Source organism: Mytilus galloprovincialis, chromosome 12 (genome assembly GCF_965363235.1).
Source record: "Mytilus galloprovincialis chromosome 12, xbMytGall1.hap1.1, whole genome shotgun sequence".
NCBI lineage: Eukaryota > Metazoa > Mollusca > Bivalvia > Mytilida > Mytilidae > Mytilus > Mytilus galloprovincialis.
The window spans coordinates 53,076,347-53,144,296 of record NC_134849.1 but is presented as its reverse complement, the minus strand read 5'-3'; the positions used below and the strand labels follow the sequence as shown (position 1 = coordinate 53,144,296).

Below are 67,950 nucleotides of genomic sequence, written 5' to 3'. Positions count from 1 at the left end.
CCAATAACCTATGACTTATGATACTTTTGCTGAAATTCTCCAGTCATTAAATATTTTACAAAATTCTTCCAACAACACTTTACATACTTTAAACTACGCTTTGAATGCCCGCGATTTCGCGGGTGTGTTCTAGTATTTTTTTATAAGAACACACAACCTTCCTATGTGTTTTCTTACAATAGCTACTGATTGTAAAGTGTTTTTTTTTAATTCAAAGGACAAAATTTACTATCAAACTATTCTTTATACTTACTTCTTTGCTGTTGATGATATAACCACATCATACTTAATGGTCTTGCATTCCGGAGGACATGCACATATTGATGACGGATTCTTTTTTGATACTGTAAAGTAAGCGTTATATTGTTGAATAAATGTAAAATAAAAAGATCAAGATTCTTCTATCCATTAATTATATTACCAAATTGAACATGAAATATAACAGCCCTTAATATTACATGGCCATTTTAATATGATATCCTCATTACGCTTTGTTAAAAAAGCCATGTTCTAATGAGCACAAAATATGTTTGAAACATGCGCACACATTTACTGTTTATATTCTCGTTATTTTCATTGTTTATCTGATAAAGTAAATACCTTTTTGCAGCTAAGATAAACTTTAATTCTATATCGTTTACCAAATAACACATATTTACTCTCCATTTAATTTTTAAACTTATATGATATATATGAAAATGTAATGTAAAGACTCCACGTGTAGGAAACCAAAATAGCCAATCACATTTAAAGGTTTTTTGGACGCTTCAAACTTTAAAAACACTGTTTTTGTCCTATTAGAATCGAAGTTATTACTTCATGTCACGCGCTCTGCTCATTTTAACATGGGTAGGCATTATATTTGACCATATTTTAAACCTCGCTAACGCTCACTGTAAAATATTGACTAATATAATGCCTATCCATGTTAAAATGAGCATAGAGAATGACACGAAGGAATTATAACTTTAATTATAACATAACGATCCATTACGTTGATCTGTAAGTAGATTTTCAGTTTTTTTTTTCTTTAGTGGTATTAAAAAATGCCTCGGAGTGTGAATACGTCTATAAGATATTCACTCTCTGTGGCATTTTAAAATACCACTGATGAATGCACTGTGCTCTTTCTGTAAAACACAAAAAAAAAAGATTATTATGATAAAGCTTTGGTTGTGATGTTCCATTTCTATCTTTAAAAAAATCCCGTTACCAAGTGGACAAGTAAAAAATACGGGACTACCTCTACCTACTTAAATTCAAATACTTGTTAATACTATTTACAGAGTTATCTTTTTATGCTTACCTGGTTATAATGATATGTAGAGTTATTGTTTATACTTTTTCAAGTTAAAAGAGGATGTCAGAATTTATTCAATATCAAGCAAAAACGATTTCGTTATGCAGTTGACAAAATATAAAGGACACTACACAAAATTGATATAAATAAAATATCATAGCAAGGTTCTATTTCAAGCCTTATAATATCATTCTTCAGTGTATTTTCTTTAAATAGATATTGTAAGATTTGTGTAATTATAAAGATGTCTATTTTGATACGATATTTCGTGTTAACTTTAACAGGAACCTTCAAACATGACAATTTGGTGATAACAATTATCAAATATTCTAAATGGACTCTTTGGAAAATAAAGAGTTCTATAAAAGTGCTGTAAAACATCGTCATTGTGTGATTGTACTATGGTTAATTTGTGTATGCTTGGCTTTAATTTGTGCGAACGTGATTAATGATTAACGAGAAGTGAAAATACATTTTGTTAACGTCAAGCCGAATTGTGTTTTTATCGCCGCCATCTTGTTTACTTTAATTACGAAAAGAAGTTCGGTTAACGTCATCTATCGAAAAATGATGAACATCAAGAACAACCACAGGAAGTCCTCTCGACCAATCATATCAAAGTATTTTCTTATATGTAAATCATATAAAAATGATTGGTATTCATCAACATTTGTTTTTATTGACCCTTGGTATTTTCATTTGAATTACTTTTCTCAGTTGTTATATTATATTCATTCCCCACAGTTGTTTAAAATACTTGCGATTTGTTTTTACGATTTACTTACAATCATTCCGTAGCATATACGCACAGGATTCGCCGAGTTCTTTATCATAGCAAGATGTTTCGTGCCCTAATAAGAAATGTAAGTTAAAATCAACAAGAAACTTAAAGGTATAGTACGAAAAAAGGTTAAGAAGCACAATGTAGGCCGAATTAAAGAAATAAAATGCTTTATATAAATGATGATGATACATTATTTTTAATACAGGATTTTTTTTCAATTATAAAACCAAAACAATCGTTTTCCTGACAATCTTGCATGGAAGAAATTGATTACACTTAAATTGTTAACTTGTATCAAATTTCTTTTAAGTAAAGAAAATCAAGGGTCTGGTCTATTTGATCGCTATATATTGAATAGTATTTGTACGATACTATAAAATTATATTTCCATATGTACCTGTCTTTACTGATCATTATTCGTATATAATAAATAATGTGTTATATCCGAAGAACGAAGACTCATATTCATCTGCCGGATATTGATGAACTTTCAATGGACGTTATCTAATTTAAAACTAAGTTAATTCATGATGTCTGCTGTTAACACGTCGTATGTATTCGTAATTGATTTTTCGTTTTGTAGTTTTATTGTGCATTTATGATATGTTATCGTAGAATTTCTTGAATAAATTACAATTGTTCCTAATTTTTTTTTTTGTCCTCTGTGTAATTAGGTTTATCTTACCTTCTATACATTTCCAGGAATATGATTGGTTAAAAGCGTCCGCGTGCAAACCGTGTATATTTGATATTAGGTTAGTAGGGAGGCGGGGCTTATCTCATACACGGTTAGTAGTGGAGTTACGTCCCTTTCTATACCTTATTAGGTAAGAAGGGGGCGGAGCTTATTTTATACACGGTTAGTAATGGTGTTATGTCCCTTTATAAAAAACAAAACGGTACTGAGAAAAAATCTTAAAAGATCCAACAGACGAAGAAATTGATGATTAAGATTGAAACAAATTCATAAAACACATTTAAACCTTACAAGTCGTTATTGTTGGCATTTGTTTTTGTAGGATCAATGGAAGTATTTTCTTAGTGCTAACAGTATTGAAGACTTGCTCATTTTGAGAATCACTAGTCTTAATTTCACACGTTAAGATAGTCGGTAAGATAAATTCGTTACATAGTGTGCTAGTGACGTAATACGTTATATATGGGGTCAGTAAATTCCATATGGGGATTCGAGCTTCGCTCTCACCCCATATGGAATTTACTGACCCCATATATACCGTATTAGGTCACTAGCACACTATGTAACTAATAGAATTACTCTTGATCTTTAATATTTAAAACTTTCGAATTCAATTTATGCCTTTTTTAAAGTACTTACGAAAACAAAATTCAAAATGTAGCAATAGCTCGTCAATCTATTTTACAAATATTTTAAGATATTTAGGATATTTTTCTATCAGTGTTTTCGGATTATCACTTTTAAAATGTCAATTTTATCTTTAGGTTTTTTTTAACCTATCAAGTCTGTTTGTGTTATTCACACATCGATGCTAATATAATAGAACTTGATGCGACTGTCTTACACGTGAGAGGTTAAGCTACCTATAAATAAAAATAGGTTCAATCCACAAATTTCTACATAAGAAAATGCCTGTAACAAGTAAGGAATATGGCAGTTGTAATCCATTCGTATAGTGTGTTTAATAATGTGACCGTGACGTCATCAACGTTTTTTCATGGTTAATTAGTTATCAAAGGTACCAGGATTATAATTTAGTACGACAGGCGCGCGATTCGTCTACATAGGACTCATCAGTGACGCTCAGATCAAAATTGTTATAAAGCCAAACCAGTACAAAGTTGAAGAGCATAGAGGACCCAAAATTCCAAAAAGTTGTGCCAAATACGGCTAAGGTAATCTATTCCCTGGATAAGAAAATCCTTAGTTTTTCAAAAAATTCAAAGTTTTGTAATAGGAAATTTTGAAACAAATGACCATATAATTGATATTCATGTCAACACCGAAGTGTTGACAACTGGGATGGTGATACACTCGGGAAGGAAACGTCCACCAGCAGTGGCATCGACCCAGTGGTGTAAATAGTTATCAAAGGTATTAGGATTATAATTTAGTACGCCAGTCGCGCGTTTCGTCTACATAAGACTCATCAGTGACGCTGAGATCAAAATAGATATAAAGCCAAACAAGTACAAAGTTGAAGAGCATAGAGGACCCAAAATCCCAAAAGGTTGTGCCAAATTCGGCTAAGGTTATCTATTCCTGGGATAAGAAAATCCTTAGTTTTTCAAAAAAATCAAAGTTTTTGTAACAGGATATTTTTTAACAAATGACCATATAATTGATATCCATGTCAACACCGAAGTGTTGACTACTGGTCTTTTGGTTTTATTATTTGATTAGAGCCTTTCCGTACGGAATATTCCTCGGAATTTGTGACATAACTTTTTACAACGAATTATTCTTAAACGGAAAAAATACCTGAACGGTTCATAGTGCAACCACACTGCTTCATTAATAATTCATTCCAACATTTACGTTTACAATGAAGAAGGCTGTAATCCGAGTTTTCTGTACACTTCTGATTACCGTACGATGTAAATGGACTTGGTAAACCTATAAACTATAAAAAGAAACCTAACCTGATTAAATGGACTTGGTAAACCTATAAACTATAAAAAGAAACCCCACCCGATTCGAATTTAATATCATTTGCAATACACAACACAACATCAGTAAACATAGTTTGACATCGATTATATTTTAACGGTATACAGATGATAGCTATAGATTGAATAGTCGCATCTTAAGGTGGCTCGGGACAATAGACCACTTTCGAGTTCATCCGTCACCGGAAAAAACTTGTCAATTATACGCGCCTTTATGACGTCATTTACCAGATAGAGGGGGTCGCCTGTATCCCTGCACTATTTACGTTCATCAAGCGTCTTAGTGATCGTCATTGTGCAAGATTAACTAGAAATAATGGTTGTTCTGTAGGTACTTAATGACAATTTCCTACTGACAGTAATGCTGATTTGTCAATTTTGAGAATTCAATTTGCCGAATAATTCGTACAATATAGAATTATAGTTTATCAACCACTCGCTCAACATTGGAATGGAAGTGACGACGCCCCTAAACACACAAATGACGTTCACTAAAACCAGAGTTTTTGACGGAAATGCATCGAACTCGAAAGTTGTCTATTCGACTGCGCATAATTTCGCGCATGAGTTACAAAAGTATTTGTCGTTAATTCGATATAATTTTTTTTAAATATTTTGATTGATTAGAAATGTTAAATCATTGTAGTTATGTGTCTAATAGAATATTTTCGTTATTATCCGTATTTGTTAAAGGGTCAAAATGACATTTCACCCATTTTCACCATTTTCCCGCCAATCTTTGGGGTTAAGGCAAAATATTTATTTTTCCTTATAGGTGACCTATGTTTTTTATTTGCTCATTCTTTGAAGCTATATTTCAGCTTTTTATATTGTAGTTTTGGAACATGTGTCATACAACGTTTTTTTGATATTCCGATGAAAATATGTCAACACCTCTAATTTCCCTATCATTTCATTGAAAAATGGTCCCTTTTACATATCTGTTTAAAAGTATAATTTTGAGCTTAAATGGTCCGTGACCCCCTATTTTTTTCAACCAATTTGATTCTCTTTCTGTAAAGAATAAAATAACAAAATATACGGCACTTCTGATAGATACTTCGAATAGGCCCGATTTGCGACGGTACCAACCGTAGTACGAACTGGGAGCCGTCATTGAAGTTTTGAAATTAATTCATATATGTGCTTTATGTCGATGTATGTTTCATGAATCATTATTAAACGTATTTACTAGATGATTTTTAGCTACATCTTGGTGTAACATTCATATAGATATGTTACCTATTCGCATCAAACAATATTGCGTGTACTCGGTTATGTTTTCAACAAACCGTTGTAAGTAACCGTTGCAACGAACGGTTGTTAATTTAGATTTATTTCCCCTGAAATTGCATCAACAAAGAGAAGCTAAACAAAATGTACATTCATACTTTATCTTATGTTTGCCTGTTAGACTGATATGATAGTTTAAAATATAAAAGTTAGCATTGTTCGGGGGTAGGCTTGAAAAAATAATAAAAAGGGCTATTTTGAAATACAAAATTGACCTTATTAATATATAATGTTAACGGTAATTTAAAAAAAAACTCCTTTTAGTTACTTTTGACGCTCACTAATTACATGGCGTTTTCAAATCTTTCAGTATAATATATAAACAAAAACACGACGTAGGAAGTCTGTAGCAAGATGTAAAGATGAGATACGAATCAAATCTACAACCTACGAAGGGCATCATTCCACATCAATATACACAATATCATTGAAAAAATAAAAACAAGAACTTAAAATATTCCTATCAAGTTATGGACAGGATCAGAGCCTAACACATCATGTGTCTTATATAACCATTACAACAAATCTCATAATAATCAAATATCATTTATATATTTTGTTTTCACCTGGATCTCATATTTAAATACGGAATGATATCATTTCCTAGGCACATACAATTTAGTAAATGCTCATTTGTGAACAACCAGACATATGTTTTATCATTGGGTAATTCTTTAAAATTTTTACAAACACTGTTTATTATATCCAGTAATGATTTTCTCTGTTTGCTATATAAAGGACAACTTACTGTAAAATAGATTTTAATCTATGTGATAAGCATGATAGCATATAAAATCGTAGATCAACTTACTTGTTTGTAATAAATGATCAGAAGGACTTGTTTGCATTCTATGATAGAATTTAGTATTGTAGGATTATTTTAGTTTTTCGAATTCATTATCTATAATCCAATTCTTATATTTTTCTGAAATTCGTCAAAAATCGTCATTCACACGTATGAGAAATTTTACTAACGTTAAAGGTACGAATAAGGGATAGTATAATCATATGAAAATTATTCTAGTCAATTACATTCATTGACTAAAGAAATGAATCTTTTTTCATTGCATGGCAACCGAATAGTGAATTCTGATTACTAGTAATATTTTTTTTTTTCAATTTAACTTTCTAGAATGCATGTCTAGAAAAAAAAATATATGACGGAAAATTCCAATTTTACACTCAATATGAAATCTCAGATCCCTTATTCTATAAAAAAAAAAAACTTCTGCTGCAATGATCGAAATAGATTAATTGAATAATTAAACTAATTTCAAAATCATGCAAGAAATAATTATGATATGAATACTACGCAAATTTTACACGTTAACAAATATAACCAACACCAGTATCATGTGTTTTAGAAAGTAGTCTATAGAAATTATGTTAATTATTCCAAAGTATCAATCTGTAAGAAAACAATCTTTAAGAGAAACGCAAATCTTTATTTAGAATATATAAGTCCGTGTTAACCCAGTTCGTTAAAAGGTCTGTTTGATTCATGCACTTGTGCATGACTAAGTCATCCCATAAATAATCATAAACAAAGAGTTCTTGAAACGTTGAAATCGTTATAAAAAAAATCGTTAAGCTAGTTTTTTGGTGAAACGCATTTCAATTCTTTTGATTTTATCATGATGAATAAAATAATTTCATGCTTAAAATGATACCTCAAAAACAGCACTAACGGTTGCTTTACGTACCAACGGTACCTGCTACGTAGCAAATCGGAAAACCTCTAATAGGAGACATTATTACGGGCATACGATACTATATTAATCACACGATTTTTCTGATTATTTTCAAATTGGCATTTAAGCCTAGTCAATTCAAACATGTCATGAAAAATATATATTCATATGCTATATTTCTAGATAAATCTGGTCAAAATATTAGACATAAACTCTAAAGCTCGGATTTTCCTAGACAATTTTATATTTTAGACAGACACACTGAACTTTAATGTTTGAAAAGATAAAAACGTGCGGAATTTTAAAAAATATTGTGAATATCTTCAAGGAAGATATTCACAAAGAGTTCATATTGGTGAAGTTGAAATCATCCCTTAGTACATTTTACAAACGCCATCACGAGTCAGAACTACCCTCCCGTTCGCTTTTCACGAATGTGACCTACCGATTCAGACTCATAAAAAAAAGATGTGGTATGATTCAAGATGTGGTATGATTCAAGATGTGGTATGATTGCCAATGAGATATATATCCACAAGACGCCAAACGACACAGAAATTATCAACTTTAGATCACAGTACGGCCTTCGACAATGAGAAAAGCCCATACCGCATAGTCAGCTATAAAAGGCCCCGAAATGACAATGTAAAACAATTCGAACGAGAAAACTAACGGCCTTATTTATGAATGAAAAACAAATATGTAACACATAAACAAACGACAACCACTGAATTATAGGCAACTGACTTGGAACAGGCACATACATACATAATATGCGGGTTTAAACATGTTAGCGGGATCCCAACCCAATCTAACCTGGAACAGTGGTATAACAGTACAACACAAGAACGAACTATAAAAACCAGTTGAAAAAGGCTTAACTCATCAGATGAACAAAAACACAAGTGGACGTGACCTGGTACTTGTACCTCCAAACAACAAAAAAACACTACTAGGTAGGTACATATATGAGAGAACTCACAGTTAACTTACAAGAAGTTTAAAGCCACTAACAACTAATAAAAAATCATTATAAAGACTAAATAATAATCATACCCAGTTTTATTATAAACATCAATAACACGACAGATGCCACATGCACAGCAGGATCTGCTTTTCCTTTCAGAGCACCTGAGTTCGTGTTGCTAAGTCGTTTTTTATATGTTTTGTGTACTATTGTTTGTCAGTTTGCCTTTTGTTTTTTGGCCTTGGCATTGTCAGTTCGATTCATGAGTTTTAATGTCCCTCTGATATATTTCGCACCTCTATGTCAAGTCAATGATTAAAATCAATCGAAAAGCATATTATCTCAATATTTCAATTTTCATTTTACGTTAGCAAGGTTATAACCTCTCTTGTAACTGTATGACCTTAAGCAAACTTGTAAATTTAGTCTTAGGTGGTTGACATGTTTTATTAGTTGTTGGCTGTAAGAAACTTCGAATACTCTCAGTTCTGTACTCAGTGTCGGTCTTTTTGTTAGTTGGGATGTGCAAATACCAGGCCACGTCCACTCTGTGTTTTTGTTAGATGTATTTCTATCCATCTGATGAGTTTAGCCTTTTTCAACTGATGTTTTACAGTTCGTTATTATGCTGTACTGTAACACCACTATCCAAGTTTAGGCGAGTATTGTGACCCCGTCATCCCCTGTATGTATGTGCCTGTCCAATGTCAGGATTGTGTAGTTCAATGGTTGTGGTTTATTGCTGTGTTACATATTTGTACATTAACTAGGACGATAGTTGTTTCGTTCAAGTTGTTTTACAATTGTGATTTTTGGGCCTTTTTAATCAAGCAATATATATTTTGCTCATTTTGAAGGTCACACGCTGACCTATAGCTGTTAATTTCAGTGCCATTTGGTATCTTTTTTTTTATCTTTTTTTTTAATTATTGGCAAGAATAAAATATCTTCTTTTGGTATATTGTATTTAAGACATTGATATATATTTCTATCATTCATTTATTTACCAAAAAAACAAGTGTCTTGAATCTGATGTCGAAACTTTTATCAGAGAGAAAAACAAATATACTACATGCAGTATGTGTTTATTTCTGAAAAGGAATAAAAGAAATAAACTACCGAAGTATGTTTTTTAGACTGGATTACTATCTATTTTCGGTATAACCCTTTCACTGATAAAATATATCGACTAAAATAACTGAATAAATAACATGAAATCATCATCATCATAACAGTTGGGTCCAAAGTTCGGATGTAATGTCAGTGTTAACGATATCGATAAGTATGATAAAGCAAATGAGACAACTGAAATTCCAAAAAAACTAAAAGATAAAATGAAAATTTGTCGAAAATATAGTAAGCCAATCTAATTTAGTAATGAGTTACCATATGCGCTTCCATGATAATATTTAAATTGCTAATTGATCAAAAGATATCAGGATGAAACCCTGTTTCCGTAACAAATATTGCTTCAACTTAAATTTAAACGAAAATAGGTTTACCTCCCTTTTGTGCACTTCTATAAATGTTTCAGTGTCTTCTCCAGCAGAGATACCGTCTAGTATATACATTTCTGGCTCCTCTTCAGGACTATGCACAGCAATCTAAAATATATTTTCAAAAAGATAGGAGAGGAACTCATGTAACCAGTGAAACAATGAACACGAATATAGTCTGTTATTCATCTAAATCAGTCGTGACAAAGATAGTATTAAACCTTCACTGCAAATATTACACGGGAATTATCAACTATTCGAACTATGACAAAAGTAAAGAAATGCACTCTTAACCCTTAAATGTTTCAATATTAAAAAAAAAAAAAAACCATTTAAAACATTTAAATTATCCATTTATTCATTTCTTCCATTGTTCCTTTTTGTTTGCTTGATCTGATTGGGATATTTATACTTGTCTAAAGCTACTCTACTTATAATGGCCTATTTTCAAGTAAGAAAATGAAGATGTTATAGACATAAGTAAATGAAATTATATAGAAATTTAGCGATGACCATTGTAGCTATTGTATTTCAACTGGAGAATATTTTCCAGATACATAACATCCAAGGCATGTCGCCTTTTGATGGGATTATATGAATACACCACTTACACTTCCTCTTGTTTTCAGGTCCGCAGATAATTTACTTTATGTAAACTCCTTATTTTTTAATACATAGAGGATACCGCTTAAGATATACAATAAGTATAATCAGAGAACGGTATTCTACAAACAGAGTGGAAATATTACTCTATGAACTTGATGTGTCGAAAGCAATCACGTATAATATAATATAAATAAGTTTGTCGACAGTTTTTGAGCATGTTATATTATTTAAACTATTCCCAGTTTATAAAAGAAGAAAAAAAGAGAAATATCCATATGTGTACTTGAGTTAACGTCCAAAACCTGAAAATACATCTCTCGATTGATAACGACACTGAACATTAAGACAGGAGATGAGGGTTTACACAATTCGCCTTATGAGACTTCCCTATCGTGACATAGGAGAAAGTTGTTATAATAGAATTTGATGCGACTGTCATACATGTGAGAGGTTTAGCGCTATAAAACCTGGTTCAATCCACCATTTTCTACCTTTGAAAATGCCTGTTCCAAGTCAGGAATATGACAGCTGTTGTCCATTCCTTTGATGTGTTTTATCATTTAATTTTGCCATTAGATTAGGGACTTTCCGTTTTGAATTTTCCTCGGAGTTCAGTATTTTTGTGATTTTACTTTTTACACAGATACATGTATGTTCCATGGTTTAACTAGTATATATTTGTTTAGGGGCCAGTTGAAGGACGCCTCCGGGTGCGGGAATTTCTCGCTACATTGAAGACCTGTTGGTGACCTTCTGCTGTTGGTTTTTTTTTCTATGGTCGGGTTGTTGTCTCTTTGGCACATTCCCCATTTCCATTCTCATTTTTATTTAATTTTTATAAATGAACACTAAATGTTATATGTTATTAATAATTGTCAACCCAGAGAATGAAATTTCAAGACTATTTAAAATATCGAACTGCAATAAATCTGTTGAGAAGCACAATCCGTAATTATTTAAAGTTTTTGTTTTTTTATAATAGTGAGAAAAAAAAGTATGATAAAACATACACTTGGAGTAAATTTTATCACCCATTACCTCAATTTTGTGGCATACTCTCATTAACTAGTACCTGTATTTCCTTGGCTCTCGTTTCAATTAGCAGACTAGTCCGTCTTCCATACCGAAGTGTTAACATCTTGCTATTTGCATTGAATCTCCGACTAGAACATTGACCCATATAAAACGTATCATAAGAGATGAAATCTGTATATTCAACAACTGGTACATCCGAAATATCAATCAAATCGTCGTCAAAAGTGATAGATGTCAAGGACAAATTGAATTCATTTCCATAACAAGCTGCCAATGTTACGACAGGAAATGGAGGGTTTTGATCCCACCGGGTATACGTGGACGAAATCCATGGGTAGCTGTAGTAGTTCAATAACTCAGCTGTAATAATATAGATGAGGACAGCAACACTTAATAACCATACTACTGCCCAACACACGCTGTAAAATGTGATTATGCAATTAAGAAAAGTAAGTGTAATCTATTGTGGATTCATTAATATTCGTTGGTTTCATGGGTGCAGGGAAACCACGAATATAAATATTCAACGAATTACAAATTTTCAAAAGGAAAGTATGCAGACTTTGTCAAAACCACGAAATAAAATATCAACGAATATGCAAGTTTTCCTGAAACTACGAAAATTGATACTCACGAAGGTATTATCTGATGTAGAAAATATTGGATTGAACCTAGTTTTATAGTTAGCTACACAGCCGTCACATTTTGTGGCGTTATTAAATTCTTGCAATGCACAGTTTAGAATTTGTTAATGATGTACTGGTGCAATCTCCGGCGCAGAGATCATAGCCGTTCCGTTCAATACTTTGTAACACTACGCTCAATATTAAGTGCAGTATGCGGAGCATGTATGTAACGTATATGAACTCTGCGCCGCAGATTGGTACTGGTGATCTTGCTTAAATTTATTGAGGTTATCCGTTATTTTTCTGTGGTTAAAATGTTATAATGTATCATTCTACTATTTATTTATGTATTTATCTGTCTTTGGTGTTCTTCAATTTATTTGTACTGTCTGCATGTCACATCACATTGTCATTTTATCGGTAACTTTAACATTGTCATATACGCGGGAGGTTTAGCTAGTCATCAAACCATGTTAAATTCACCATGTTATTCTTAAAATGTCCTGTACCAAGTGAGGAAATTAGCTGTTGTCATAAAAATGTTCATGTCTATGTATTATGGCTTCTGTAAAAGATTGTCGGGCTGAAATAACAAATTATGTTTTACTTATTATGTGATTAAATAGTTTACATCGTTTAGTAGTTTGCTAACTGGCGTATATCCCCACTTCCATTTTATACTTAAAAACATTGTCTAGTTCTTTGGTCCTGGTTGTAATGAGAGTGTTGAAGGACTTGTAATAATGCCGAAAATTTTCATCATTTACCAAACAAGAGTTGAAAAAGAAAACCTTTCATATTGATGTTGACCTTTATAGACGGTTCTAACTTTTCATACCCTTTTAGTTTCGATGGATATAACACGGAATGACAGACATTTCCATAAAATGGTAAATATTTGCTGACAAAAAATTCAAGAATCAATGATGATGGGTTTTAATGGATTTTTTAAAGTTTTTAATCCGAGTTGCTTTCAATAAAGGATAATTTTCTCAAATAAGGTATCTCCATTTATATGATACAAAGTGGAGCTGATGTACAGTTTAAGGTATTATAGTTTCAAACGTATTACATGCAACATCTTTGTGAAATCTGTGAGTATATGTTACAGAAACTCATCCAATGTTGATTTCTGTTTAAGGATTAGTATTCTTCCATATGTGCATCATTAAGCACTTTTGTCAAGTGTTGTGAAAGCCGACAGAAAATTAAAATACGTGAAATTAAATCATTAGTTTACATGTGACATACATGACATATACTCGTAAATCAAGTTGAAACATACGACTCTATATACATAGCACAAAGCTGATATGGTGATAGAGCAGATTTTTACCCCAAGAAAAGACATGGTCAACCGAAGCAGAGTCAAGGTTCACAATTTCTTTTCTAGAGGTAACAATCATCCTCTCAGATATGTGCTATCTTATTCATTGTACTGAACGTTCTGTTATTACTATCTATTACATTTAAAATCTAAAATGAGAAACTAAAATGTCTTTTACATGACAACCACCCGTATGTAACAAGCGGAAAGATGATCAAGCGTCTCCTTGAAGGGTGATTGTATATATGCCATGCGATAGAGTAAATGAACACTTTCGTATCAACCAATTAAAATCTTGCATTTTGACGTGCAGTATAGAGAGATTATACCAACGAAGCGAGATTTGTGCGGTATTAGGGTATATATCTACAGTCAAATATTAACAACAAAAAAATGCCAACTTTGCTAATCGGACTGGTAACAATATCAGTAGATGTCACTAGTAGCACGATTTCAGTCGGAAACGGTCATACTGATCTGATCATATCTTAATCGACTGGATCAACCGCTAGAGAAAAACTTCAAGACTTCAGACGCCGGTCTGATCGATAGTTCCATTAGGTAAATAAGTCCGTTAAGGCATGTTAAGATAAAGAAGACTGTATCTTCTAGCAATATGTTAAGAACCGTTACGACTGATTCAGTCGAAATCAGACCATGGATACAAAATTACATCAAGATATTTTCAGACGATGTTCAGTCGTGTTCAGAATTTAATATGATGTAATACAATCACACCATAGTACGTCACATCCGGTTGCATACGGAAAAGAGTCGGAAAAAATATTCCCTTGAATTTAAGTTATAGGAAATTTTTCATTGCATTTAAAATAAATGCTTAGTCATAAACATTTATCTTCGGTGTTTCCTTTCTGTTTTTAATTTGTGTCTCTATAGAATATTTAGAAAACTTGAGGTTACCTGGCTTATAAAGCTTGTAAAATGGAAAAAACGGGCGTACTTTTTGATAGGGTAACTTCAAGTGATGGTTATTTTCTTAAAAATTTATTAAATTCAATAAATTGTAATGTGAAATATTATGTCAGGGTTTTGAAAATCTCTGTACACATTAAAGTTGCAATGATCAAAAATCGTGGTTAAGATGAAATTTAAAGAAGAAATATTGTGTTTAATCTTCAAATTATTTTCGTTTCTGATTAAAAGAAAAACATCAATTGGAGAGTTATCTAAAAGAGTTAAAAAAAATTTACCAGAATAAGCTTTTTAAAGTCTTCGTTAGCTGTAATATCAATTGCTTTGATGACTTTGTTTATTAATTATATGTAAAAGTTTTCGGTCCGAAATAACTGAATAAGTTTGTCACCGCATATATACAGTATATAAGGTAATGAAGTTCACTAAGTCCATTATTATTATTACATCACATACATAAACTCGATATCTATATATTGTTATGTAGTAATTTAATTATCAGATTTCGTGCGTAAAACCAAAATTTACTGTTTAAAATGAAAATTGAAAAAAAATGTTACCTTCGAATAACCTCTCCTGGGTATTTCTTGTCAAATGTCATTTTATTCAAACCATGAAATCCAGTTGTTTCGGTGAAATTTTTCCACAGCCCTGGTTTTGAAGCTTCTTTTTCTTCCATTTTTGTCGCGATTAATACAATGAATAGATCAGGGTTATTAACATTTGTCAGTACTGTTCTTTTTTAATTTCATCAGCAACATATCTGTTCTAAATATGTCATGATCTACTGATTAATAAGATTTATTTTTTCTTCATAATTTTTTAATCAGTTATATATATTAAACAAGAAACAAATTGATTGCAAAAAAAATATAAAGTTACAGTTGAACAAATCTTTTGTTCTTAATCATTTAGACTGGTATATAATTTGCTAATGGATATCTGGTGATTCGGTTCCAATATTTTTAATTTTAAATAACTGAATTATTTATGATTTAAAACATAAAATCGAATGACCCACAACAAATAATCCCTAAGGACAAGCAGAAACCAAATTAAGTGTCATAGAATCTGATCATGATTGTAATTTTTCTATTAAAGAACTGAATCAGAAAATGTTTGCTTGCAATAAATTATAACAAAATGAAATTGTGTAAGCAGCTGTAAATTTGATGTAGTGGACTACGTCTCTAAACATTTAAGAAAGCACATTGTTCACTCAGTTTTAGTTTGTAACCCGGATGTGTTTTTTTCTTAATCGATTTATGAATTTCGATCAGCGAACTACTGTTGCCTTTGTTAGATAGCCCAAAGAGTCTGTTTCATTTTCGAAATTGCATCTTCTGTTCTGGGGAATATTGGTTTTCTTGTTTGTTGCTGAAAATGACTAATCGACAATAACATGAATAACTACCATGTCTCCTCATTCTTTTATTTTCTTATTGGAATATATGCCCAATTTTATTTTTTTTTTGCAGTAAACGACCATCGAACGATTTGTTAGAAACCGTGATATTTATCTCAACAGACAAATGTGTGAACAAAACAAACAGTCATAATAGATAAAAAGGCAAAACATATTGGCACAGGAGTGTATTGTAAGTTATCAACGTAGAAATAACGTTTTTTGTGTGAATTCAAATTTAAGACAATATGTATCCCTTTATGAAGTACGCTGTTGGGGAGTATTGTTAGGTCTATATCTTGTTTTTGTTCTAGACATGACGGTCAAAAGGTTTATTTTTGTAAAGCACTTTAATTTGGAATTTTCTAAAAACTTCACATGTTTCATTTAAACTGCTCAATGCATAAATCTAGAATGCAAATATGCATTACAATTGATAATTATTGGTTAAAGTATCAAAATGAATTTTAAAAATAATGATATAATATAATCACGAAACAATCGCAATTAATTCCTTCATCATATAAAAATATCTTTTGATAACAGTTTAAAAACTTTATATTGTGATGTTCAAGTGAAATGACTATATATACCTGTCTGTTAAGACTTATACCTAACATCTTCTGAAATTGTGTTTTTTTTACTAATCAGGAATCACTCCGGGATCCTTAACAACTGCGAGTTATTTTGTATTGCACTTTCAGATATATTTATAACGTTATATCGAGCGTCACTGATAAGTCTTTTGTAGACGAAACGCGCGTCGCCGTAAATATAAAATTTCAATCCTGGTATCTATGATGAGTTTATTTACATTTCAATGAGCAGCTACATCTCTGATGTGCCAAGGGAGGAACTTGATATTAATGATGAACGAAACTAGGTTTGCTTCATATCTCAATATTGTCTATATTGAAACAAATTGACGCCTCCAAATTTTATTTTTTTTCTATTGTCAACTTTCTATTTCTCAGCAGTTACTTTCCCTTGGTCTCACAGTGAGTGAGTGTACGACTTTAAAATGTCTTGATTTGTTCGTTACGACGTGCAAGCTAACATTATATGGACATCTTAAATAGGAGTTTACTGCTGACACACAATAAAATGCTCCAGAATGGGAAACAATCTGATTGATCAATGCTACATGTTATCAACTAAACTCACAAGTTACATGGTTGGCAGTCCCATATCGTTATAAACCAGAATATTCGTCTAAGCACTAAATTTACTGAAGTTATTACCCTAAGACGTATAGTGACATTTTAAAAAACGTCAATTCTCATGACGGGTGAAGGGTGTAGTTAGCAGAAATTAAAATACAAAAATACTGAACTCCGAGGAAAATTCAAAACGGAAAGTCCCTAATCAAACGGCAAAATCAAATGATAAAACACATCAAACGAACGGACAACAACTGTCATATTCCTGATTTGGTACAGGCATTTTCAAATGTAGAAAATGGTGGATTGAACCCGATTTTATAGCTGTAAACCTCTCACTTGTACGACAATTGCATCAAATTCCATACTATTGACAATGATGCGTGAACAAAATGTCACGAAAAGGGATACAACAACACGAACCCCATCAGCAGAAAGAGCTTATGTTGTCGTCCCATGGTGCGATCATCTATGTATTTTGCTTTGTGTGTTGTTTTTCGTCTTAGCTCATATATTGTAATTGAAAAATTTAAACATCTGTAAACTGCTGTCGTCTTTACTCAATTTGTGTCTATTCTTAGTTTAGGTTTCTGAATGACATCACTGTCAATTCTGTTTTTTGCCGCCGATTGTTCAGCAAGACCAAACAAATTTCGAAAGGAAAATTGTAAGAACCGATTGAATTCATACGAATTAATCAAGGTGCGTTACCAACTTGACCTGACCATAATAAACAACATCTTTTCGACTATATTACTTGGATAGCAAATAAACAATGTTTTCTTTTCTCCACTGTCATAATTTGGAACATAAATCACTTAAACATAACAAAATCGATTTTTATCATAATCAACAACATGTTTTCATGATTTGTTAGTGGCTTTGGACTAGCTGTTAGTAACTTCGAGTACACTCAGAACAGTACTTAGGTGTCTATTTGTTGTTGGAATATACAAGTACCCAGCCGCGTCCACTCTGTGTTTTTGTTAGATGTATTTCCATTTGTTTCCATCTGATGAATTATTTCTCTTTCAACTAACTTTTATAGTTCGTTCTTATGTTGTATAATTATACCACTGTCCCAGGTTAGGGGACAGTTGGGATCCCGCTTACAAGTTTAACCCCGCAACATTCTGTATGTTTGTGCCTGTCCAAGGTCAGGAGCATGTTAATCAGTGGTTGTCGTTTCTTGATGTGTTAAAGATTTGTTTTTCGTTCGTTTCGGTACATGAATTGGGACGTTAGTTTTCTCGTTTGAATTGTTTCACATATTTTGTCATTTCGGGCCTTTTATAGCTCACTATGCGGTACGGTATTTGCTAATTGTTAAAGGCCGTACGATTACCTTGAGTTGTTGATTTCTGTGTCATTTGGTGTCTTGTGGACACTTGTCTCATTGACAATCATACCACATCTTCATTTTTATATATATTAGCAGATTCTAATTTGTAAAGCAACCAATTACTTGAAAGCCTAAAGCAGTTATGATGTATTGCACGCCGCTGACAGAAACATCACACCATCAAAATTCATAATTTTAAGTTAACCAGTCTTTACGCTAACACACTTCATGAAAATAAAATGAAAAAATCGGTTGGCAAACTCGACCAGGAATCAAACCCCTCCATCGTTTGATTCGAACACGCCACGAAGGGGAGTTAGATTTAATGGGGGAGGGAATGATTCAGATCACTCAGCGATAGGGTACACAGGCATATGTTAATAATCACATGTTCAATCTCTTATCTTTAATATTTCAAATCAACGAAAGACATTTCATTGTTCATTAATAATCAAAATAAAAAAGAGAAAGCAAATCCGGTACATACAAAGCCTAAATCGTAATATCCGGAATTCATCAAAGTCCTTGAGATGATAGAGTATTTGTTTATGAAGCAGCGACCCAACATCACAGTTTACTTTCGTTAGATGATATAAAATATAATTATGCATCACGTTACTGTTGTTTAAGACACAATCTATAACTCTGACTTCAGTCTTCTGCAACTATGAGTATTATGGATGATTTCCTGGCAAGCACTTGGTTTTGGACCCTTTAATAAATAAGTGAACTAATTAATCAAACTTGTCCAGTATTAACTTGTACATAACGACCTTCAACTTACAAGGTGCGAGCAATTGTACAGTAGTGAAGAACCACAACAAAACAATGCTGTTCCTTTGCATTCAGTTTTGTGAGGTGTATTTTAGTATTTGTGTTATGAATTCTGTAAAGAATGATACTTCTTTTTCTATTTTTACAAGTATGTCCTTCAACATAGTTTTTCCGAGTTGATTTGTTTGTTTTTATTTTGTATTTGTTTATACAATCGTTTTTATTGTATTCAAAATCAACTTCCTTTTTTATTGTATTTTAAATTAACTTTCTTTTTCTATTTTTTTAGTTTGTTCGTTACAAAATACTAGTAACCGAAGGTCAACACAAAGTCTTTATAATCATCACGTTTGTAAATAATATTGGAAGCTTGCAATCTCCTCGAGTCTAAACAAGATATATTTTAATAAAATAGAACTGTCAAACTTCTGTCATCAAAATTAAATTCGCTAAAGACTACAAGAATTGAAATAAGGTAACCATTGAACTCTGACTGACGGGCTTCCTGAACTGGTGACGGGATTGAACTATTAAGTGTTTGAGATCTCAAAATTGTGTACATTTTTGTCACATATAAAACAAATGTATGGCAGTAATAATGCTATTGTTTCTTGTCGTATGTATGTGAAATGGATCTTAAAATGTGTTTTCCTTCAGAAATTCGGAACAAAAGTACAGCATACATAAGAAAAATAGATAATTTGCGTATCAGATACTCAAATGTTTATTTAATCTTTTTTTTACTCCATTTGCTTAAACGGTGATATTGCTCACCGTAAAAAAAAGTTATTTCACTCTCCCCTTTTTCAATATTACTTGCTATCTCATTTCTGTATAAATAACAGAGGTTAGATATACTTCAATGAGACAGCAACCCAAAGGACACATAAACAAAAAGTATAACAACTAAAAGTAAAAGAACAGTAATACCGAACTACAAGGAAAATCGATAACAGAACTTCCCTAAACAAAAGAACAAAATCACTGATCAAACACATCAAACGATTGTAAAACAACTGTCATACTAGTAGTATTCATGACTTGGTACAGGCATTGCCTTGTGTAGAAAATGGTGGATTAAACCTGGTTTTATAGCTAACAAAACCTCTCCCTTGTATGACTGTCTACATGCATCGAACATTGCAATAGCCCAGTCTATACAAATTGTACAATTTGTGAATGATATAATACTACACTTTACATGTTTTAGTTTCCTAACCTGATATGTATCACAGGCAAGTTGTCAATCATTTAAGAGTACACTTTTACTAACCTGATATGTATCACAGACAACTTTTATAAGATCTGTTTCTGTTTGGTTTTGCAACGCTTCTGTGTGTACCTTTAAAATTAACAATTGTGTTAAAAAGCCATAAAACAAACTCAGTCAAATCAAGACAGAAAATTAGTCCGAGTGTGTCTCATAACCTGATAGACTTGTTTTTATCTTATTTTATATTATGTTACAAACCATTCTAGCTTTCCTGTTATAATCAATGAAACATTTCATACATATTAAAAATAACGTTTTTCTTGAAATGTTTTGTGTTTCAAAATAAAAGTCAACATATCAACATATCAAAGGATCGTTTTGAATAAATCATATTTCTGGTTCAAATTCAAATGGCTGAATCTTGGTAAAAGTATAATGAGAGATCTAATCTTACATATATTATCTTGCATTTCAACATGATAATGCTCAGTCTGATATATTGGCTTATTCCTCATAGATCTACAAAAAGCATAACTTAGGCAATAATCCCAGGCTAGTGATCAGCAATATTGTCATACTTAAAGTTAAAATTCCAGATTTTTATTGCATACGATGAGGGTTACAACTCTAACCGATGTCTAATAGTTTATTTCCATTCTTGGAAACGTTTGATCAATTGTTTTTAGTGTTAATAAGTACATATGACGTCATAGTTTTAAATTTAGAATTTAGAATTACAAAAGACAAGCATAAAAGAACATTCAATATAACAATTAAAATAACACATAGCTGATAGCTATAGGGTGATAGAGCAGATTGTTGTACATGAACCCCACGTTAAAGCATTGTCAACTGAGGCGAAGCCTTAGTTAACAATTCTTAATCAGGGTAAAAATCTCCTTTATCATCCTCTCTTATACTACTAGTATTACATCTGTGACCTATCTTTAGTTAACTCACCCCATTGATGGTAACCCAAGGAACATAGTTATGTGAAGGATTCAGCGCACGTGTCCTCACCGCCATCTGGTGTTCGAGTTGGTTACCAAGTTGTCCATTGGCACAGGCATCTATTTGGTCATAATTGATACTCTGTTCATTTGCACACTATAAATAAAGTAAGTAAGAATTGGATTGATTTGAATTGAATTGAAATTAAAAAGCTAAGAGAATTCGTAATAAGAAATCTGGCTCATATATTACACGTGAGCAGGAGAGGTGATACATACCTTTTGTGAATGGAGGACACTTGGTTTTCAATTTATATAAGGGTTGAAAACGTGGTTCATAAGTAATACGACTGTCTGGCACGTAGTTCATAAGTAAATTGAGCGTTGAACACGTGGTTTATAAGTAATATGAGTCTTCTGCACGTAGTTCATAAGTAATGAGCGTTGAACACGTGTTTCATAAGAATAATGAGTGTAAGGCACGCAGTTCGTTAGTAAACTGAGCATTGAACACGTGGTTCATAGGTAATATGAGTGTAAGGCACGTCGTTCATAAGTAAATTGAGCGTTGAACGCCTGGTTTATAAGTAATATGAGTGTTAGACACGCAGTTCATAAGTAAACTGAGCGTTGAACACGTGGTTAATACGTGATATGCATGAGTGTAAGTAAACTGAGCGTTGAACACGTGGTTCATAAGTATTATGAGTGTTAGGCATGTAAATGTAGTTTATAAGTAAACTGACCGTTGAACAGGTTCATAAGTAAAACGAGTAATAGACACATACTGGTAGTTCATAAGTTAACTGAGTGTTGAGCACGTAGTTCGTAAGATATATGAGTGCTACTCATGTGGTTTGTACGTTTTTTGAGTGCTGGGCTCGTGGTTCATAGGTTATAAGAGTTCTGAATGCAGACTGGTTTAAAGTGATATGTATGTATCATAATGGTAAAGCATGCGTGCACGAAATGTGACAAAAGTCAAATGAATACAGAACGTGTGTAAGCACTATTTAGTGATGAGAATGAATCGAAAGCTGGAAAAGTAATACGTGTACTGTGGATTCATTATTATTCGTTGGATACCAATTTTCGTGTTTTTGTGGGTAAAGGTCAACCACGAAATCAAATGTTCACCGAATGGGAAATTTACTATATACGCATGTAAGTGGAGTTCCGCAAAACCACGAAAGTAAATATCAACGAACATGTTAGTTTTCCTGAATCCACGAAAATAAATGAATCCACAGTATAAATAATCTAAACATGAAGGAACATAATTATCAGATTATTACCTTTTTAGCTGCTTTGGGAAAATCCACTCTCCGCTGAGTATTAAGATAACTTGCTATACAGTGGCTATAGTTAAATGATGCCCGCTCGTTCTTTAAGACGTAAATAGCACAACTCTGAAATAAATGATTGTATCTACATTGGCTAGAGGTATAGTGGGAGGGTTGAGATCTCATAAACATGTTTAACCCCGCCGCAATTTTGCGCCTGTCCCAAGTCAGAAACCTCTGGCCTTTGTTAGTCTTGTATGATTTTTAATTTTAGTTTCTTGTGTATAATTCGGAGTTTAGTATGACGTCCATTATCACTGTACTAGTATACATATTTTTAAGGGGCCAGCTAAAGGACGCTTACGGGTGCGGGAGTTTCTCGCTACATTGAAGACCCATTGGTGGCCTTCGGCTGTTGTCTTCTCTATGGTCGGGTTGTTGTCGCTTTGCACGTATATACTAAATTTAGTCCTGGTATCTATGATGAGTTTATTTGACACATTCCCCATTTCCTTTCTCAATTTTATCCCTACAAAATGCCACAGTCATTGTTTTTGTAACCATTGTAACATGTTACTGTATATGCTCAATAACTTATCGACATATATTTAGGAGTAACACAGCGGGTATCACATGTGGAGCAGAACCAGCTAACCCCTCCGAAGCATCCGATATATTTGGTTGTATTGTGTATTTTTGTATACTATTATTGTTTTCTTTATCTTTTTTCTGTTTCTTTCTTTTTGCCATGCAATTGTCAGTTAGTTTTTGACATACGAGTTTGAATATCCCTTTCGACTTTCTTTTACAAATTATAAACACGACCCGAGGTAATTCTCAAGATCACAAATTACATACAACAGATCGCACATCTTTTCTTCTTCAGATAAATTGAAAGTTAACATGGGATATGAACAAAGGAGTGGATTGTATATCAAAAAGAGACAGCAACCCACCAATAATTCAGTTAAGACAAATTGAAGTCAATTAAAAACATGAAAACCCAAGCATAACAAATACTTAAACACGTCAGGAACTATATGACATAAGGGGATTGAAAAAGAAAAATACCTAAATATATCAAAGGTCAACTACGTTGCAGCGTATTTAAATTTTTGGTTTGTCATTAGACACGAGACATGAGCGTTCTTCGTGAAGGTAAATCGAAGAAATCGCTCAAGGCGCACGAAATCGATAAAGACGTTTTGGTTCGGGTGTTTAATTGACAACCGGACGAATGTAAGGAGCATGTTCGAAGAACTAACTTTAATTAAAATTGTTCCTGATTAACCCATGTATTTTCAACAAGGCGCTCCTAGAGCATGCAATTTATTAAGTAAATATTTCATTAAGCTGTGTCTATATTATATGTTTTCTAGTACCCGTTTAGACTATCTGTTAGTGGTTATACTGTGATAAAATCAATAACAGTTTAGCTTTGCGATTTGGATGAGTCTGATAAACAGATGAAATCGTTGAAATAGACACATAAGCCTTCGCAATGCTTGAAACGTGCCATTCAAATGGTATATTTTGTATAAGTTTAAGACCTTTTTTAGTATAATTGATCAGGACTGGAAATAGACACATTAACATGTTTAAATTTTTTTTATGGTTAAGACGTGTTTTGGCATTTACAACAGGAAAATTACAGTGGGACATGTTTTAAATTTGTTTTACAACAAACATGATCTGGAACAGCCCACCTTAAGCTTTTCATCGTCAAAAGGTGATGACAACGTGCAAGGCGCAGGCGCAATCAATTTGTTTAACAAAACAGAGATATAGGTTTTGTCAAAAACATAAACATAGGGTGTCACTTTTGTTAACCAGATGCTCCGCAGGGCGTAGCTTTATACGACCGCAGAGGTTGAACCCTGAACGGTTGGGGCAAGTATGGACACAACATTCAAGCTGGATTCAGCTCTAAATTTGGATTGTGATTAAATAGTTGACACAGCATAGGTTTCTGACACAGAATGAATGTGTTCTAATGAACTTAAAATTTTTGTTTTCTCTTAGAGCAATTCACTATGCTGTTGAATATTAATCCTCTCAAAAAAATGTTTGAAGAAATTTTCTTTTTATTTATGAAATTTCAAATGAGAAAAATTGAACCCAATGTTTTTAATCACATCCCCCTTTCCCTTATTCTAAAACTAATCTCAATTAAAATTTCTAATGGAGTTTGCAACAATAACTACTCATTTAAATACATGTACATCATAAAATATTAAGATGTAAAAAAAATGCTTGTTATCACTGAATGGTAAAGATTATTTTAATTTATCAGTTGGTAGTTTAAAGTGAACATACATTGTATATTGTATATAACAAAGATTTAAGTTGATTCTGGACAAAGAAAGATAACTCCAATTAAAAAAAAATCTTGCTATTGCACAATATTTTGCAATTAGATATTTCTTGCTTACTATTCTGGACAAAGAAAGATAACTCTAATTAAAAAAAATATTGCTATTTCACAATATTGTGCAATTAGATATTTCTTGCCATTGTGCAATACTTTGCAATTGAAAAGACTTGCTATTGCACAATACTTAATATAATAATTTTAGATCCTGATTTGGACCAACTTGAAAAATGGGCCCATAATCAAAAATCTAAGTACATGTTTGGATTCAGCATATCAAAGAACCCCTAGATTTCAATTTTTGTTAAAATCAAACTAAGTTTAATTTTGGACCCTTTGGACTTTAATGTAGACCAATTTGAAAACAGGACCAAAAATGAAGAATCTACATACACAGTTAGATTTGGCATATCAAAGAACCCCATTTATTCAATTTTTGATGAAATCAAACAAAGTTTAATTTTGGACCCCGATTTGGACCAACTTGAAAACTGGGCCAATAATCAAGAATCTAAGTACATTTTTAGATTCAGCATATCAAAGAACCCAACCAATTCATTTTTTGTCAAAATCAAACTAAGTTTAATTTTGGACCCTTTGGACCTTAATGTAGACCAATAAGAAAACGGGACCAAAAGTTAAGAATCTACATACACAGTTAGATTCGGCATATCAAAGAACCCCGATTATTCAATTTTGATGAAATCAAACAAAGTTTAATTTTGGACCCTTTGGGCCCCTTATTCCTAAACTGTTGGGACCAAAACTCCCAAAATCAATACCAACCTTCCTTTTATGGTCATAAACCTTGTGTTTAAATTTCATAAATTTCTATTTACTTATACTAACGTTATGGTGCGAAAACCAAGAAAAATGCTTATTTGGGTCCCTTTTTGGCCCCTAATTCCTAAACTGTTGGGACCTAAACTCCCAAAATCAATACCAACCTTCCTTTTGTGGACATAAACATTGTGTTTAAATTTCATTGATTTCTTTTTACTTAAACTAAAGTTATTGTGCGAAAACCAAGAATAATGCTTATTTGGGCCCTTTTTTGGCCCTTAATTCCTAAACTATTGAAACCAAAACTCCCAAAATCAATCCCAACCTTTCTTTTGTGGTCATAAACCTTGTGTCAAAATTTCATAGATTTCTATTAACATAAACTAAAGTTATAGTGCGAAAACCAAGAAAATGCTTATTTGGGCCCTTTTTTGCCCCTAATTCCTAAAATGTTTGGACCAAAACTCCCAAAATCAATACCAACCTTCCTTTTGTGGTCATAAACCTTGTGTTAAAATTTCTTAGATTTCTATTCACTTTTACTAAAGTTAGAGTGCGAAAACTAAAAGTATTCGGACGACGACGACGACGACGACGACGCAGACGACGACGCCAACGTGATAGCAATATACGACGAAAAAATTTTCAAATTTTGCGGTCGTATAAAAACACAAACTTAGCAGGGGCGGATTCAGCCATTTATAAAGAAGTGGGGGTCATAACACGGAACAAAGGGGGGTTCCAACTACATGTCCCCATTCAAATGCTTTTATCGTCCAAAAAAGGGGGTTCCAACACCCCCCACCCCCTGGATCCGCAACTGCTTAAGGTGTCACCGCCAATTAATGCTTACCTCTATCAAGTTACCAACACATTCTGCTTCTCCATGCTGACAGAAAAATTTATACTTATTTGCTTCTTTCTTTTCCTTAAACGACATGAAATATGTTTATTAGTATACAGTAGTGCTAATGAAAAATAGAGAAAAATAGGCAAAAGAATAAAACAAAAATTGAGATACGCTAAAATACAACAATAAAGATTAAGAATTGAGAATTGAGAAAAATGGTGAAAGGTTAAAGATACAGAAACGAAGAACCTCCTATCTATCATAATAAACACGACACCAGAAATGACAACCAATATTCGTTCAAATATTATCAAAAATTAAATCAACTTAGCGAACCCACATGCACTCATTCATGATCAAATATCGGGTATATCGACACTTGGATTCGCTAAAAAATATCTATTCTCAAATAAAGCAGTCATTTTTTACCACTGCAAGAAAGGAGAATAACAAGTTGACTGATAAACTCATCATAGAAACCAAGATTGAAATTGTGTATGCGCGTTTTGTCTACAAAATACTCATCATTGACTCTCGAAACAAAAAAGATAAAAAAGGCCAAATAAATTTTAAAGTACGACGTTGAAGAGCATACGACCAACAATTCCTAAAAAAATTACCACATACAGCTTAAGTAATCTATTCCTGAGACATGAGCAACATCGGCACATATTATCAAACTTACCATAGCATTTCCATATGGCACCATTGTTATAGTAAATATGTCTGACACTTTGGTAAAAGCTTTCCATAACGAGGTTGTAATGAAATCTATACAATCTGGACATAGTGATTCGTGGTATAATGTAACATTGACTAGTTTGGCATCACGTTTCTCTGTTTGATAGTCTTTACATTGGTCGAACACCTGTAAAAATAAAAGGTTTAAAACGTGTTCAATGCATTAAGAAACCGCCTCGGTATTTCGTGCTTGTATCGAGTGTGGGAGGTCGTGGGTTCAAACCCTGATTGGGTCAAACCAAACCTCTCAGCTAAACATGCGGCATTAAGGAGTAAGAGCTACTTTCGGCTCGGAGTCAAAATAATGTGCCCAAGAATGGCGACATGTCTTCGTGTAGACTAGAATGTCAAAACCAGTCTGTATCGCCAATAAAATGGAAATTTCAAGAGCTTGTCACTGTTTGTCTGTTATTTGATCCAAAAGCATATCTTAACTATCTTCAACATATATGCTTCATTTTATATACTTCATTTAAAGTAACCAAACTCGATTATTTTGTATATAATATATATATATGTGTGTGTAAACAACTCGTCTAAACATCAACCCAACAATGTTAGATCTGTAAATTTGCTTTCGCAATTTTTTTGTTCTTCCCTCGCCGGGATTCGAACCCATGCTACTGGGATATCGTGACACCAAATCGCCTGCACTATAGCCGTCCCGCTAGACCACACGACCACCTGGGCTTCACAAAATAATAAAGCTTTCGGTGGTCGAGTGTTACCTTTCCTCGTCAGTTTTAATCTAGCGTCGTACTACAGTACATGATATATAAGGCATGGAGATGTTATTGTTACAGATCAGCTCAATTATCTACAGTAAAGGATCCTACAAATTAATGCAAGATACAGAAAATAATTATATTTATAAGTACGTCTGAGTCAGTGACAACTCTACAACAAATTTATCCATCGGATCACCGGCAATGATGGTGATACATTGCTGTGTACATTATGTATATACAACTCGTCTTAACATCAACACAACAATGTTAGATCTGTAAATTTGCTTTCGCAAATTTTTTGTTGTGTGTAAGATATCGATATACATGCTTTTTAAGCTCTTGTAGTCCTGAAAATGCATGAACTATTTGCCACTGAACGTTTGAAAATTGGCAACCAACAGTCAATCAATTTTAACTTGTGTAGTATAAGGAGACAACCATTTGTGTACATGTAACATAAGGTGACGACCATTTGATATTTATTTGTTTTTTAAAGAAGACAGAAGGATTTTGAATATTAGTAACTCCATTAGGAGGAAATCAAAATTGTTCCTTACAGGAAAAGAGAAAGATATTTAACATTTCCGATCATTCAATATGACAACAACATAACCAACAATACAAACAAGTAATAACTTGTTAAGTGACGGTATAAGTTTTTATTAAAGACGGGGTGTCATTAAACAGCTCGCAATATTATTATCCACCACCATACAAGTGAAGCGGATATCAGTTTTAGTATATATAACATATGACAAAAGATTTCAATTAAAGTCAAATAAATAAAATTGTCAAAAAGGTCAGCCTGCATGGTTACAAGTCGTCTTAGCATGTTTCAAAAGAAAGAAATATACCAGCTTACATCAAGCTAGGCTGACTGGCTAGCAAAGATACTTCACATAGTTTTACATGTACATCAGTTTTTTTGTGCCTGTCCCAAGTCAGGAGCCTCTGGCCTTTGCTAGTCTTGTATTATTTTACAATTTTAGTTTCTTGTGTATAATTTGGAGTTTAGTATGGCGTTCATTATCACTGAACTAATAGTTACTCTGTTCTTCCGAAGGAACTACAGTACCGTTTATCCTACTTGACCCAACTAATATATAGAGATTAATACATGGCCTTTTCCATATCAGCCTGGGTATCATCCAGAGACCCCCATATCAGCCCGAGACGGAGTCGAGGTGCTGATATGGGTCGAGGGATGATACCCAGGCTGATATGGAAAAGGCCATGTATTAATCACTTTATCATATACTTCCGACAATAGTTTTATGTAAGGCAAATAAACAAATGCAATAACTAAAACAGTCAAAAACTTTATAAAGAAAATAAATTATGAATCAAATATACTATAATTGTCCAACAACAGCACATCACTACCTCCTTATATATGTATGGTAACATTTCCTATAGAGGCATTTTGAAACATTGAAAATTTGGAAAAGTTTACGATCATTACTAATCCATGTTTGTTGTACTATAAAATGATTCATAATTGTCAATGGCATTTATTAGCAAGTACTAAACTATCCCCATAAAAGTTCCCGTAAATTTTGACGTCGTCATAAAAAAACATCTGACGTCACAATGGAAAAGTAAACAACCGATACCGGAAACACCGGAAGAAACTTGCACGAGAGGCACTGATATGGGTTTTTTGCACGAGAGGCACTTGATATGGGTTATCTGCCCGGGTGGGAAGATATGGCTTGTGCACTTCCGCCCATTACACATATGCAAAAGCTATCATATTAATGCTAAGTATATGATAAATATATTTATTACATTGGTTGCATAATAAAAACCGATAATTTCACATGTGAAATAAACTTGGCTATTTCACTCTCTGACGTCATACAACAATAGGCGTTGTCTAGACGTTGATAACGGCGGACCAAAACAAATTATGAATACGTCGAAAAAAAGATATAGTTCCTTACATGTTTTACATTAATTTTAAAAAAAAAGCCATTTGCCAATGTAATAAAAAGAATAACTAATTAAAGAATTCATGATCAAATATCGAAAAATATTCAACTCGTGACCGAATAACACTGATAATTAACTCATGCGCTACGCGCATTCGTGAATTAATGTGTTGTTCGGTCACTCGTTGAATAGTTTTCTCTATTTGAATTCTTCCATTAGTTATTCTATAAATATTTAGGGGCAAGATGAAGGACGCCTCTGGTTGCGGGAATTTCTCGCTGCATTGAAGACCTATTGGTGACCTCTTGCTGTTGTCTGTTCTATGGTCGGGTTGTTGTCTCTTTGACACATTCCCCATTTCCATTCTCAATTTTATTAACACTGTATCGAGATTATATGAACATATTACACCCAAATACGTTACAGCTAATTTCCTAATTCATGTAGAGCAAGACTTTAGTTAGCTTGCTTGCTTGCTTTGTTTTTGTATTGTACAATCATTAGGATAACACCCAGTTAAATTCAAATATTATATATACAGGTTAAACTATGCCTATATATATTGTCAATCTTATTTACAAAGCTTGTATAAACAAGTATACAAAAAAGCAAGCAAGCCAATCAAAGGTTTGCTTTACATGCAGTAGGAAATAAGCTGTAAAGATCCGTTAACTCCTATAACATGTATAACAGATGTCCTATTATGAACCAAAAGAAATGTCAAAATAAAACAACTTGACGCATTCAACAATGAGCAAAGCCCATACCGCCCATTAGTCCACATATCTTTCCAACGAGAGCGCTGGATCGTTATGAGTAAAGATACAGTAACATGTACTACACAATAAATATATAACTTAAGTACGACACTACGACAAATTATATCCATCGGTTTATTGGTCCGAGTACACAGTTATTTCGTAGTGCATTTCTTTTAGACAATAAATGAAAATTAAAAAAATCCCACCTGCGCTTTCTCAATAATATTTTTACAGTGTGTTGTACTACTTTTGGGACAAATTATGTCAAAATTATAGAAAACTTCATCAGCTCTAACTCAAAATGTGAACAATTTTATGTTAAGGGGTCTTGAAATCTTTTGACAGCTTCCGAAGTGCTAATTTTTGACCTTTTTTAGCTGGACCTAATCACTACTTTACATTAATATTTATGACCCAATTTTACAGTGTCATTTCACCCCCCAACTTGCTATATGAGGCATAAAACATGGAGAAATAAATTTGGAAGAGGTATAACACAATTTGGCAAGTAACACACTGTCCACACTAAGGACTAAAATCAAAGGACGATAATTGTACTCGGACCTATTGGCTGAAAACACATTCTGTATAAATAATAAATAAATAAATCGTCTGAATATCAGCCAAACAGTGTAAGATCTGTAAATTTGCGGAGTTCTATATTCTGTTCAATAGGAGAATGGCATAGTAACGTCGTGATTGCATTGTGCATCAAATTCTAAATTTCAAAGTCTCTATATATAACATGTACATTTGAAAGGGATCAAACAGTAAACACAAATTCGTTTACTCCTGTAAATTTTATATAAAACGGAAAATGTATTGACATAAAATATAGTTTCAAATAAAACAATTTCTAAGACAGTTTTAGAGAAAACACAATTAAACATAAAGAGCTGCATCGGATAAAAATCGACCGAATGAAAGTGCGTGTATATATGTACATGTATGTAAGACTCAATTTAAGACTTTGTTTGATTTTGGAACATTCAAATACGAAAAAGAAGATGAATTTTGGACTGTTAGTAGGGTTCTTATAACAACTCAGTTTTCAAACACTTACAGACTTTCTGTAGATTAACAGATGTATTGATATACATTGGATAAGATCGATTTCTATCCGACGTACATGTAGCTCAATATTTTGATTTATTTATGTACTTCTTTCTGAAGAATATTAAATTCGCTCTTTCCCCAGAATTATAAAATTTCTTGCATCCTTTTTTTTATATATATTTTCTGCTCTAATAGGTATATCAACTTTGCATATTTCTTAAACATCCGTTAGATTGACCATTTTCGTTTATTATCAAACAAAAATCTAACTAACAAACGTCGACCGTCGAAACAGAATTGCGTCCATACGGAAACAATTGCATGACGTTATGCATTGTTACGCTTCCTTTGTGACGTTTTCCGTTGGAATTTGAAATCAAGGGCCTATCCCTTGGCACTCAACGGTAGTTTACCAAAATAAACCGTGGCACTATAAGGGTTAACTGACATCATATCATGTGACAAGTATAAAAAAATGGTTTTGAAACAACAACTACAAAAAACGTTAAATAAATCATGGTAAAACGTGATTTAGTCAAATATAGAAACCTCATATTCCCATTAAATTTGATTGAATGTTTAATGTTAAATTTTATGAGTGCATTTTGACTTTTAATACAGAAGAGTTTTGCGTTTAACTTAAACAGAAGTGGATTGCTTTATTAAACAGCCATTCAAACAGTTACTGAAGAAAAGGATTCTTGATATTTATTTTTTGTACATGTATTTTGTTGCTTTTATAGTTTTTATGGATAGATTTTCCGAGCGAGTGATTGCCAATGAGACAACTTTGCACCTGATACCAAAAGATGTAGAAGTTAGAAACTCTCATAGTTTCCGTTTAAACCAGGTATGGGTATGAGACCGCATCATAGCAACCAATTAGAGAGAGACCCCGACATGAAAAATGTATCTAGCAATTCAAAAAGAAAAATTAATGAACCGATCCATGAAAAAAACAAAGAAGTGGGCTCCTCTTAGGCAGTCAGTGCCCCCACCCCTTACAAAAAAATAGACCCGCCAATGCTCATCATTTCATTGGATTTATTTTAAAATAGTTACTCTTCTTGACCCTCAAACAAAAATACAATTTTACAATATAAGGGAGATAACCATAAGAGAAATATTACCTTGCATCGTTTAGCTGTTTCTGGTGTGGAGCACCACAGGGATGGTGGCAAATCACATTCTGTTGTTGATGTTACAATTCCGAATAAAGCAAAAACTGCAATTAGCGACAATGATATAAGTCTTTCCATTTCTATGTAAGTTATGCGTTCGTATGCCGCTAATCACCTGTAAGTGTCATGTGTAAATATTTACAACACGTGACTATGAATCATGTGATTAAGAGGATCACATGAGGTCACCTTCTTTAAAGACATGTGGTTTTTAACTGATTCCCACATAATAAGTATAAAATAAACAACAAATAAGACATAAATAATGAATAAAAAATTGCGGTATAATATTATTTCAATAAAAAAGAAAATAGCTTTCAGTATGCAACAGATTATGATAGCCCCCCAGATAGCAATACTTTGTTGGGCCAACATTGGTGATTGGCTGGCACAGTTGGTAAATAGTTGGCGTTGGCAGCACAATAAGAAACCGACGTTGGCCCAACAAAACTCAGCCAACAGTTATTTTGACACTATTGGCCCCTTATTGGCCCAACAAAACTCAGCCAACAGTAATTTTGACACTATTGGCCCCTTGTTGGCCCAACGACTTTCCACAAACTGTAATTTTGGTGTTATTGGCCCAATGTTGGCCCAACATTTTCTTACCAACTGTTATTTTTAAGGTAGCTTGCCCAACGATATTTGACTTACGTTATACATTGGTTCAGTGTAAGATCTTCTGACTGAAACTACTGAACCAATTTTATTCAAACTCTATTTGAATGATTCTATGTTATCATAGAGACTATAGATTGTGTTTGAAGGGCATTGAGGACTTAGTAAAATATCAAATAATAAAGTCTTCCCAAATAGGACTATTTTAAACCGTCTGTGCCAAGAGCTAGAAAATTCTTAGTATTTTGAATAATTCAAAAGTTTTTAAAACAGTATACTAGTATTTATAAAAAAACAACAACATATCATTGATATTTCATGACAATATTGAAATATGAGCCAACATTGTGCCAACAATATGCCAACGTATTAAGTTCTTATCTCCCCGTATTATACCACAGAATGTTTTATTTTTTTTTAGATATTATTTCAAAGTTCAAACCAAAAAATGTGCTCTTCATTCTCTTTATCTAATATTTTCAAATCTGTGTAGTCATTTAAATGTATTTATCTTAATGATTGAATAATTTTATGCACAAACAAAAAATACTTAAAACCAGCCCCAAAAAAACAAATAAATTTTTAATATAGTTTCTGCAAGTTGTGAAACGAATCAACTGAACTCAGCAGCTCATTTGACACGAGTGTTATATCACACTCTCCACATGACAGCCGAGATTGACCTGCCAATAAAATATACATTATATACTAGAGGTAAATATTTCTTAATAAATAACATGAAATGCATGAAAATCATGTTTGACAAACTGAAGCCATCGTTGGCATACTGCTGTTCGACCAACATTAGTCCAACATAATTTTAATACTAGACGACGTTGGTAGACTGTTGGCAAATAGTTGACATTGTTGGCAGATTGTTGGCAAATAGTTAACCTTGTTGGCATACTGATGTTGGGCCAACAAAGACCCAACATGTTGGGCCAACTGAGGGCCGATGAGCAAAATGACGTTGGCCCAACATAGTTTTCCAACATTGGCCCAACAATGTTGCCAACAGAATGCCAATATTGGCCCAACACATGTTTGCTATCTGGGCCTGGTTTAAAATTAAATATATATGTTTATAGATCTTTATATACAAATATATTGTATAAAAACAAGAATCAGTGAAACGTACTTACAGAATTAATGGATGATAATGTTTATATGCATGCATTTCCTTTACTTTAATATTTTTGTCGTGTGAGCTCAAGCGGGTACAGGGGCGGATCCAGCCATTTGAAAAGGGGGGGGGGGGGTCCAACTGTATGTCCCCATTCAAATGCAGTGATCGTCTAAAAAAAAAGCGGGGGTTTCAACCCCCGTAAGCCTCCACACACCCCAACTCTTTTTTTAATTTTTTTTATCAATATGCAAGAAGGATACATGTACGTATTTCTAGTGTGTATATAAGCTTTTAAAAGAATTGTCTCGACGAATAATAATAGTAATAGTGTGATAATATTATGCATTTGCACGTATATTTAAAATGACAAGTTGTATACATACAGATAATCAAATATAATACCTTTTTAAAAATGTATTTACTTGTCTATAATTGTTCCAAACGCACAAGTTTTTACAATATGATACGTAACAAACACATGTATATTGAGTCTTGATGGTAAAATGCATTTTATGGTATGGGCTTTCATGGTATGGACTTTGCTCATTGTTGAAGGCCGTACGGTGACCTATAGTTGTTAAATTCTGTGTCATTTTAGTCTTGTGGAGAGTTGCCTTACTTGTCTTATTGGCAGCCATACCACATCTTCTTTTTATATATATATAATTTACACATAGCTTCAATTTATCATAGGAATGTGGGAATTTATCGAAAGTTTGCTTGTTTTTTGTTTTTTTGTGTTTTTTTTTTTTTTAATTACTTGATAAGTAAATAATTCTCTGTAATATCTTATCTAAACAACCGTACACATCAAATACCAATGTAAGAACACGTTTTGAAGATTAAAATGATATTGTATACTTCATACATATTCATGATATGTTATGCACTTTAAATAGATTTTTAAAAAGTTCAGGACAAAAATAGCAAAATTTCTAGTCCGTCGAACAAACACCGTACGTGTTTTTAGATTTTGTTTTACCTGATATTTTTCCGATTCGCTTCAAGTCTTTAAAAACTTCACTTCTTACTCTATTTGTATGCAACACGGCCATTGTTATGTCATGATTGAATTTTTGCTAAACGTTCGTTGAAAATACATTTCATGCTTTCAATAATCTTAACTGGAAACCTTAGTTAGAAACGTTACGTCGGAGAAGAACAATTAAGTTAGGCAGAGACCCCCCCCCCCCCCCAAAAAAAAAAACGAAAAAAAAAAACGATGAGCTGTCCTGAGACAAAGCGAGGCTAATTCCAGTTTCTCTGTGGATAACTGGAAGGATGTAGATTATGACTTAACAGAAGAGTTCTAAACTGGATATGATATTATATGTTACTTGAAAAAAGAAACCAATAACGATCTCAAAAAGAAGAAAATAAAACATGATAAGGAATAGAGGAGAAATGAGAGAAAAAAAACAAAGAAGAAGAAAGCACAGATAAAAAGCACTTCAAAGCTATACACTCATGGTTGATAAGATACACAAAAGATGTCAAGATTCAAAAGGAAAAGGTGAGAAAAGATGGCTAAGATCGGGAGTAGGCAGATAACAAAATTAGAAAAAAGGTAATATATAATCGTTTCACCGTTTAATTTCCCATCGCCTTTTAGTCCAACTTGGATAAAATTACTGATAGCAAATAGTTAAGTATATTGAAAAACAATTGAAAAGTGTAAAATACCAATCAAAATTAAAACATTGAATGGAGCGCTAATTAAACGAAAGGTTTTGAAAACAATATATATCATGTGTTCTAAATGCTGTGTAACTACTGCATGCCTTATAAATCCTCGATGAAATCCACAGCGATTGACAAGGAGGGACAACTCGCAAAAAAAAAAACGGAACAGCAAAACAAAGAAAGATAGAGACGAAGAAATCCGAAGAGAAGAACGTGCACAATGACGAGGAGATTACGAAGAAAGACGATAAAGTAATCAAAATAAAAGTAATTGATACGACAAACTTTGAACTTTGTCCTTAATTTGTTATATATTGTATTTTAATCCTTAATTAGAATATCGCGAGTACTCTGAGAGGGTAAACAGATCCCGATTCAATGTGTTTAATGGAGTCGTGGTAGCATGCATGCGTTTATTGCAAGATGTCAAAGGTTTAGCATTCTCGGAGTAAGAACAATGTGTCTTGGTATGATGATCTATGATGACATGTTTTGGTTTGAAATACAATGTAGCACTAAAGAATCCGGATAAGGTGTCGATCTTGTTCAAATCAGGGTTATATTCATTTCTCATTCAAATGTCCTAATTAGTGTATACATGTTATATTTGCCGCTGGACGTTAGCATCAACATACTCATCGTCGTCGCGATCGTCATCGTCATCGTAATTCATCGTCATCTTCATTTATTAATCAATGTAAGTTAATACGCATTTCAGAAGAAAAAAATAGGAGAAAAGATAAAAGACAAAAACAAATTCGGGATAATAAACCGTGTAATAAATAATAGTAAAAAATCAGGACGGTTTTTAGAAGTTACTAACATATAAATCTTATATTGACAACTTGATTGTAGCAGACTGTGCGTTTACCCCTAGATGTCTTCTTTGTTATATGTCTCGTTGGGTTCCTGTCACATTATTTAAAGCGCATTCAACCCCTCCTTTCATTCATATGTGACAGTGTTATATGCTATCAAAGTAAATAAATGTTTACGATATTAAAGTTAAGAGTGAACTTTTAGATTTTTTATCCTGTTTGTTGTGATAACCAAATGATAAAAATTTACAAAACTGCAGGCTTCTTAATTGTTTACATGACCACACCTTAAACAGCAAAGGGAATAGTCGTACCGGCATACATTAGGAATAAATGCAACGAAATGGCAGTTTAAAACTCAAGATTTGCGGCGATGAAAAATAAACACAATGACAACTTGAAAATGAATTTCCTAGCAGAAGCTTAAGGTCACAGAACAGTAAATATAGGATAAGTCATAGATTGTGGTGAAATTTTTAATACAACTGATAAAATAATAATCAAACTTAAATTTGTGTGGCAACAGTATAATATTTGTTAAAGAAATATCAATAGATTTAGGAGATGTGGATGTTATGATTTTAAGACAAATTTAAGAACGTTTTTTATCCATTTTGCGTGAGTTCTGTACAATTGTGCATTTTTTTTTAAATGAATTCATGCAATATTATAAAATTTCAGAAAATAAAAGAATCAATTAAATATTTTTCAATATTATTTCAAGTACGACATTCCGCAATTGTATAATTTATGTCTCACGAGGTCAATTTTCCGAAAGTTTCAAATTGTACTAAAATTCACAATAGTGGCGTCATTGACAAGATGACAGCTACCCACATGTATGTGTCCTTTAGACCTGCAAAAATGAGCAAAACCAAAATAATATAGTAAGCTTTAGAGACATTAATTAGCTGTCAAATTCATGTTCACTGATTTAACCTTAATTATCATATTTGATTTAAAGCATAGTTATTAGTATAAACAACTTGTATCCAATTTATGAAATATCCAAACGAAAACAATTACATTTGTAACACTAGCGTGGATCTAGCCGGCGTTAATATTCATGAGGCTAGCCGTCAATAATATTCATGACATCAAAACCGCGTTCGATGAAATGTTTTGGGTAGTTATTAGATTGTGACAATAAAATAACTTTTGCTAGATCCACACTAGTATTTGTAACAATGCATGCACTCGTTATTATGTATCAGTATTTCGTGCTATTTTAGACGGAGTGCCAACTTATTGTTCAGCCAAAAAAAAAAGCATCGGCATAAAAAATCCTAAACAATCCAAAAAAGAAAACCAGCGGTCAAATTTATGATAACAATAAAAGAAAAAAACACCAACAATGACAGATTGCAAACTAGTTCAACCACTAAATTGCTGCATCCTAACTTGAAATAGGAACATAAAACAAATGGCGCGATTAAAAGCTATCAAGCTAAACTCTAATATAGGGCAGTTGTGTAACAGCACAACTTTCATTTGTACGAACAGACTTTAAAAAGCAATTTTTTTTATTTACGAAATTTGATTGACCCCTAAGTTCTGCACGAAGAGCATCGCACCCATAAAATAAAGTACAAACAAAAAGACAATTTGAAAGTATAGAAAAAATTCTTTAAAAAAACGGATCTTAGAGTATTCGAAGATTCTTGAGGATTTTCAAAATTAATCCAATTTCATCTTAGTTTAAACATATTTATTTATAGTGGATTGGGAAACAAGTTTTGCAACTTATATTAATCCCTTTCCACTTTGCGGGTGCGAATGCTGCCTTGTAGCGGCATTAGCCTGCTCTTTTTCGAAATCTACAAGGGTGTCTTTAATAACGTGCAGGAGATATGGCTCTCTCTTAATACGGGTCAGCCATAATACTCATTTATCGTCCCTTTCCGACGGACTATCATCAGTTCCTCGAGACCATACTCGCAAATGGTGTCAAGGGAGAGCCGAAAATTCAGTTCCTGAAATTTTCATCCCAGACGGGAATCAAACCAGGAACAGTTTCATATAATTAATAAATCATGTTTTCCAAGACTAAAATATCCTTCAGAACATAACAAACGGATTCTGTGTAAATACATGGATCGTATTTCAGTCTATGGGCTCATTAAAACTAGACTTCTATATTGTAAGTTGTTTTTTTGTCGGTAATGGATAATTGAAAACTGACAGGAACTTGCTTTTTCTTCTTACATTTCATTGATAATAACCGTGTGATCGAGCTCTTGAATTGCATAGACAAAATTACACAAAACCTTTGCGTTATAAGGCAAACCTTTGCGATATAACGGAAACCGCAAACCTTTGCGTTAAACGCAAACCTTTGCGATATAACCCAAACCTTTGCGTTAAAACGCAAATATCTTGATTTCAATTAAGTTTCATTAAGTTTTGTATATATGTCCGTCTGTCATTCATTTCGGATGTGATTTACTAGTAGATAAAAAAGAAACATACATGCAAGGCCAAATCATTATAATAAATATGCATAGGAATAATAGAATACTTGAAGTGCAATTATACATGAATTAAGACTGATTTTTGAATCAGAAAAGTATATAATTTAACAAGAAAATAGATATATATAGTTTAGTATATAGTCATATTCAAATTGAAAGATAAAAAATAATGTCATATAATTGCGAAACCTCCAAGTCAAATAGACAAAATGATCTTTCTGCTTTAAAATCAATTATTAATAAGGAAACATTTTTTTTTAAATCTCAGAATATGATCAAGATTCTTTAATAGAAAGTCATTGAATTTTCATTTCAATATAATGAAGTATTTTTAAGATGCTTGGGTACAATGTAGCAATTTTAATAGAGAGAACATATTTTTATTAATAAAACATTCATTCTAAACATTTATTGCCAAAGGGTAGCTTGTTTGAATCTAACCTTCTCAAACGAGAAGTATATTTATATTCGGTTATAGCTATATTAGGAGAGTAGATTTTTTTCTTCGGTTTAAGTAAACCTCAATTTACTCGATTTTCAACATGAATATCGTTTTGGGGGGCTTTTATAGTTAGTTGTTTAGTGTGAGCCAATGCTCCGTGTTGAAGACCATACTTCGGCCTATGATGGTTTACTTTTACGAATAGTGACTTAGATGGAGAGTTTTCTTATTGGCACTCATACCACATCTTCTTATATTATTCTGCTCATTATTAGTCAATGATCTAATTATTCAAGCATTTTACTTCGCAATGACTACAAAGGTGATAAATTTTAATATATACAGCCGCCTCCTCAGTTAATAACTACTATTTCCTTTGAATCTTAAATAAGAAATAAGATAAAACAAATGTTTGCGTTATACAAATGTTTGCGTTTGCGTTATATTGCAATTGTAATTTTAATTGTGATGAATGAATTTGCGAGTGTTCGACGTCATAAACGAAATTTCTACTTGTCGACGTCATAAACATCACCAGTGACAACGTTATCGTCGAAGTATCGTCGATTCAACGTAGCAGGATTTTTTTTTTACTGTCGAAAATCTTATTCTGTATAGCTTTTTAAAGATTGAAGTAGCGGAAAAATCCTTGTGGTAAGTTAATTTTTTGTTATTGCTTTCTTAAATATGAATGAAAAGAAAAAAAATCGGGGAATAGGCCAGCGAATCAGCTACCAAAAGAGAAGTGTATATACCAAATGCCAAGCTCAATAACCGCTTACAATCTTGAAAATTTGTAAGTAATTTGAATAAATTCCAAAGATCCTCCATCAACATCAGTTGATTTTGAGAAAAATAAAAGATAATGCCTAAGAGTTTCCAAATTCGGAATTACTGGAGCAGATTAGAATATTTTTCAGTACTCATTCCTTATAAAAGTTTATCTGGATCAGACGAAAACATATACACAAATTAAAAGATTCAACGAAAATTCTCATTGATTAATAAGTCTCGAAGATAATTCAACTTCAAAATTTCTCAAGCAAAGTGCATGTTTTTGTAGGCGTAACATGGATAGACCAGCGAAAGTGAGAGACAAAGAAAAGCAGGTCGTTTCAAGGTTTTGTGATGTTCTACTCAATGTAGCTTCATCTCAATTTACCCTCAAAGATTGGAAAGAAGTTGAGACATACGTACAGGTTATGGAAGAAAAGGATGCATCTATAAAGATGGAAATGGGTATGTAAACGAGAAAAACGTGTGTGCTTTCTCTTTCTTCAGGGTTTCCAGCCCATATATAGAGCTAATTATAATAACTAGTCCCAACCCTGAACCTCAACCTTATCGTTACTCTTTTCCTTTTCCTTACTCTAGCCTAACCCTAACACTAGCTTTATCTCTAAATTAACCCTTAATCTAAATAAGAAAATGGCATAATTTAACCCTAACCATAAATGAACACTTATCCGAAATCACAGGGACACATTTAAAAAATGAAGACATGTGTATATTTAGGAGAGGGGAGACTAATTTGTGGTTACTAAACAGACCGAAGATTGGTTTATGTGATGGCACGACCTACTTACATCTTACAAACTCGTTAAAAGACTTTGTAATAAATTTTTGTCCTTGCATGCATCTCTTTGTTTCCCAATTGTAAAGTAAACAAAAATCTGAGACGAACATGATTGCTAAATATTTCTCATAAGAAGAAAACAAATATTCTAAACGTCCAAGACAATATTATTATCTTTGCAAGCAGCATGATGAATCACTTAGAAACAAACAACACTCTATATGAATTACAACATGGATTTAGGGCAAAACGATCATGTGAATCACAAATCATCTCACTGATACATGAATTATTCCAAAACAACGACAAGAACATACAAACAGATCTTATTATCATGGATTTTGCTAAAGCTTTCGACAAGGTACCACACAAAAGATTACTATACAAAATGAAATACTTTGGCATATCAGATCAAATCATTAACTGGGTAGGCTCCTTTCTTTCAAACAGAACACAAACAGTACTTTTAGAAAACATGTCATCTTCAAAAATACCAGTCTCATCAGGAGTCCTACAGGGTACAGTGCTAGGACCGATACTATTCTTAATTTACATAAATGACCTCCCAGATTACATCCAACATAGCAAAATCAGACTCTTTGCAGATGACAGTATAATCTACCGACAAATTAAAACTCAAAACGACTGCCTCAAGCTTCAAGAAGACCTAGAAGCTGCCATACAATGGGAAAAAGATTGGCTTATGTCTTTCCATCCAGACAAGTGTAACATCATGAATATAACAACAAAAAGAAATCCCATCCACTTTTATTATAACATGTATGGACACATCTTAGAATCTGTAAAACATGCAAAATACTTAGGCATCACCATCTCAGCAGACCTAAAATGGAACACCCACATCCAACAAACTGCTGCAAAAGCAAATAAATCCTTAGGTTTCATCAGAAGAAACCTTAAAGTCCAATCGCAAACAATTAAAGAAAGAGCATACCAAACACTCATAAGACCAAAGTTGGAATACTGTTGTACTGTATGGGACCCATTTACAAACGAAAATATAAAATCACTGGAAAAAGTACAAAGACGGGCAGCAAGGTATGTGTGCAATAGACATCACAACACCAGCAGTGTGTCTGAGATGCTAGATACCATGAAATGGCAAACATTACAAGAACGCCGACTACGAACAAGGCTTATAATGTTCCACAAAATTGTAAATGAAAAGATAGCCATTCCATCGCAAAATGTATTACAACAGAGTCAGTCTACTACAAGATCCACCAATAAAGAATCCTACAGACAAATTCATTGCAATAAAGACAGCTATAAATTTTCTTTCTTCTGTCAAACCATCAAAGACTGGAACAAACTAACCCCTGAAATTACCAAAAACAGTACTACAGAAAACTTCAAGGATGCACTCACACACGACGTGCTCCTTGATACTTACCCTCATCTGAAATAAACAGATACTCTTGTTTTTATCTTATACCAAAAAACTAAAAATAAAAAATGTAATATTTAAAAACTAAATAAAAAATTGTATAAATTAAAAACAAAGAAAAATTGTAAAAATTGAAAATACGAAAATATATGACCAAAAACAACTTTGAATAAGAAATATTTTGTTAATTTATATTTTGACAAAAATTATCAACATAAATTTATTAAAAAACATTTACCAGGCATGCGCCGGAAAGTAAACATCAGTACGTTGATGATTTTCTGTAACAAAAGAAGAAGAAGAAGAGATTACTCTGACGTCCAACGGCTGTTTTGCCAGACAAGCTGGGGCCGTGGTCTTGACGTCCAACGGCTGTTTTGCCAGACAAGCTGGGGCCGTGTCGTGGTCCCACGGTCCCAGTTTGTCTGGCAAAACAGCCGTTGGACGTCAGAGTAATCTCACGGCCCCAGCTTGTCTGGCAAAACAGCCGTTGGACGTCAGAGTAATCTCACGGCCCCAGCTTGTCTGGCAAAACAGCCGTTGGACGTCAGAGTAATCTCGGACTAGACAATATGAACAATATTACCTGGTTCCTTTTTCACTAGCACTACGGACAAGAGGTGTTTATATGGCAAGCCGTTTTACTATTTATTCTAACTTCAAGTTGACAAGATATCTCATATAATATATAAGATATCTTATATAATCCAGTTTTTATAAGATTATTAGATATCTTGAAGTTAGAATAAATAGTAAAACGGCTTGCCATACGTTTACGTTTCATTTGAAGTACAAAATTGTTGACTTATGTCTATTGCGACTGTGCATGCATTTACTTTTGATTTTCACTTTTCACCTTTTCACGTAGCAATTTGTTACTTAGTAATAATTATGATAATTGCCGTGAAATAGGTCAAATTTGTCTTATGTGTTTTTCGTAAATTGATATGTTATAGATTTAGGCCGTTATTTTTCTCGTTTGAATTGTTTCACATTCATATCCTGGCCGTTTATAGTCAGCTATGTATACGGTATGGGTTTTCTCGTTGTTGAAGGCCGTACGGTTGTCTATATCTACTTACCTCCACATCATTTGAACTCTAATAAAATTGAGAATGGAAATGGGGAATGTGTCAAAGAGACAACAACCCGACCAAATTAAAAACAACAGCAGAGGGTCACCAACAGGTCTTCAATGTAGCGAGAAATTCCCGCACCCGGAGGCGTCCTTCAGCTGGCCCCTAAACAAATATATACTAGTCCAGTGATAATGAACGCCATACTAATTTCCAAATTGTACACAAGAAACTAAAATTAAAATAATACAAGACTAACAAAGGCCAGAGGCTCCTGGCTTGGGACAGGCGCAAAAATGCGGCGGGGTTAAACATGTTTGTGAGATCTCAACCCTCCCCCTATACCTCTAACCAATGTAGTAAAGTAAACGCATAACAATACGCAAATTAAAATTCAGTTCAAGAGAAATCCGAGTCTGATGTCAGAAGATGTAACCAAAGAAAATAAACAAAATGACAAAAATACATAAATAACAACAGACTACTAGCAGTTAACTGACATGCCAGCTCCAGACTTCAATTAAACTGACTGAAAGATTATGATTTCATCATATGAACATCAGGCACAATCCTTCCCGTTAGGGGTTTAGTATCATACCATCATAACATATATGAGAAGAACATAACCCGTGTCATGCCAACAACTGTTTTTAAAAAAATAATGTGTTTAGTTCCGATGCAAAGACCTTATCAGTGACTCAATATTAACGCCAAAATATGCAATCTTTAATGACTTGACAACAGTATCGTAATTATATCCCTTCTTAATAAGTCTATTCAAAGGTTTTGTAAGTTTCTGAGGTGAATACTGACACCTTTGTGCTTTATAAAGAATATTACCATAAAAAATTGGATGTGAAATACCTGAACGTATTAGAAGTCTGCATGTTGAGCTATATTTACGAATGATGTCTTTATACCGATGATAAAATTTAGTAAATGTTTTGACTAGTTTGTGATATCGAAAACCCTGGTGTAATAATTTTTCAGAATTACATAAATTTCTCTCGTTAAAATCTAAAACATTGTTACATACACGAGCGAATCGTACAAGTTGAGATATATAAACACCGTAAGATGGTGACAAGGGAACGTCACCATCTAAAAACGGATAATTAACGATAGGAAATGAAAAATCATCCCTTTTATCATAAATTTTAGTATTCAGTTTTCCATTAGTGATATAGATATCAAGGTCGAGAAAAGGGCAGTGGTCATTGTTAGTATTAGCTTTATTTAAAGTAAGTTCAACAGGATAAATTTCATTAATATACATACTGAAGTCGTCATTATTGAGAGCCAAAATATCATCCAAATATCTAAAAGTATTATTAAATTTGTTTATCAGATGTTGTTTCGATGGGTCTTTGCTTATTTTTGTCATAAATTGTAACTCATAACAATACAAAAACAGGTCCGCAATAAGTGGTGCACAGTTAGTCCCCATTGGAATTCCGATAATCTGACGATATACGGAATCCCCAAAGCGAACAAAAATGTTATCTAGTAAAAATTCAAGGGCATTTATAGTATCAAAGTATCTAATGTATACATGGTATACAGAGCTGTCTTGTTGGCATTGGGATGTTTTCTTCCATACAACAAAATCATAAAATTCACATGTGTACGCCATTTTGTTCAAGGTAATATTTATTTTTTCTGATACTCTTTTACATCCCCCCTTTTTAGAAATATTTTATACATATTGTGTCATAGATCAAATTTATTCTATCCGTGTATATATACTTGTTTTTGTTAATACATTTTTTTTATTGAGTTAAGCCATTTCCACTGATATTATAGTATGTCTTTCTATATATATGGTTATTTATCTCTAGTGTTTTACTTTTGATATTTACTTTTCTAGATAAATTAAAATATATGGATAAACTGAAAAAGGAAGACACGGAAGACAAAGCTCTCGTGAGAGACGTAGATGTCGATCAGAAGGAGGGTGAATACCGTGGGGCCCTTTTTAAATATAAAGAGAATGACCTCGAGAAAGATGAATGCGAGGTAGATCCTATCAAAGATGAAGAGGGTGGCCTAGAAAAAGATGAATATCCGGGAGACCCTATCAAAGATGAGGAGAGTGGCTTAGATGATCCTAAAACAGATGATGAGGGTAGCCTAGAGGATCCTATGAAAGATGAGGAGGGTAGCCTGGAAGCTCCTATGAAAGATGAGAAGGGTAGCCTACAAGATCATATCAAAGACGAGGAGGGTAGCCTAGAAGCTCCTAAGAACGATGAGGAGGTTGTCCTAGAAGATCCTATCAAAGACGAGGAGAGTAGCCTAGAAGATCCTATCAAAGATGAGGAGGGTGGCCTAGAAGATACTATGAAAGACGAGGAGGGTAGCCTAGAAGATCCTATTAAAGATGAGAATGGTGGCCTAGAAGATCCTATGAAAGACGAGGAGGGTAGCCTAGAAGATCCTATTAAAGATGAGGAGGGTAGCCTAGAAGATCCTATTAAAGATGAGAATGGGAGCCTAGAAGATCCTATGAAAGATGAGGAGGGTAGCCTAGAAGATCCTATGAAAGACGAGGAGGGTAGCCTAGAAGATTCTATGAAAGACGAGGAGGGTAGCCTAGAAGATCCTATAAAAGACGAGGAGAGTAGCCTAGAAGATCCTATCGAAGACGAGAAGGGTAGCCTAGAAGATTCTGTGAAAGACGAGGAGGGTAGCTTAGAAGATCCTATTAAAGACGAGGAGAGTAGCCTAGAAGATCCTATCGAAGACGAGGAGGGTAGCCTAGAAGATCCTATGAAAGCTGAGGAGGGAAGCCTAGAAGATCCTATTAAAGACGAGGAGGGTAGCCTAGAAGATCCTTTAAAAGGCCAGAAGGGTAGCCTAGAAGATCCTATCAAAGATGATGAGGGTAGCCTAGAAGATGATATCAAAGACAAGGAGGGTGGCCTAGAAGATCCTATGAAAGCTGAGGAGGGTAGCCTAGAAGAACCTATCAAAGACGAAGAGGGTAGCCTAGAAGATCCTTTAAAAGATGAGGAGGGTAGCCTAGAAGATCCTATCAAAGACGAGGAGGGTAGCCTAGAAGATCCTATAAAAGACAAGGAGGGTTGTCTAGAAGATTCTATGAAAGATGACGAGGGTAGCCTAGAAGCTCATAAAAAAGACGAGGGGGATAGTCTAGAAGATCCTATCAAAGATGAAGAGGGTAGCCTAGAGGATCCTATCAAAAATGAGGAGGTTAGCCTAGAAGATCCTATCAAAAATGAGGAGGTTGATCTCGAGGATCCCACAAAAGATGAAGAGGGCGTCTTAGAGAAAGATAAATGCCTTGAAGATATTATTAATGATGAGGATGGTGACATTATGATAAATGAACACCTTGGAGCTTTAATGAAAGATACAGGTACATTGAGTCGAAACATAGCATTGAAAAAAAAACACCATTTGTTTGAAACATGACAATAATATGTAATGTACCTTCAATTTGCTTTGTTTATGATGTCGAAAGGTAATTTTGTCTGGTAATCCACGTGAAACACAGTGTTAAACTATATGTGTCAAAGCGACACGAATGGCCCCGTCCCAAAATGTTGAAAAATCTGCAATTTCAATATAAAAACAAATAAGCCATGTAGACACAAACATGATGGTAGTCTCACATATCAAAAATCAGCTCAAAATCTGGAGGCATATAAAAAAAAACCGTATAACTGTGATTTTCAATAATTTATCAAAGTCCAAAGCCCGTAATTTCAGCAAAAATTAGGGGAGCGGAACGAAACGTAAAGTTGACCTGTAACTCATCATGGTAAACTCAAATACCAAAAAATCAGCCCAATATCTAAAGGCGTTTAGAAAAAAAGTCCGTATAACTGTGATTTCCAACAATTTTCTAAGTCCAAAACCCGTAATTTCAGCAAAAAATAGTTGAGCGGAACGAAACTTATTTAAACTTGATCTGTAACTCATCATGGTTAACTCACATTTCAAAAAAGCAGCCCAATATCTGAAGGCGTTTAGTGAAAAAAACTCCGAATGTTGCAGAATGACGGAATGACGGAATGACGGACAAGGGTAAAACTATATGGCACCGACAACTTCGTTGCGAGTCCATAAAAATAGCATCCACATATGTATAAAAAAATCTAACATTCAAATTATAAACTGTACTTCTGCTGATGATGTTTTTCCTTTAAATAGTTTTTATAACACCATTGAAAGCTCTCTGTTTGATTTGTATTGAACTGTTTGTCCCGTCAAACCACGGATAATATCACGAGACTGTAAATGACATTGAGGCCATCGAGCTCTATGTCACGTGACACGAATGACACATTTGATTTGTTCAGCGAATCAAATTATACTTTATTCATTACTATGGTTACTTACAATTACGTGTACCTTTTTTTCTTTAAAAGGATCAGAAATAACAAAAATAAAAGAAAAGAAACCAGCAGATAATCTACCGAAGGATGCTGTTAGTTATAAGGACAAGAAAGGGATGGGGAAAAGAAGAAAGAATATTGATGAGAAAAAAAGAGAAGAAAAGGCCAAAGAAAATAAGAAGATCATCAAAAGACATTTTCAAAAAGTTGAAAAGATATTGAAAAAACACGCCAAAGATGTAAAGAAACAGTGTGAAACAGAGCAAAAGAGGAGAAAACAGGTGGCTAAGATCGAGAGAAAACAGAAAAAGAAATTAGAGAAAGGTATTCACTTGAATAATTGTGTCCTATATATCAAAGTTATTAATTCAGTGTATACGTATGTATACTTGTTTTTGTTAAAACATTATTTTTATTGAGTTAAGCCATTTCCACTGATATTATAGTATGTCTTTCTATATATATATGGTTATATATGGTAGTCTCTTACTTTTGATGTATACTTTTCTAGATAAATTGAAATATATGGATAAACTGAAAAAAGGAGACACGGAAGACAAAGCTTTCGTGACAGACATAGATGTCGATCTGAAGGAGGATGAATACCGTGGGGCTCTTTTCAAATATAAAGAGAATGACCTCGAGAAAGATGAATGCGAGGGAGATCCTATCAAAGATGAAGAGGGTAACTTAGAAAAAGATGAATGTCCGAGAGACCCTATCAAAGATGAGGAGAGTGGCCTAGATGATCCTATCAAAGACAAGGAGGGTACCCTAGAAGATTCTAAAAAAGATGAGGAGGGAAGCCTAGAAGATACTCTCAAAAACGAGGAGGGTAGCCTAGAATATCCTATAAAAGACGTGGAGGGTGGCCTAGAAGATCATATAAAAGACGTGGAGGGAAGCATAGAAGATCCTATAAAAGACGAGGAGAGTAGCCTAGAAGATCCTATAAAAGACGAGGAGAGTAGCCTAGAAGATCCTATAAAAGACGAGGAGGGTATCCTTGAATATCCTATAAAAGACAAGGAGGGTAGCATAGGTGATCATATGAAAGATGAGGAGGGTAGCCTAGAAGCTCCTAAAAAAGACGAGGAGGGTAGTCTAGAAGATCCTATCAAAGATGGGGAGAGTAGCCTAGACGATGCTATTAAAGATGACGAGGGAAGCCTAGAGGATCCTATCAAAGATGAGGAGGGTAGCCTAGGTGATCATATGAAAGATAGCCAAGAAGATTATATCAAAAATGAGGAGGTTGATCTAGAGGATCCCACCAAAGTTGAAGAGGATGGCTTAGAGAAAGATAAATGCCTTGAAGATCCTATTAACGATGAGGATGGTGGCATTGAGATAGATGAACACCTTGGAGCTATAATGAAAGATACAGGTACATTGAGTCAAAACATAGCATTAAAAAAACACCATTTGTTTGAAACATGACCATAATGATCCATAATGTAATGTACCTTAAATTTGCTTTGTTTATGATGTCGAAAAGTAATTCGTAGATGGTAATCCACGTGAATCACAGTTTTAAAAAATAGCATCCACATATATATAAAAAATCTAACATTCAAATTATAATCTGTACTTCTGATGATTGTGTGCATTTACATAGTTTTTATAAAACCATTGAAAGCTCTCTGTTTGATTTGTATTTAACTGTTTGCCCCGTCAAACCAGGGATACTATCACGAGACTGTAAATGACCTTGAGTCCATCGAGCTCTATGTCACGTGACACGAATGACACATTTGATTTGTTAAGCGAATCAAATTATACTTTATTCGTTACTATGGTTACTTACAATTACGTGTACCTTTTTCTTTAAAAGGATCAGAAATAACAAAAATAAAAGAGAAGAAACCAGCAGATAATCCACTGAAGGATGCTGTCAGTTATAAGGATAAGAAAGAGACGGGGAAAAGAAGAAATAATATGGAAGAGAAAAAGAAAGAAGGAAAGGCCAAAGAAAATAAGAAGATCATCAAAAGGCATTTTCAAAAAGTTGAAAAGATATTGAAAAAACACGTAAAGAAACAGTGTGAAACAGAGCAAAAAAGGAGAAAACAAGTGGCTAAGATCGAGAGAAAACAGAAAAAGAAATTAGAGAAAGGTATTCACTTGAATAACATGGGCCTATCTGTTATATGACAATGAGCGTCGACAGATTTTAATCACAGCTAGGGGCACAATTTGAAGACCAATTTTGCAATAATGTACATGTACATCCATATCTAGTAACAGTTAATCAGATTCAAGCACGTCAAAATAGCAGACGTGCTTGTATCATACATTTTGTCATATATTCGTAATCCTTTAGTGTTGTGCATGCAGTGCAAAAAAATAAAATACCCGCTTACCCTTTGTTCCTATTCATAACTTTATACATATAGTTTAAACATCAATCTTCAAACTTCTTTATATTTTTTCATTGTTTTTAAAAGAAAAAAGTATCAATGTTAAATGTTAAATATACGACAAATCTAGAGAGAATAACTAATTCTACCAAAATTTTAATGGCTTATATCTCGGACACAGTCAAAGAAATGGACTATTCATTTGCTTCTGGTTTTTTTTAGTTTCGCTATTTATATATATGTTATCAATTTATTTGGCAATCGCCAATGGCAGTCAGCAGGGTTTAAGAACATCAGTTGTTCGTCCTGTAGTCAATTTATGAGTTCTGTTTAAATACACTTTTTCACTCTTTTGGTCCTTTAGAAAATGTTGTTTGTGCTGTATTTGAACCCTTCTACCATGAAATTTGGTTTACATGTACACGCATAAAAATTGCGGTTTTTATCCAACACAATGATACTAGTAGGTTTGAACGGGCGCCGATATTAGAGCCCATTTTAGCGCCAGATTAATCCGTTCACATGTATTTTCGATAGCCCATTTTAGCGGAAACTTGCCTGGTTGAATAATATTTGTTAGCAGTGTTCTAGCCAGGATTTGAAAAGGGCAGGGTTCTAGTCAGAAAAAGGGCAATTTTACGCGAAAATGTCATTCTACAAAGGCCAATTACTTAAGCTTCATAATTAATTTTATACTCGTTCTATTTGAGCAGTCAATATGCGTTGTGCAGAAAATCAGTGCAATTCAAAAGGAACTAAAAATGGATCTGAGTAGGTCTATGCACATAACAATCAGCAATGTTATAGTTGTCACCCAGCTATTTACTATTTTTTATATACTATTATCTTATTGCAAACAACATCATAAATAAAAATACGAAGTATAGATGAATGTGCATCAAAATCTAGACAAGATAAGGAGAAAGAACAGTTCCTTATGCAATTCAACAGTATTGTGCAGGGGTAAATCCAGACTGCCCATTACGTACGTTCTCTAGGATATAAATTCCAGGCTAGAACGAACTTTTAACATTTGATTTAACCTTTTAGACATTAAGGGCTGTATTTTACGGAAGCGTATTAGCGCCACACATTTTTATTTTTTTATTTTTCTTCCTATGTTTGCGTTATAACGCAAAGGTTTAACGCAAACATACTATTTTAGGAAGAAAAATAAAATAAAAATGTGTTGCGCTAATACGCTTCCGTAGTATTTTGATGGACATCGTATATTTTATATTGTGCTGTCTTGAGTCTACTAAAGTTTTTATTTATTATATATTATAATGGGTTAAAAATATTTTTCTAAAATGGGCATTGACAATTTTAATTTTCGCTAAAATGGGTTGAAAATCAGGGGCTAAAATGGGTTCTACTTTAGCGCTAAAACGTTCGATTTTTTTCGCTCAAATGTCCTATCAATGCGCAAAAATGTCCTCCGCCGCTACACCGATTTGAACGTAGTTTTCAATTTAGACTTGTATATTGTATATATACTACCAATTTATAAAAAGTTTTAAAGAGCTTGTTATTTAGTAGCGAACATCTATTATTACAAAATTTACTATTTAGAAAAAGCATAAAATTTAACCACGACAATATTATGATAAAGTAAGTTTTAGAAGTCAGTAGTATAAATACACTGTCTTTATCTAAACATGCATTAATTGTTTTACAGAAATGAAAGAAAAAGAAAGAAATAACGTTAAAGATGAAACAATGAAAAACATGAAATCCACAGATAATGAAAAAGAAAGACAAAAAAATATAAAGAAGGACAAAACAAAGAAAGAATTAAAGAAATCCGAAGAGAAAAAAGAACACAAGGATACAGAAATAAATAAGATACAAGATGATTTAAAAGATGTAAACAAAGCAGATAAGAAGAAAACAATTGGATCAAACATTCGAGCATTCTTAAGATCTCTATTTCGTGTAAAACAGGAGAAAAACAAAGATGTGAAATGCTAAACCGTCAGTTGATTTTGTTAAAATAAATATTGTTTATTGTTTTTTTTTTCTCTCCTTAATCAGAATAATTTAAGATATATACTAGATAGATACTTTATTCTCTAAAAAACTAAATACAAGTTTACAGAGAAACATACAATATAAATACAGATACAATAGATGAGAAAAACAAATTTAATACAGTTCGTACGATATGGCTTACATGAAAAAGAAGATGTGGTATGATTGCCAACGAGACAAATCTCATCATGAGACCAAATGACACAGAAATTAACAACTGTATGTCACAGTACGGTCTTCAACAATAAGCAAAGCCCATACCGGATAGTCGGCTATAAAAGGTCCGAAATGACAATGTAAAACAATTCAAACGAGAAAACTGACGGCCTATAATTTATGTACACAAAATGAACGAAAAACTTGTAACACACAGACAAACGACAACCATTGAATTACTGGCTCCGGACTTGGGACAGGCACATGCATAAGGAATAAGGCGGGATTAAACATGTTAGCGCGATCCCATCCTCCTAACCTGGGACAGTGGTGTAACAGTACAACATAAGAACGAGCTATAAAAATTAGTTGAAATAGGCTTAACTCATCAGATGGACAAAAATACAAATACTACAAATACAAGTGGACGTGGATGTGGCCAGGTACTAACATCTCAACAACAAAAAGACACGAAGTACAGATCTGAGAGACTGAGTACTTCCAGTTACTTACAGCTACATGTAGTTCAAAGCCACTAACAACTAATACAAAATCAAGCATCTAAGACTAAATTATCAATCAGTACACATCTAACATCCAATGGATTTAGTGTAAAGACGCCATAAACAGTTAGAAAAAAACATGACCTTGTGCAATTCTGTACAGCTATCGACAGATTGTAGATCCATGAATGTGTATATATATATAACAATAATATTTAGTTTGCTTTTGATTTACTGATAACAAAATCAAATATTAGTAACATGTATGAAACTGAAGGTTAAACTCAAAAGAAAGGAAAAAAACCAGTAAGATGCTTATGGTGTCATACCACCAATTAAAAGTCCCTATCTGTTCAACCAAATTTGACAATTTTCACGGCTTTCTAAATATTTTACCTTAAGTTTAACTTCATAGAAACCAGGTATATCCTGAATCATACATGTATCAGCTTTCTACATGCCAATTTTCAACAGAGGTTTAAAATCATATAAAAAAGAAAAGGTCTTCCGAATAGAGGTACCACTAAAAATAACCCCTGGTTTTCTGGAAATCTTAAATTAGTATACTGGGGAGTGCATTAATCCTCAATTTTGAATACAAACTCATAAACAAGTAAATTTTAGCTCAAAATAGTCTTAATATATTTCTCTTTCACCAAAAGTTTCATTTCTGCCAATTTGTTGGTTAGTGTAAGTAAACAATGACATCAAATGCACTATTTTTTGTCCGTGTAGGCCTACTTTCACATACGTTCTAAATTTGAGGGAGTAATTGGTGGTATGACACCTAAAGCGGTTACATTTACATGGAGGGACTACTTTTTTTTTTATTAATACACTTAAAAAACAAATAGTAATTAAAACTGTTTTTTTTTTTTTATTAAACATTGAGCAAATTGACATTATATTTTGACTACTAGAATGCGAAAAGTTAGTTTGTAGAAATATTTTTCGTTCGTTCTTCAAATGAGAACAGCAAAACGATTATTGATTTCGTCACCTAAATCACTGGAACTACACAACACACATGCATTTCTTTTCTTTTCGTGCAATGTTGTGAACATCTGGCAACAGATACATTTATGTGCGGTTCGTGTGTGGTTATTTATTCTGATGTGTATTCACAATAGAAGTGGGACATTTAAAGACGTATCTATGGTGGCCGGATGCGGCCATTTCGCCTTTTCGCGTTTTCGCGTTTTCTCCTTTCACTTTCACGCGAATTCGAGAAATCGAGAAATCGAGAAATTGAGTAATCGGGAAATCGAGAAAGCGAGAAAGCGAAATCGAGAAATCGGGAAATCGGGAAATTGAGAAATCGAGAAATCGAGAAATCAAGAAAGCAAAAACGCTAATTATGTCTTTGGAGATGCAATTGTTTTAAATTGATCATAGTAAACTAAAATATAGGTTGAAAATGCATTTAGCTTATTCAAAATATAGCTAAGCAACAGATGTGACCTCAGATGTAGAAGGTCTTCGGCTTGAATACATGTAATGACCAAGACAACATTAACACCAGATAGTTTTAAAACTAGAAAACAAGAAATTAAAGAATGAGAAGCAAAATCTCAATTTAAATAGTTGATTGAGGTGCCCAAGGCTAGACATAGGGAATGCTTTCCGAAAAAAATTTGTAAGGTCATCATGTTTATAAAAACACCCGACTCATTAAGCCATTTGTATGAACTTAATATAGTTTGTATCTTATAAATATGTTAGTTTTTTTTATTATAAATGCACATTTAGTATTTATACAACATGTTTCACCTAAGGAATTGACAAAAATTACGTTTGGACATAGTGGCTAGACATTCGATTTTTTAAAATTCTGCTTCAAGAAAAAAGTTTTTTTTTACATTTGAAACTTTGAAAATGTTTATTTTTTTCAGAACTTTCTATTGAGTGTAGTTTTAATATGATTTTATTACTTTATAGGGATAATAATAAAACTGAAATGTTGATTAACTTTCCTCATAGCACATTAAGACAGGTTTCTCTGCTGAATATTTCGTTGAAGACTTGCTTCAAATTTCAGCCAATACCAAAAAACTAGAGGCTCTCGCTCACCTTGGTCTTTGTGAATATTAAACAAAGGAAGCTTATAGATTCATGAAAAAATTGTGTTTTGGTGATGGTGATGTGTTTGTACATCTAACTTTACTTAACAGTCTTGCTGCTTACAATTATCTCTATCTATAATGAACTTGACCCAGTAGTTTCAGTGGAAAATGTTAATAAAAATTTACAAATTTTATGAAAATTGTTAAAAATTGACTATAAAGGACAATAAATCCTTAGGGGGTCAGGTCAATTGACCATTTCGGTCATGTTGACTTATTTGTAAATCTTACTTTGCTGAACATTATTGCTGTTTACAGTTTATCTCTATCTATGATAATATTCAAGATAATAACCAAAAACAGCAAAATTTCCTTAAAATTACCGATTCAGGGGCAGCAACCCAACAACGATTCATCTGAAAATTTTAGGGCAGATAGATTTTGACCTGATAAACAGTTTTACCTATTGTCAGATTTGCTCTAAATGCTTTGGTTTTTTTAGTTATAAGCCAAACTGCATTTTACCCCTATGTTCTATTTTTATCCGAGGCGGCCATCTTGATTTGATAGCCAGGTCACCGGACACATTTTTAAGCAGTTTAGCTGCTTTATGCGAGCACCCTAGATTTATGTTCTACCCAATAAATGCTGAAATATGTGCCACTTTTATTATCTGGCTGGCTATCATGTTATTTATAACTAATTGGACACGTTTGTCATACTTTTTATTCTGGAATATGAAAAATATTATCATAAAAACGTTAAATGGTCGTCGATTTTCCCAAAAGTTTTGAAGTTGCACATAGGAAGTAGTGCTCGATAGAAATCCTTCTATAGTTTATTATCCCCTATGCTGTTGGCTAAGATGCCAAAGAACAATTGTATGAAATATTTGGTCGCCGAAAATCTATAAAGATGAGTCGTTTACATTTCCCAAATGGCAAAAGTCGTAGGAATATTGTTTGTCATCGATACGTATTACATACGTCAGTACTCTATTAATAAGTTGGCGGCAATTTCAAATTACATAGAAGACGAAATTTACGTACCTTTTAAATTGAGAGGATTCTGATGATCAGGGCTTTCGGTGGCTTCAAGTGCCGGCTACTTCACTGACAAAAATATAAATTCAAAAAGAAATGTTTACAGGCAGCCGAGAGACGTATTGTCGCAAAGTCGCGGTCACGCCATGATAAACAAGGGTGAAAAGTCAGTGTTTACCGTGGGCTAAATATAGTTCCCATGAATTCAGGTATATATATGGACGTTTTTAACGACCTTGACTGGCTATACAGCCCTTGCACGGTCGGTGAATTCAGGTCCCTGATTGGTTGTCAACTCTATTTAAAGTCAGAATGCATCGTTTCTTTTCAAAGATAACAAGAGAGACGTTCCGGTGGTCATTAAACGATAACAATAGAGACGTTCCGATGGGCATTAACTCGTTGGCTTTTTTTTTTTGGCTTTTAAAACGTGAAGACAATCAGATAGGATGACAATCTTATGTTATGGAATAATATCAGTCAAATTAAAGAAAGTGTAGTAGATCATATTGTTCAGAATCTGGAAAACAGTATCTTTTGAAGTTCATTTTTCAAAGGCCCACGTGGTGTTCAGAGAATCAAGGTCAAAAACGAAAGTAGAATATTGTCGACTCGACCTCAAATAAATAACATTTCCAAATGATTTATGTATCAGACTTATTGAACAGTTTACAACAAAAAAAAAGAAAATCAGAGGATATATCAATTTTCTGTCAATGCTTGAGAAATAATTGTATGATTTAAATACGCGTAACAGTCTTTAGAGAGAAGAGGGGGGTCATTTGTTTACAAATGCACGTAATTATGCAAAATAAATCGATAAAGATGTATAACAAACCGGATTATTATATAAATAAAACTCCTTTAAAAGTAAATGAATTTTAAGCATAAGGTAATAAAAATAAAAAACTATAACATAAAAAAAATGAAATTTCTTTGAGATTTTTATTTCTTTCTTAAATTTCATACATAAAAAATGGTCAGTTGAAAGATGAAATTAGGTGCCAGGAGATTGCGAGAATGCAGGATTTCATGCTCTATTTATGCCAGAGCTTCTGGGGGCCTTGAGGGGCTCCCAGACCCCCTGCCGTAAGGCACCAAGCTTAAAGCTTGGTGGGCGTCTGGCTTCGCTGAACGCATGTTACAGCCGCCTATAATTTTAATTGAGCCTTCTACTTCAATTTCATGGGAAAGCCCTGCATTAGTGGGTCCTCACTATGGACAGGTGCATACAGAATGTGGCCGTTTAAACATCTTAACTGGCACAAAACTCTCCCCTAACATAGGACAGTGTATGTGTATAATCTCAAACATTGAATCTTTATAAATATAAATTGGAAATAACTTTTGAAAGTGGTAGGATTGCATAACATAAACATTACTGTACAAGCATTATTTGATACTTTTGAAATAGCTGAAAACAATGCCTGAGATAAATAATTGACTAATTCTTTACACTATTCATCTGAACTTTGCCAAGTTTGCTTTTGGGTTTTTGATTAACTGCCTATAGCACCCTTTGGTGCTTTGATTTAAACTAGATACCCCAAAGATGATTGTGGCCAAGTTTGAATTAATTTGACCCAGTAGTTTCAGAGGAGAAGATTTTTGTAAACGATAACTAAGATTGCGAAAAATGGTTAAAAATTTCCCAGTTAAATAAAAACCGATAATTTCACACGTGAAATAAACGTGGTTATTTCACTCTCTGACGTCATACAACAATAGGCGTTGTCAAGACGTCGATAACGTCGGATCAAAACAAATTGTCAATGCGTAGGAAAAAGATATAGTTCCTTACATTTTCTACATTAATTTCATAAAAAAAGGCATTTGCCAATGTAATAAAAAGAATAACTAATCGCCGTATTTGAATATCAAAAATAAGACAACTTGTGACCGCACTCGTTTAATCCATAGCGGCGTTCGGTCACGCGTTGTCTTATTTTTTATATTCAAATACGGCGATTAGTTATACTATAATTACAGTTTATCTCTATCTATAATAATATTCAAGATAATAACAAAAAACAGAAAAATGTCCTTAACCCTTTCAATGCCACAGCGAAATCGTAAAAAAATGCTTTGGTTTTTGAGCTATAACCCAAAAACTGCATTTTACCCCCTATGTTCTATTTTTAGCCATGGCGGCCATCTTGGTTGGTTTGTCGGGTCACCGGACACATTTTTTAAACTACAGATACCCCAATGATGATTGTGGCCAAGTTTGGTTTAATTTGGCCCAGTAGTTTCAGAGGAGAAGATTTTTGTAAAAGTTAACGACGACGGACGCCGGACGACGACGGACGCAAAGTGATGGGAAAAGCTCACTTGGCCCTTCGGGCCAGGTGAGCTAAAAACGGGAATGATGTTGTAATATAAAACTAGTAGGAAGCTGATATACTAAATTTCGCAGATTTTATGTGCAAAATTACAACGGAACATAGAAAAATGCATTTTATTTAATTTGAAATGTTACGCCGGACATGCAATTTTTAACGTAAAAGTAGATTTGTGTGTTCAATAAAATAAATGTATGGTGCAAAATTTATAGAATTAACTTAAAATAAGAAAAAACATGTCTGGACCTTTCTGTAGATATATATATATATATATATATATATATATATATATATATATATATATATATATATATATATGGATGTTGGGGAATTTTATTTTGTACAGGCAAATGGTTGCTGTTCTTAAATCATATAATAACGTAATTTTAATCCGAACGCTTTACTGTGCGTAACGTCACTATTATCGATTATTCATTGCTTCTTTCTACTTTATAACAACAATGGGAATGATATGAAAGTCAGCCATTTTGAAGTTGCATTAACTCCGTGAAAAAAAAGACATTGGAAAATTGTTTCTTGGTCTATTCTCGCTTGCCGTTTGAGGCTAAATTTATGTCTTTCTGTCCCTTTAGTTTGTATTTTATTATAAAAAGAATATATAACACAAATTTGCCGTCTTAAAACAAAATATATGTTGAACATTGCATCTGTAATTTAATCTATTTTAAACAGAAGGAAAAAACTAAGATTTTATAATCTACAGTTCTAAGTGAATAAAATTATGAACTAAGTCTAAGAAGTTAGATGCATGATTTTTGTTAGTAGCTTTGAACTAGCTGTCAGTAACTGCAAGTACTCTCAGATCTGTATTTAGTGACTTTTTCCTGTTTGGATATACAAGTATCCGGGAAGGTCTATTATGTTTTTGTTAGATGACATGTATTTCTATTTGTATTCATCTGATGAGTTAAATAAGCCCTTTTCAACTGAATTTTATAGTTTGTTGTTATGTAGTACTGTTACAACAGGTGCATTGGAAATGTTACTCAAATTATGACAAGTTGTACTTTTTATAGCGGATGACCGTGAGGGGATTCCGGTGTATTGCTATCATGCCTTGATTTCCATTACGTAATCTTCGTTATGGATTTTTTACCGATCTATAAACATGATGAATACGTAGAAATCTTCAGGTGCAAACTAACATTTCTAGACTAATCGCTTGTTATAAATTCATTTTTTCAATGAATACTCATTAAATACTTTTTAAAGAAGATTTAAAATGTTCTGTTATATGTACATATAAGTGAAAAATCATTAAATATCTATGCACACGCATGCGGAAGAATATCTCAAGAACGTTTGCAATCTCAAGAAACGATAACTCTGCATTGATGATTAATCATTTTTTGCGGGAAAATATGAATGCCTACTCAAATCCATTCAATTAGAAAAATCGAATTATTACAGAAGACTGACGTGTCCACCATGCACTTGCACTGCACTATTATTAATATATATGCATTTGGTTGAGATTAGATGGTTTACTAGGCGTGTTATTGTATCCGATTAATAGACCAAAACACAAAAAAGTTGACTTTGCCGGAGCACTAACCATGAAAAAGAGGAGAGGGTCAGATGACACCAGCCAGATGGACATGTAGACATTATAATAGTTCCAAACAACCATATGTATATAGAAGAACTATTGCATATGGTATCTGAGATGTCGACTTAACCACGAAAACTTAACCCTTTTCAATGATCCATGAACTGAGGTCAAGGTCGAGTGAAACTGTTTTACTCATTTTGTGCGCACAGTATATTATGCTGTGCGAACAATATATTTAAATTGTGCGAACAATATATTTGAATTGTGCGCACAATATATTTGAATTGTGCGTGCAATATATTTAAACTGCGCACAATATATTATGTTGTGTGCACAATAAATTATTTTGAGCGTTTAATATATTATTTTGTACGCATAATATGTTTTTTTTTTCTTTGCATGTCCCTAGCGGGGCTCCGTAAAATTTACTCCTTTAAGTCTCCAAAACCATGGAAGTATTATATTGTCAATATAATACTTCCATGCCAAAACTTAATTTTCGTATCTTAACAACCCGTTCTTTAATTATATGCAAGAAGAGTAACTGTTAACTTAGGTCATGATTAATTGATTGCGTGTTGTTTAGTCAACGTCCAGTGGCAAATATCATGTTTCAAATTTGTGTTGTGACAAAAGAGAAATCACCATTGGAATATATTATCACATTAATTTCTGATTTGATCATATTTAAAAACGGATTTTAAACGATTCATTCATGCGATTTAAATTTCCCAGCTCATTTATCTCATGAAATGCACTGCTTGGCAAAGTCATTTGTAATTTGTTATCTCATATCATCAGTTAATTTTACTTAATGCATTTGAACCCGGTTTCAATATTTTTTTACTTATGAAGGGGGTTCCCATAAATGGCTTTCCCCAGTAAGCAGTAAATAGACGATGAGGTGTCAGTTTATATAACTGTAGACAACATTTTTTTTCAAATCACTCAATTTATCTTCAATGTAAATTAAGTCTTATTGGAATTATCTGGCACCCTTTCGAAAATCTCCAGATAAAAGGTTTCATAGTTATAAAGTTGATATTGTTTTTTAGGAGTAAAAATTGAAAAATGCTTTTCCCTTTGAAATGGATTCAAACTTTAAACTGTGTTTTGAGGGATCAGTTTCTGATTACAATATATATTCCAGAGGTCAAGGTTTTTATCTTGTTTGTCATGTGGTTTTTTTCTTCGTTCGTTTTAGTTTTTTGTTTGTTTTTCTTAAGGGAGGGAGTGTTAAGTTTTGTTTATGTTTATGTTTATAATTATTTTGTTATTTTTATTTATTTTTTTTGAGGGATGAGGGGGGTAGTTTTGGCAATTTCACGTTAAAACGATTTTGCGGCTTCTTTCTAAAAATGTCGAAAATAAACATGTAGCAATGTTTAAAGTCTGCTGCGCACTATCACAACCTTATTGGGCGGGGTGGTTGGTGTTTTCTGGATTTTTTTTTTTTTTTTTTTAAATCTCACAAATCATCTTTTTTTCTATAACATACAGGAACAAAATTTTGTTTAAATGAATGTTTTTTTGTAATTTTTTTATGATTTATGAAAGAAACAAACTGATTTGTTAATTTCAACTTCTGTAACTAAATTTGTTTGAGAAATGAGAAATAAAACAATTTATTTTAATGTATTTGTGAACGTTGTCTCATTGGCAATCATACCACATCTTCTTTTTTATAAGCCACAAAAACATGAATGATCAGTGCCTTAAGAGGTATTTTCTATTAACTAAGACTCGTTTAATATTACTTCAACCATTAGAAAGAAAAATACATAAACGAAGATATGGGGTAGAGGTAAATAAGACATCAATCCAACGAACAAAAAAAAAAGTCATCAACCCGTTACACAAATTGGAATATAAAAATATCTACTCATCGTTATGCTATGTTAACATCCGTTGATGTCTAAACGACTTTGACAGGGACTCTTGCATTTACAACATCATTGGACTGTCGTCTTGGATGTCGGGTGGTCAGCCAACTCCGTAGAGTGGTGGATTACACCGTGGTTTTCTAATTGTCTCGTGTATTTACTTTTCTAGAATACCAGGGCCTCGGAACCGTAAGGATTAAGAATCAAACTTGAAAACCCGAAACCATTTGCGAAACAAGATCGATAAATCGTTTGTCTTAATTTCTCTCGGTGAACATTGAGCCTTTTTGATCGATATCTCCTGTTGAAACGAGGCTGCAAAGGAAAAGATCAAGCTATCGTGAAAAGTATACGAAGAGAACATTTCTATAGCTCAAATGTATGGTCTCATGGTTACAAGCTTCATTAGGTACGCTTGTACAATGTATAGAAGCCAAATACATAAAGAGGTACTAACCGTTTAGAAATCATGTTGCATTATGGAACGTCAATGTTTTGAAAGTGTTGATCAGCAAACGGCAAGTCTGCGAAGCGTAATTCGCTAGGACCGTAATTGAATTTATAAATCAATTGGTCCATCGTTCCATTTGTGACACCTTAAGACAAATTTTATTTTTGACTTTTGCCTCTCTTAAGTTTTTAATTTTTATGTACGTTTTTTTTATGCCTTTATTTATCGATTTTCCAATACTTTGATACTTATAATGTATGGATTGATGTTTAACCTCCAGTGGCAAATATTACATGCATATCAGGACGAGGAAATGTCCATGTAATATGATTATAAACCATAATGTGTAATAGACCGCTGAGTCGGAATATATTACCCCACTAGTTCCCACGGTAGCAGTCCGCAATCGGGCACCTTATCCTGGTAGCCTGGTATCCCGGCCCGATATCTAGCTGCGCGTTGTATACTGACAAGATTAGCCAGGACCCCAGGCACCTTATCCTGGCACATTATTCTGAATCCGAGTCGATCATTATTTCCTCTTACTCCTGAATAGTACTTGCTTATCAAAGAAGCAGCAAATACCAATTTTCTAGTCATTGTCTCATACAAATTTATTTGACGGGGCCGGGGATCAAACCACGACCTCCCGCATTAAGGGCATACGATACAGTATTGAACCTGTATTTACGAGTTGATGAAAATTTGCATATAGGCTATTGTTTACCCCATTAAATCAAATATGTAATAAAAAATATACCTTCATGTGCTACTTTTTGAGTAAAATGAGTTCGAAATTTTGTATATTTGCTCAAAATTCAGATTTGTGTCCGTTTTTTCTTTTTCGAAAGAAAGACATAACTTTTTTGTTTTAAAAGATAAACACGAAATGGTTTTTGTTAAATAATCGGTAATTTCTGTATTTTATAAGTATCATTAAAAATTATGCAATTTTTATTCCGAAATAACTCTATATTTATCAAATGTTCATGAATAGAGGAAAAAACGCCATTTTTTGCTGCATGTTTATCAAGGTTAAAAAAATTACGCTATTTACAGTTTTATAAAATTTTGGTCACATAATCTCCTTGCAAAATGAAACAAATTGCTGTTTTAAAAAATAGGGGTCCATGCACTCGTTTTCAAATTAAATCAGTTTGAATGATAAAAATCAGTCGAAAAATGCATCTTTTCCCGATATGTCAGAGTTTGACGTCGCGAAAATAACATTTTACGTTAGCAACGTCATTACATTCCCTGTAACTGTATCGTATGCCCTTAAGGCGAGCACGCTACCACGAAACTACCGAGGCCTTTCACATTAAGTTCTAATAAAGGGCATTTCAAAATCATTTGTTTGCATACATGTGATTTAAGATGATATATATACATTTTAAATTACTTATAAAATGAATTTGATCAGAATTTTAACCATTATTCTATATGAAAAAAACCCAGAGAAAGCCAATGAAATTCAATGTTTGTCATTTATTAGGTGCACAAGATATCCGGGGATCCTGTTTCGTCTGATTTACTATTTTTAAATCTGACGACCAAATTTTTCAATTTACAAAATATTAAAAATCGGCTATCAATGCTTTAAAATTCAACTATATGCATATTCATAAGCTCAAGATATTTTTACAGTTTTTTTAACCTTTATTTCGTAATTTTTACGCAGTTTTAAATTCATAATATAAGCTAAATAGTAAGTTCTATGTATCTGGCTTTATTATTAAAGCATGGACAGGAAAAGTAGGAATAGGGTAAGAAGAAATATGATTCTAATTTATTTATATTTTTTTTTTAATTCTAATTTTTGAATGCAAGTTATAAGTTTATAAGTGTTTTTTTCTAATCTATCTAAAATAAGATGACTTTCGTATATATGCCCCGCATGTATATTTGAAAGTCAAAATGTAAACCTCTAACAGCCTAAAGCAGCGAATTTAGCTTGATATCAAGTTTCAGTTCAGGTTTTCTGTCTTCTTTTCTTAAATTTTCTGTATCGTTAATTTTTTAGGCATCTAATAGGCTGTATTCCAGAAAAAAAATCGTTTAATGTCTTATTAGTGATAAACATTTTTTTTTAAAGTACCGCAGCCTTTAAGAATGGGACAGCAAAACATAAGTGTCGTAGGAGTAGACTGAAAAAGGGGGAGGGGCAAACGTCTGAAATTGAGAAACAAAAAACAAAAACACTGTCTAGTTGTCTAGTAGTTAGTGAGTATCCTCTTGCTCCCACGACTCTTTCCCCTCTGCATAATGACTGCAGATAAGATGACTGTATTTTTACTGGATACAATAAGGAGATTACTCTAAAATTGTCTATTGGGTAATATTATGAGATATAAGCTTCATCAGAGAGCGCTATAACTATTATCTTTCGTTAAGTGAAATAAGTAAACTCTTAAAATGTTAAATTTCAAATTTAATCCATGTCCGTAAACAATAAGTAAGGGGTTTTTTTTTATAATCTCTTGTTTTCTTCTTTCTTGGTCATGGTTTTTTTGTGACTTCTGTATTTTCAACTTTACCTCTGTTCCAATGACATATATCCCAATTTAACAACAAAATCGCGTTGTTTTGTGCCGTTTTTGGTTTTTTTTCATAACTTGTAATGAATATTTACCACACATAACGTATTAAACCATCTCCTATTTTTATTTATCAGTATTAAATGTTGATATTAGCTCACAGTTTCATCAGTTATATATCGAAATGTTTTGTTCTGTTGGCCTTGTTTGTTCCTTTTTTTAAATGTTGTCGTATTACTCTCTATGTTTGCATTATTTTATTTAGAATAATTGATTTCTTATCTTTCGTTAAGATTTGAAGCTTCTTTTTGTAACTTCATTGAATTTTAAAGGCGTTGACCGAAGTACATTTTGTATGAAGGGCGGAAGCGCTTCATTTTAAAAATGTGCGCACGGTCAACGCTTTCACAACCCTATGAAGATACAAAAAGAAGCATTCAATACTTATAATTACATTTTTTTTTAGCTAGGATCACGATCACGATTTTTATCAAGTTTTCATTTAATTTACCTCAGTGTGCACTCTATATTGGGGGGGGGGGGGGGGGGGGGGCTCGTGTCATCGTGAATGATAAATTTTATTGTGTAATGCAATTGCTTAAGGAATAACGCGATATTGCAGTGTAACCAATCAGAATAACGTACTATAATGAAACACAACCACACTTTTTTAACCCCCTATATCTCACATCCCCATTTATTTACCCCCTATACCTCACATCCCACTTTAACGTATCATACACCAATTACAAAAGACTTTCAAATTTAATCCTTAGCATTTTAGAAGGAATCGAACAAATTATGATATTCCAATTTCAAAATCGGGATTGGGTTTTCATCGCATTATTTTAAAGGCTGAAAATAAAGTGCAACATAGTTTTTAGTCTTATACATGTATGGTAGTAATTGGTGGTTTTTTTATATATATATATCAACTGAGACTTCTATAACGCATAGTGTCTCGGTTAATATAAAAAAAAAACTAATGATTAAATTTAAAAGTCTCTTGTAAAAAAAAAGACTCTAATATAGCCTAGATTTTAGACGCCAATCGTTTCCCGCACATTCACGTTCATAAAAATAAGTTATATGCTTAATTTTGAATTTCTATTAGATTATACTAATGCTTCCTTTTTGTAATTTGCATAATGGTATTTTACGAAACTGTGCAATTATATTTTCTGAACTTTTTCAAATTGAAAAAAATGAATTGTTAATATTTGAGACTACTACCTGTTTCGCCGTATACTGCCCGGTTGTCGCTATCGAACTTTAATAAGTTACATGTAAATTGGTCAAAGTTTTCATTTACATGGTAAACTTGATCCAAATCATCGGTTGTCACTACATTGTATCAACGTTACTCATCTAATTTTGGTCAAAGAAAAAACTGCGCTCTTATGGGCAATTCCCGTCTAGTTTTAAGAAAAATAGAATGAGATTCTATTCCATCCTAGTCTTACAAAGTCTTTGATCAAACTAAGTTTTCTTTGACGGTTGTAAAATTATAAAGTGTCGGCTAAAAACATAGTTTGTACAGTGCAGGAAAATATAACATGTTTTTTTTCACGGAAAATGAGAAAGCTCGACGAATATCGTTTTTTCTCGCATTTTAAATTAAAGCTTAACGCCTTATACAAATGTTACTTATTCCGACAATGTGGTCGATCTTCTGAATTTAGAAACTATCACTTAAGCCTACCGGTAAATCATAAAGTCATCACATATGTTATACCTTAACATACCGGATTTGTTACAACACGAGCAACACGACGGGTGCCACATGTGGTGCAGGATCTGCTTAACCTTCCGGAGCACCTGAAATTACACCCAGTTTTTGATGAGGTTCGTGTTGCTTGTTCTTTAGTTTTCTATGTTGTGTCATGTGTACTATTGTTTGTCTGTTTGTCTGTTTGTCTTTTTAATTTTCACCCATGGCGTTGTCAGTTTATTTTCGATTAATAAGTTTGACTGTCCCTCTGGTATCTTTCTTCCTTCTTTCAGAATACTTGCTTTTGCAAAAAATATTTTCTTTTTTATCCATGTATATTTTAAGCTGTCGAACCTTATCATATTGGTACATCGCACTTTAGCGTGATATACCATTGTACTTTGGCAAACAAACAACCATCGTACTTTAGCGTGACCATCGCACTTTAGCGTGACTTTAGAGTACCATCGCACTTTAAAGTCCT

General features: G+C 33.1%; 2 protein-coding genes across 2 annotated transcripts; one reads left to right on the top strand and one right to left on the bottom strand.

Moving 5' to 3' along the window:
• Nucleotides 1-19,002: 19,002 nt before the first annotated feature.
• Nucleotides 19,003-33,396, bottom strand: LOC143054220 (gamma-interferon-inducible lysosomal thiol reductase-like). The gene is made up of 7 exons (XM_076227148.1): nucleotides 33,184-33,396; nucleotides 27,521-27,703; nucleotides 26,839-26,913; nucleotides 22,844-22,957; nucleotides 21,559-21,705; nucleotides 20,659-20,727; nucleotides 19,003-19,323 (listed from the first exon to the last, which is right to left on the bottom strand). The coding sequence occupies exons 1-7, from the start codon at nucleotides 33,310-33,312 to the stop codon at nucleotides 19,249-19,251; spliced, it is 792 nt and encodes a 263-aa protein (XP_076083263.1). The 5' UTR covers nucleotides 33,313-33,396; the 3' UTR covers nucleotides 19,003-19,248.
• Nucleotides 33,397-40,917: 7,521 nt separating this feature from the next.
• LOC143054219 (uncharacterized) lies at nucleotides 40,918-53,185 on the top strand. Its single transcript, XM_076227147.1, has 7 exons — nucleotides 40,918-41,046; nucleotides 41,456-41,631; nucleotides 46,320-47,831; nucleotides 48,847-49,137; nucleotides 49,325-50,200; nucleotides 50,648-50,929; nucleotides 52,852-53,185. Exons 2-7 carry the CDS (start codon nucleotides 41,463-41,465, stop codon nucleotides 53,142-53,144), a joined length of 3,423 nt encoding a protein of 1,140 aa, XP_076083262.1. The 5' UTR covers nucleotides 40,918-41,046; nucleotides 41,456-41,462; the 3' UTR covers nucleotides 53,145-53,185.
• The last annotated feature ends 14,765 nt before the right edge of the window (nucleotides 53,186-67,950 follow it).

Bases quoted from the DNA above. Each gene is read 5' to 3' on its own strand.
- LOC143054220 (XM_076227148.1), bottom strand. From the start codon at position 33,312: ATGGAAAGACTTATATCATTGTCGCTAATTGCAGTTTTTGCTTTATTC. The intron at 21,706-22,843 runs GTAATAATCTGA...CTTTATTTATAG, and splicing joins TTCCCAAAGCAGCTAAAAAG to TGTGCAAATGAACAGAGTAT. The intron at 19,324-20,658 runs GTTAGTAAAAGT...TATTTATTAAAG, and splicing joins TTGTCTGTGATACATATCAG to GGTCCAAAACCAAGTGCTTG.
- LOC143054219 (XM_076227147.1), top strand. From the start codon at position 41,463: ATGGATAGACCAGCGAAAGTGAGAGACAAAGAAAAGCAGGTCGTTTCA. The intron at 41,632-46,319 runs GTATGTAAACGA...TTACTTTTCTAG, and splicing joins ATCTATAAAGATGGAAATGG to ATAAATTAAAATATATGGAT. The intron at 47,832-48,846 runs GTACATTGAGTC...TTTCTTTAAAAG, and splicing joins AGCTTTAATGAAAGATACAG to GATCAGAAATAACAAAAATA.